At 44.8% G+C, this 72,089-nt stretch overlaps 2 protein-coding genes across 2 annotated transcripts; one reads left to right on the forward strand and one right to left on the reverse strand.

Annotated features, from left to right (window-relative positions):
• Positions 1 to 15,679: 15,679 nt before the first annotated feature.
• On the forward strand, positions 15,680 to 27,833 carry LOC125506791 (uncharacterized). Its single transcript, XM_087525061.1, has 4 exons — positions 15,680 to 16,051; positions 17,871 to 18,221; positions 18,319 to 18,827; positions 27,770 to 27,833. Exons 1-4 carry the CDS (start codon positions 15,680 to 15,682, stop codon positions 27,831 to 27,833), a joined length of 1,296 nt encoding a protein of 431 aa, XP_087381187.1.
• Positions 27,834 to 53,564: 25,731 nt separating this feature from the next.
• Positions 53,565 to 57,516, reverse strand: LOC147973641 (uncharacterized). Its single transcript, XM_087524743.1, has 4 exons — positions 57,316 to 57,516; positions 54,337 to 54,444; positions 54,165 to 54,230; positions 53,565 to 53,975 (listed from the first exon to the last, which is right to left on the reverse strand). Exons 1-4 carry the CDS (start codon positions 57,514 to 57,516, stop codon positions 53,565 to 53,567), a joined length of 786 nt encoding a protein of 261 aa, XP_087380869.1.
• Between the last annotated feature and the right edge of the window lie 14,573 nt (positions 57,517 to 72,089).

The following is a 72,089-nucleotide window of genomic DNA, read 5'->3' on the forward strand; positions in this document are numbered from 1 at the left end:
TCAGGCACATGTCACTTTCTGGGACGATCACTTGTATGTTGGTCTTCAAAGAAGCAGAACTGTGTATCTCTCTCCATTGCTGAATCTGAATACATTGCTGCTGGATCTTACTGCGCTCAGCTTCTGTGGATGAAGCAAACGCTCAAAGACTATGGCATTCATCTGAAGCAAGTGCCACTCTACTGCGACAACGAAAGCGCCATCAAGATTGCCAACAACCCAGTTCAGCACTCGAAGACAAAGCACATTGAAATTCGTCATCACTTTCTCAGAGATCATGTTGTGAAGGAAGATATTGATATCATACACGTCAACACTGAAGAGCAATTGGCAGATATCTTCACCAAGCCCTTGGATGAGAAGAGATTTTGCAAGTTACGGTGTGAGCTAAATATCCTGGAATCCTTAAATGTCCTGTGATCAGGCACACATCCTAACCCTTATGCATATTGATGACTTAGATGTGCAACACACGAAGTAAAGTATATCTTCAATCAATGAAGACATACATTCTAAGTGTGAATACATTAATGTGGAATTTGACTTCGGAGCACCACGATAATTGTGCGCCGTGTATGGGTCTAATACTTCCTATACGGTGGGTAACGCCACCACCAAATGTTCTATTTTGAAGTGTTTCACTCATGGCGTTACCTTGCTATGTCTTCACATTTGGTTTGGCTTCAATCTCAACAGGTCTTCATGATTATCTTCACTATGTTGATTATATATATATATACTAGTGTTCTGTCCTCTACAGCATTCACTTATAGCTATGTCTTCTTGTTGAATCTTTTGAACTAAGTGAATGTGATCGGACCCTAATCTCTCTATGCTATCTATCTCAAACTCTATCTCTCCAAATCATATGCATTCTATTGAAACTGTCGAATGTCTTCTCTGCGTCCTTGTCAGCAGAAGATACAAAGACAAACCTTAAGTCCACTTTCAATGCTCATTCCTCCACATGAAACCCGGAGAAGTAGGAACGACCACCCGACAATCCAGGCATGCGTGGGACGTGGAACAAACCCCAAAATTCTGCATAATGGCCACGTGTTCCTCAGATGCGAATCGCCAGGGGCACCTGTGTAATAACGCAGTGCCGCCCCTGTACCTATAAATACACACTTCACGGCGGTCATTATCTCTTCTTCCACTCTCGCACGAACCCTAGCGCCACCGCTAGCCCTTGACGACGCCGGCGACGAAGCGCTTCGCTGCCGCAACCTCTCCGACGCCGTCTTCACGCCGACCGCGGACATCGTCCTCCCCGCCGTCGCCGTAGGTGTCCTCCGTCGCCAAGTTAGGGCATGGAAGATCGAACTGCTCGGCCTCATCTTCCACTCCGTCTAGCAGTTCTTAGTGTGGTAAATAAAACTTCCTTTTTATGGCACCGTTGATCCTATGGCTTTGTCACTTTCTACCACAAGCAGCTTCTATTCACACAAGTTAGATCTCTCTCATATTGCATCTCATAACATGCCTAGTATATTCACTTATGCTTCACAAAGTAGTTAGATTCCTCACTTGTACTGATCTCTGGATTCGTACAAATCTGGAACCAACTCCTTATCTATGAGTGAATGTCTTCGCACGATGAGGTCAATGTCTTCTAAACTGATTTATATTCAAAATCTTCTGAGAATGCATATGACCTCTTCCCCTTCCCTCGCACCTTAATGCTGTCACAGGTACATGTCTGTGGGTGAATCCCTTGGTTCTCATAGTCTGCATTCATTTGCAGAATTCTTACAGCATCATATAAATTCTCCCGAAGCAAGTTCCTGTTTGTCCAGCAAGCGAAAATCTTTGAAGCCTTTGAACGTGTTGAAGCCTTTCAGTTTAAAGTTCATGGCTTCAGAGAAATCAGCAAGGAAGGGTGGCAGAAAGCGTCATGGAGAAACATCTAGAGATCTGCCAGATGACCTCTCAGAACTGTACAAGACAGATCCTGAAGAGGATTACAATCAGCGCAAGACCCGAATCCAATGGATTCGAAGATATTGGGCAGAACAATGGTTCAAATACCGATTTGTAACAAAGGAATATGCTGAGAAAAATGCCATCAAGAGACCGTGGGGAGACATCCTATACAAGAATCTTCAACCCAGGTCTAGAGATGAAGCCATTGAACAAGGCTTCTATCCCTGCATGGTCCGTGGGCCATAGCCTGTTGATGCACACCCATCGTCACTACTATGGTGTCGTGACGACATTCTATTCAAGCGCAACTTCCAGTTTGCCCAGAACTCAGCGAAGCAAAACAAGAAGACATTGGGACTAAACTTCAACCCTGGTCCCTCAGCTCCAATGGCTGATGGCACACGAAATGCAGAACCCAATGTCGTCGGTCCTTTCTACAACCTTGAAGGCCTCATCACCCATATCTTGGTTCAAGGGACTGCAGTGAATGAGCCTGCAGCTGACGCTGAATCAGATGAAGCGCCTGCAGCGCCGAAGCCAAAGAAGTTGAAGAATCCTAAAGCTTCAAAGCCTGCCCCTTCACCAAAAATCTCACGGGCGAAGCCACTGGCAACTGCACCTCCTGAAGACAGTGTGCAGTCCGAAGATTTATCACGCATCTCCAAGCCCTAGAAGGTCAAGATGCCTCTGCCACACACCGGCCAAGAGCTAACAGCTGTTGCCATTCCGTGCAATGATGCCATTGATCTGTCAAGTGATGAAGATTTTGCAGATGACGGTCTTGAGCAACTCATCAAGAGCAAAGAAGAAGCAGAAATCTTGAATGATCTGCCTCTCTTTGATGTAACAATCATCCACAACTTCATTGATGAATGGTTTGACACGCCAAACATCAGCTTCGAAGATCTGCAACTACCCATTGGCCTCAGTGTCGCCTTCAATGGCGCCATTGCTTCAGAGTTAGCTATCGCCACAGCGCATTGTTGAACTGAAGCAAAAGATTGACTATGAAAAGGCTCAGTTCAAGAAGCATATGGCCAAGCTCAGCGTGCAAGAGGTGAAGAACTTTAAGATTATGCTGCACGAGCTCAAGGAAGCCTTTCTCAAGAAACATGCAGAAGCTCAAGGTTCTCGTGAGCGCATGAAGGTTCTGGCTGACAAATGTGTGCAGGCCTACAATGAGGCTGAGAAGCGCAAGGCCCTTGGGCGTCCTGGCATCGACCCCAGGATGGCAGCAAAGAAGATGAAGAAGCCCGCTATGGCTGAACCTGAAGCACCAAGGCAGGAGGAAGATCTCCTTGTCTTCCCAACTAGCATGACTGGCCCGAAGCCAAAGGTCAGGTCAACCGCTTCAAAACTGAAGAAGACCAGGACTGCTGAGGCTGAAGCAAGGAAGAGAAAACATCCTGAAGCCTTTGCTACTGCCCCCGCCAAGAAGAAAAGAATGACCAAGAAGGAACGGGCTGCTCCCACAGAGCCCTTGATTGTTGAACCCATTTCCATGGTTCACCCCGACGCCGATCCACAAGAACGTCAACTGACTGTCCATGAGCCTGCTTTCACAGAGGCTCATGAAGCTGAAGACTTTCCAGCAGCTGATCCCATCACTGCTGAAGACATTGGTCATCATGACCATGTTGAAGATGATGCAACCCTTCCTCAGCTAGAACACCAACAGGTATCATCGCCTGTGCTAACGCACAGCGATCTCATCAGCATTGGTCGTCCATTGACGCCAATTGCACAGGATGCTTCATGGGCGGATCGCCCACAAGAGAATGAAGACCTTGAGGCCCAGCCAACAACAACTCCACAGGCGTCACCCGCATTGCGCAGGCTTCGCAAAGGTCCAAGGCCTCAAGTCTCTGCTGAAGACAATCCGGCTGCATCAGCCGCGGAAGAAGAAGTCCCACAAGTTGCCACTCCCCTGTCCCACCAAGAAGCAGTTCTCGAGGAGAACGTGATCGTGACCGATCCTCCTGCTCATCAAGTGGAGGTTGAACATCTTGAGGCTGCCACCACCAACACCACTGAAGCCACTGACGCTGTCATGGCTGAAGCTAATGTGGATCCCTCACCAACAAAAGCACCAGAAGTCAGCGAAGCCATTGATCCCGCCACTTCTGTTCCTGAGTCTGCTGCCGGTCCCCAGTTCGACTATCATGTTGAGCACAGGCCTCAGGTACAGAAGCCAATCCCAAGATTGCCAAGGTTCCCAGGTCCTGCATCAGCACCTGGCTCCTTCAATATCAATGGCTTCAAAGCAGACAACACATTCTTCAACAGCTCCAGGAACCCCTACTCCAGGGAAAGAATATCATCTGATCGGTTCTGGAGTTATCCGCAGCGAAGCTATTACTCATGTGTTCTTTACAACCAAGGTCGCATCTTCCCACACAAGCGCCTTGACATTGAAGCAATAGCTGGTCTGCCCTGTCTGGAAGAAGCTCTGGATTGCTTCAAAGAGGTTGGACTGCTGCCGTTCGTCACTGACCAAGAGCATTGGAATGAAGAGTTGCTGCTCCAATTCTATGCCACACTTCACATCCGCGGGTATAGCAGAGATCCGAAGACTTGGGTCCTGGAGTGGATGACAGGAAACGTTCATCACGAAGCCAAAGCCTTTGACATCATTGAGCTCACTGGTTTGCCCACTCTTGGCGATCCCTACGAGCATGGCTGTTAGCTTCATAGTGAAGCTATTGAGAGCATCTTTCAGAAGACTGAACCTAATATGAGTCAGATGCTCAGTATGATGAAGCCATTGCCACAAGATGCTGCTTATCCCACGGAGTTCTTCGTTGAAGACCTTGAGTATCTGCCAAGAACCATTTATCACATCATAAGGCGAACTCTCTGGCCAATCAAAGGACATTCTCCCCATGCCAAGCTGGAAGGTGCAATGAAGACTTTGGTCTTCTACATTCTTCATGGAAAATGCTTCAATACACAGGATTTCTTCATTCGCCAACTTGCTGCATCTGGCTCTGATCTGTTTGGTTTGAAGTTCTATGCCCCTTGGGTGATGCGGCTGATCAAACTTCACTCCGCTATCTCATATCAGCCCTCGGCCCGCAACCATCGGATCTTTCTGCCTGATGTGGATATGTCTATTGAAGCCATCTATCCTGAGCCTGCCAAGGAACCTCTCAGTCTTCAGAATGTAGAGCATCAAAGTTTCACTCAGAACGTTGAAGGCGTGGAAGCCGTAACTCGTGTGTATCCTTTGGCTGGCACTACACGTGCACCGCATCCTGCTCTCACTGAAGCCACTGATAGTACAACTGCTCCATGACCCAAGAAGCACACCCATGTTCTCAACGACCGAGAGCTTCTTGTGGCTCTTCATCAGAAACAGGATAGGCATCATGACTGGCTGAAGCGTCAGATGCAAAGCCTCTTGGTGGATGTTAATCGCATTCACAATCTTGCCACCAAGAATGCTTTTGTTGCCCATGAAACCTCTCGCCGCACATGGAAAGGGCTAACACTGATGTGTTCTGAAGATGATCTTCAAGAGGATGGCTTCACTGAGCGATTCAAGTTTGACTCCACACCTCCTCGAAGGGCAGTGCTGCGACGAACTCCATCCCTTGAAGACTCTGAGTTCTCTTCCACTGCTGCAACTGTGAATGCCAGAGTGATCGAGGATGAAGACGATGCTACTTCACCGCCACCTCCTTCAGCATGCTTCGACTCTGCTCCAAGCTCTTCAGCACCGCCAAACACCACCAACGACCCTGCTGCTTCACCTACTCCTCATGGGAACGAGTAGATGCTCTATGTCTTCAAACCTTTTTGGTCCTTACTGACAAAAGGGGGAGAAGCATGTGAGGTTGATAGTCTTCAAGCGGGTCCATATGGGCGGGTGCTTTATATTTTGCTTCGTGCTTACAACTCTCGTTTTGCTACATTTGGTTCTTTGAGTTGTAACACTTAAACTCGATGGTTGTCTGCTACTTATCTGCCACCTTGTGTTGCGATGATAAATTCCGCATGTACGACGATAAATTTTGCACTTAGATCATTCTGCAGACGTCCATTTTCCATTATGCATGTCATTATCTTCATATACTTCCACATGCATAGTGGATTGTCATCATAAGTTGAAGTGGATCTCCACAAGTACAACCTGCCATGTGCATTTGCATTCCAAAAGCAAATTACTTATATGCACATCTTCAGGGGGAGCCCTTGCAACTTATGAAGATAATTCCTTATCCTTTACAATTTCACAGATTATATTCCCCGTTGAAAACTTCAACTAGTTTGTCATCAATCACCAAAAAGGGGGAGATTGTAAGTGCATCTAGTGCCACCCCTAGTTGGTTTTGGAGTATTGACGACAAACCTAGTTGAGGGACTAATGTGTTTGTGAGAATTGCAGGATAACACAGGTAGAAGTCCCTCATTGATTCGGTTTTCCTACCAGAGATGACCCCTAAAAATGTATGAAGACATTAAAGTCAAAGGTGGTATATGAAGATATTCACATTGAAGACTATGACAAGAGAAGACACCACATGAAGCCTATGGAGCTCGAAGACTTAGATCTTTCGTAGTTCTCTTTCTTCTGTGTTGAGTCATAGGAACCACCGTACTGTTAAGTGGGGTCCAAGAGAACCAGTCAGAATGACTGAAGTGATGCTTAAACAAAACCTATGTCTTCGAGTGAAGACTTTGAGAGCGAATCTTGTCCAGAGTCGGGCAAGTCAGCTTTGCTTGAAGCCCAAGTAAAGTTGTCGTGTGAGTTTGAAATCCGACCGTTGGAACACGTGTCAGTTCCTTAGTGACCCAGGGTCAATTCGGACAAATCAGGTCGGGTTGCCAAGTGGCTATAAATAGCCCACCCCCTACAACCATAAACGGTTGGCTGCTCAGATTCAGAGTACGGCTTTTGTTGTTTGAGAGCAACCCACCTCGAAGCCTTTGAGAGAGAATTCCTTGCGAGGATAAAGCCCTAACCACCTAGAGCCAAAGAGAATTAGGCATCACTTAAGTCTTCTTGTCTGTGTGATCTGAAGACTTATTACACTTGAGGACTGTGCATCCTCCAGCCGGTTAGGCGTCGCGTTCTGAGCATCCAAGAGACATTGTGGATTGCCGGTGAACAAAGTCTGTGAAGGTTTGGGAGTCTACCTTGAAGACTTACTAGAGGGATTGGGCGAGGTCTGTGTGACCTTAGCTCAAGGGGAATACGGTGAGGACTGGGTGTCCTGAGCTGCGTGTTCAGGACTGGGTGTCCGGGACTGGGTGTCCTAAGGTTTAAATACCTAGCCGCCCTAACCAGACGTACAGGTGTCACAGCAACTGGAACTGGTCCAACAAATCATTGTCTTCAGCGAGTCACTGGTTTCATCTTCCCTTCCCTTTACTTACTGTTACTCCCTGTGAAGTCATTATATGTTCGCACTATTTTTGTCTTCACTGAGTGACTGCGTGTTCTGTGTGGCTTCACAATATCTTCCTACCCGATCCTTACTACATTGCTGCTATTAGTCATTGTGCTTTCACTCTATTGAATGCTTGACTATGGCTTGCCTAGTGTAGTCTACCTTCCGCTGCAGGGTAATAGGTTTATTTCTATCGTTTGTCTTCATAACTTCCACGTTTTGAAGACTTTCATAAAAATCGCCTATTCACCCCCCCTCTAGTCGATATAACGCACTTTCAGCTATCAAACGTCACAATGTAACCGGATGATCATAAAGATGCTCTATAGGTATCTCCAAAGGTGTTTGTTGAGTTGGCATAGATCAAGATTAGGATTTGTCACTCCGAGTATCGGAGAGGTATCTCTGGCCCCTCTCGGTAATACACATCATAAGCTTGAAAGCAAATGTCTAAGGAGTTAGTCACAAGGTGATGTATTACGAAATGAGTAAAGAGACTTGCCGGTAACGAGATTGAACTAGGTATGAAGATACCGACAATCGAATCTCGGGCAAGTAACATACCGATGGACAAAGGGAATTACATATGTTGTCAGAACGGTTCGACCGATAAAGATATTCGTAGAATATGTAGGAGCCAATACGGGCATCCAGGTTCCGCTATTGATTATTCACCGGAGAAGTGTCTCGGTCATGTCTACATAGTTCTCGAACCCGTAGGGTCCGCATGCTTAACGTTCGATGACAATATAGTATTATATGAGTTATGTGTTTTGGTGATCGAATGTTGTTCGGAGTCCCGGATGAGATAATGGACATGACGAGGAGTCTTGAAATGGTCGAGAGGTAAAGATTGACATATAGGACGATGGTATTCGAACACCGAACGTGTTTCGGTGGGTACCGCGTACATATCGAGTCACAGGAAGGGGTTCCGGGCACCCCGGCAAAAGATATGGGCCTTATGGGCCAAGAGGGGAAACAAACCAGCCACAAGGGGCTGGTGCGCCCCCCATATAGGCCGGGCAAGGTGGGGAAGGAAAGGGGAAGGAGGGAAGGAAAGAAAGGGAATAAGATTCCCCTTCCTTTCCCCCTTCCCCTCTTTCCTTCCCCCTCCGGTAAATAAGGCAGGGGGCTCCGGCCATGGGGAGACCCCAAGTAGGATTCGGCCTACTTGGGAACCTCCTGGCTGCCTCCCCTCTCCCTCCCACCTATATATATATGTGGAGGGGGCGCCCTAACACACACCAGACAATTGTTTAGCCGTGTGCGGTGCCTCATCCACCGTTTGCTCCCCAGGTCATATTTCCGTAGTGCTTAGGCAAAGCCCTATGACGATCACTTCACCATCACCGTCACCACGCCGTTGTGCTGACGGAACTCATCTACTACCGCGATGTCTTGCTGGATCAAGAAGGCAAGGGACATCACCGAGCTGAACGTGTGCAGAACTCGGAGGTGTCGTACATTCGATACTTGATCAGTCGGAGCTAGAAGAAGTTCAACTACATCAACCGCATTGTTAAAACACTTCCGCTTATGGTCTACGAGGGTACATAGACACACTCTCCTCATTGCTATGCATCTCCATGGATAGATCATTGCGTGTGCGTAGAATTTTTTTTGTTTTCAGTGCAATGATTCCCAACGGCAGCATCATGAGCCAGGTCTATGCGTAAATGATATGCACGAGTAGAACACAAAGAGTTTTGGGTGGTGATAGTCATACTGCTTACCACCAACGTCTTATTTTGATTCTGCCGTATTGTGGGACAAAGCGGCATGGACCAACCTTACATGTCCACGCACATGAGACCGGTTCCACTGACTGACATGCAACTAGTTTTGCATAAAGGTGGCTGGCGGGTGTCTGTTTCTCCTACTTTAGTTGAATCAAATTTTATTGCGGCCAGTCCTTGAAGAAGGTTAAAATAGCAAACTTGATGAATCACCATTGTGGTTTTATGCGTAGGTGAACGGTTCTTGCTGGGAGCCCGTAGCAGCCACATAATACTTGGAACAACAAAGTAGAGGATGTCTAACTTGTTTTTGCACGGCATGTTGTGATGTGATATGGTCAAGACTTGATGTGATAAACGTTATTGTATGAGGTGATCATTTTTTGTAAGATATTTGACAAACAACAGGAGCCTTATGGTTGTCTCTATATTGTATGAAATGCAAACGCCATGTAATTGCTATACTTTATCACTATGTGTTAGCAATAGTTGTAGAAGCAATAGTTGGCGAGACGACCACGACACTACAATGGAGATCAAGGTGTTGAGCCGGTGATGATGGAGATCATGATGATGCTTTGGAGATGGAGATCAAAAGCACAAGATGATGATGGCCACATCATGTCACATATTTTGATTGCATATGATGTTTATCTTTTATGCATCTTATTTTTCTTAGTACGGCGGTAGCATTATAAGATGATCCCTTACTAAATTTCAAGGTAAAAGTGTTCTCCATGAGTATGCACGGTTGCTGCAGTTCATCGTGTTAAGACACCATGTGATGATCGGGTGTGATAGACTCTACGTTTACATACAACGGATGCAAGACAGTTTCGCACATGCGGAATACTTGGGTTAAACTTGACGAGCCTAGCATGTACAGACATGGCCTCAGAATACTGGAGACCGAAAGGTTGAATGTGAATCATATAGTAGATATGATCAACATAGAGATGTTCACCATTGATGACTACCCCATCTCACGTGATGATCCGGCATGGGTTAGTTTATTTGGATCACGTATCACTTAGATGACTTTAGGGATGTCTATTTAAGTGGGAGTTCATTAGTAATTTGATTAATTGAACATTTATCAGGAACTTAGTCTTGAGAGTTTTGCATATCTATGTTGTAGATCAATAGGTCGCGATATATCTCCTATATGTTTTTGATATGTTCCTAGAGAAAAATAAGTTGAAAGATGATAGTAGCAATGATGCGGACTGGGTCCGTGATCTGAGAATTATCCTCATTGCTGCATAGAAGAATTATGTCCATGATGCACCGCTAGGTGTCAGACCTATTACAGGAGCAAATGCAGACGTTATGAATGTTTGGCAAGCTCGATATGATGACTACTTAATAGTTTAGTGCGCCATGCTTTACGGCTAAGAATCGGGACTTCGAAAATGTTTTGAATGCCACAGAGCATATGAGATGTTCCAAGAGCTGAAATTGGTATTTTAGACTCATGCCCGTGTCGAGAGGTCTGAGACCTCTGACAAGTACTTTGCCCACAAGATGTAGGAGAATAGCTCAACCAGTGAACATGTGCTCAGAATGTCTGGGTACTACAATCACTTGAATCATGAGGGAGTTAATCTTTTAGATAAGATAATGATTGACAAAGTTCTCTATTCACTATCACGAAGCTACTAGAACTTCATGATGAACTACAATATGCAAGGGATGACGAAAATGATTCCCGAGCTCCTCGCAATGCTAAAATCGGCGATGGTAGAAATCAAGAAAGAGCATCAAGAGTTGATGATTAACAAGACCACTAGTTTCAAGAAAAAGGACAAGGGAAAGAGAGGGGACTTCAAGAACAATGGCAAGCAAGTTGTCGCTCCCCTGAAGAAGCCCAAAGCTGGACCCAAGCCTGAAAGTAAGTGCCTCTAGTGCAATGGAAATGGTCACTGGAAATGGAACTGCCCCAAATACTTGGCGGATAAGAAGGATGGCAAAGTGAACAAAGATATATTTGATATACATGTTGTTGATGTGGACTTTACTAGTGTTCATAGTAGCCCACTGGGTATTTGATATCGGTTCAGTTGCTAAGATTAGTAACTCGAAACAGGAGTCACAAAATGAATAGAGACATGTTAAGGGCGAGGTGACGATGTGTGTTGGAAGTGATTCCAAGGATGATAAGATCACCATCGCACACTCCCTCTATCTTCGGGATTAGTGTTGGACCTAAATAAATGTTATTTTGTGTTTGCGTTGAGCATGAATATGATTGGATCATGTTTATTGCGATATGGTTACTCATTTAAGTTAGAGAATAATTGTTGTTCTGTTTACATGAATAAAACCTTCTATGGTCATACACCCAATGTAAATGGTTTATTGAATCTCGATCGTAGTGATACACATATTCATAATATTGATGCAAAAAGATGCAAAGTTGACAATGATAGTGCAACATATTTTTTGGCACTGTTGTTTAGGTCATATTGGTCTAAAGCGCATGAAGAAACTCCATGCGGATGGACGTTTTGGAATCACTTAATTATGAATCATTTGATACTTGTGAACGATGCCTCATAGGCAAGATGACTGAAAGTCCTTTATCCGAAACAATGGAGCGAGCCAATGACTTATTGGAAATAATACATACCGATGTATGCGGTCCAATGAGTCTTGAGGAACGCGGCGGGTATCGTTATTTTCTGACCTTCACAAATGATTTGAGCAGATATGGGTATATCTACTTAATGAAGCACAAGTCTGAAAATTTTGAAAAGTTCAAAGAATTACAGAGTGAAGTGGAGAATCATCGTAATAATAAAATAAAGTTTGTACGATCTGATCGCGGAGGCAAATATTTGAGTTACGAGTTTGGCCTTCATTTAAAACAATGTGGAATAGTTTCACAACTCACGCCACTTGGAACACCACAGCGTAATGGTGTGTGCGAACATCGTAACCGTACTTTATTAGATATGTTGTGATATATGACGTCTCTTACCGATTTACCACTATCATTTTGGGGTTATGCATTAGAGACAGCTGCATTCACGTTAAATAGGGCACCATCTAAATCCGTTGAGATGACACTGTATGAACTATGGTTTGGCAAGAAACCTAAACTGTCATTTCCTAAAGTTTGAGGTTGCGACACTTATGTCAAAAGGGTTCAGCCCGATAAGCTCGAACCCAAATCGGAGAAGTTCTTCTTCATAGGATACCTTAAGGAAACAATTGGGTACACCTTCTACCACAGATCCAAAGGCAAGACCTTTGTTGCCAAGAATGGAACATTTCAAGAGAAGGAATTTCTCTCGAAAGAAGTCAGTAGGAGGAAAGTAGAACTTGATGAGGTAATTGTACCTTCTCTCAATTTGGAAAGTAGCACATCAGAGAAATCTGTTCCCTTTATGCCTTCACAACCTAGAGAGGAAGCTAATGATGATGATGATGAATCTTCAGATCAAGTTACTACTGGACCTCGTAGGTCAAATAGAGCACGTTCCGCACCAGAGTGGTATGGTAATCCTATTTTGGAGGTCATGTTACTAGGCCATGGAGAACCTACGAACTATGAAGAAGCTATGATGTGCCCAGATTCCAATAAATGGCTTGAGGCCATGAAACCTGAGATAGGATCCATGTATGAGAACAAAGTGCGGACTCTGGTGGACTTGCCCGATGATCGGCAAACCATTGAGAATAAATGGATCTTCAAGAAGAAGACTAGCGTTGATGGTAATGTCACCATCTACAAAGCTTGACTTGTCGCAAAAGGTTTTCGACAAGTTCAATGGGTTGACTACAATGAGATCTTCTCACCCGTAGCGATGCTCAAGTCAGTCCGAATCATATTAGCAATTGCCGCATTTTATAATTATGAAATTTGGCAAATGGACGTCAAAACCGCATTCCTTAATGGATTTCTTAAAGAAGAGTTGTATATGATGCAACCAGAAGGTTTTGTCGATCCATATGGACGTCAATAGGGGCGTCCAGCGATCCATATATGGACTGGTGAAAGCATCTCGGAGTTGGAATATATGCTTTGATGAGGTGATCAAAGCATATGGTTTTATAGAGACCTACGGTGACGCCTGCATTCACAAGAAAGTGAGTGGGAGCTCTGTAGCATTTCTGATATTATATGTGGATGACATATTGTTGATCGGAATGAAGGAAATATGCCCTAGAGGCAATAATAAAGTTATTATTTATATTTCCTTATACGATGATAAATGTTTATTATTCATGCTAGAATTGTATTAACAGGAAACTTAGTACATGTGTGAATACATAGACAAACAGAATGTCACTAGTATGCCTCTACTTGACTAGCTCGTTGAATCAATGATGGTTATGTTTCCTAACCATAGACATGAGTTGTCATTTGATTAATGGGATCACATCATTAGAGAATGATGTGATTGACTTGACCCATCCATTATCTTAGCATGATGATCGTTTAGTTTGTTGCTATTGCTTTCTCCATAACTTATACATGTTCATATGACTATGAGATCATGCAACTCCCGAATACCGGAGGAACACTTTGTGTGCTACCAAACGTCACAATGTAACTAGGTGATTATAAAGGTGTTCTACAGGTGTCTCCGGTGGTGTTTGTTGAGTTGGCATAGATCGAGATTAGGATTTGTCACTCCGATTGTCGGAGAGGTATCTTTGGGCCCTCTCGGTAATGCACATCAATACAAGCCTTGGAAGCAATGTGACTAATGAGTTAGTTGTGGGATGATGCATTACGGAACGAGTAAAGAGACTTGCCGGTAACGAGATTGAACTAGGTATTGAGATACAAACGATCAAATCTTGGGCAAGTAACATACGTATGACAAAGGGAACAACGTATATCGTTATGCAGTTTGACCGAGAAAGATCTTCGTAGAATATGTGGGAGCCAATATGAACATCCAGGTTCCGCTATTGGTTATTGACTAGAGACGTGTCTCGGTCATGTCTACATAGTTCTCGAACCACTAGGGTCCGCACGCTTAATGTTCAGTGACGATCGGTATTATGAGTTTATATGTTTTGATGTACCGAAGGTTGTTCAGAGTCCCAGATATGATCACGGACATGATGAAGAGTCTCGAAATGGTCGAGACATAAAGATCGATATATTGGATGACTATATTTGGACATCGGAATGGTTCCGGGTAAGTTCGGGCATTAAACGGAGTACCGGGGGTTACCGGAACCCCCCGGGGAGTATATGGGCCCTAATGGGCTTTAGGGGAGAGTGGGAGGGGCTGCCTAGGGCAGACCGCGCGCGCCCCAAGGCCTAGTCTGAATTGGACTAGGGGGGAGGGGCGGTGCCCCCTCCTTCCTTCTCTTCTCTCTTCCCTTTCCTTCTCTTCTACTCCTACAACGTGTTTGTTTGGGGGAAAATATTATTAGGGAATGGGAATTAGGAGGGTGCAGGACTTAAAGTCCCTTGTTTGACTACGGGACAGGGGAATTAAAGAGGGCAAGGGAAAGGGAGTTACGGGTCCAACTCCCCCTTTTTTCTTCCCACGGGGGCCCTGGTAATTGATCGAGGGAATGGGAAGCGAGAGAAAGAAAACTATCGCCTAGTTCGTTGCTCCCGCTCCGTAAGCCACGGAAAGAAGAAGCGTGCGAAAATCCTCTGTAATGTGCGGGAAATCGCATCTAAATAAGCCCGATGTGTCATCTCTTTCCCGTGGAATAGAGAGCCCTAACCATCTCTCTCAATCTGGAGAGGCGGCGGGGCGAAGAGGTCAGGTAATCCCGTTGCTCTTTTGCAATACCAATTTGTTGTCTAAATTTCATCCAAATCCTGCCATCTAATTGGGAGCCTATTTCGTTTGCCCTCATGAACTTCAACTGATCAGATTATGCCAAAACAAATCTGATTCTTTTAGCTTTTCTGTACAAATCGATCCAGATCTATTCCCTTTGTAATTTCCCTTTTCTCCATGTTCATGTCTAATCCGATTAAGGCATACAATATTCATTCTTGTAGTTTATCTGTTGCATATCTTGGTCAAAGAACAAGAGGTACTGATGAACTTACTCATTTGAATCTTCAGAATTATGTTCAGAGTTATCTCTCTCCTTGTCTACTTGTCCAACTTAGCATCTCAATTTTATTAGAGAAATACTCGAACATGGCTATAGGTATTCACTGGAGAAAATTACATACGAACTGATATGTTAGGAAAATCAACACTCTTGCTCTTGTTGTTGTCAATTCATACTTGTTTGCTAGTACACAGAACCAGTTTAAGCTGCACACTGCTTCTTTCTTCCTGCTGTACTATGTTAAAATCATGTCAAATTTCTGCAGCCAACATTTTGAAAGATCTACATCTTTCTTATCTACAAAATGTTTCTGTTTCAGTCTACAGAGTACATGTGAACTCAAAAAGAGTAGTTTTCCGTGCCTAAGCATTTGCTTTGATGACAAATGCATCCGCATTGACACACTGGGATTGATAATAAATTGATAGTTAAAGTGCAGCAAATAGGCAGTATACATGGAAATTTGTATTGGGTGAGGGATTACGAATTGCATAATCAGTATCAATTAGTATTGATTACACAATTATGTACTACGCAACCATTTGATTCATATATTTTAAGGCCTTATATACATACAGAATGGAGGGGGATTTAATCCATATCAAAATGCATCATGGGGGTTCATTTTCAATTGAAGGACCACTTACTTATCATGGTGGTGAATTGTCTATTTTTCGAGACTGTGACAGTGAGCGTACATTGTATTTTCGTCTAGTTCGCATGGCTAAAGACATAGGTTTCAAGGATGGTGATGAGTTATATTATACAATCCCTGGATGTAGCCTTGATGAAGGAATTGATTTAATTCATGATGACAATTCTGTTGTTAAGATGTTGAACTTTGCAAAGAAACACAACTTTGCCGAGATCTATGTTAAACATAAAGGCAATGAAAATACTTCCGCTGATCCAAGATCTGGTCTGGGCAATAAGGATAAACTTCCAGCAGAGGTACTTTACTAAAAAAACAAGTTATTTTATCCATGCTTTATTTTCCTTGGTTGCTCATGTGTGACTTCCTGGTTGCTTTGTTGCTTGGCTGTGTTTGATTGCTTTTACATTTGTGTGGTATTTATTGTATTCTACCATATTTCTTATAGCTGATTGTGTGGTACTCTTACCTAATTTTGTTCACAGACATGGCACGTCCACCAACAAATCGGGAAAGCATAATCTTGTGGCACACATTGAGACAACACAGAGTGAAAATACTTATAGTTTTATATCTTCTAGTGCAAATCTTCATGATGTTACTTAGGAGGGCTCGATATAGGATGCGTCGAATTAGGAAGCCTTCTTGGTATGACCCGATAACTCGAGCACAAACCCTGAACAACAAGATACAAGTAAGTGATACAGAATGCATTTTACAACTACGGATGGATAGGTGTTGTTTCAGAGTGTTATGTTCGTTGGTAAGAAAAATAGGTGGGTTAAAGGATACTAGGCACATGAGCGTGGAAGAAACGGTTGCCATGTTCCTTCACATAGTTGCACATGATGAAAAAAATCGAGCAATCCCATCATGATTTCCAGCGTTCACCTGAGTCAGTAAGTTGCAAATTCCATGAAGTGCTAGGCGCAGTTTTGAAACTCTGGAAAGTGTTGCTTAAGAAGCCTCGACCAATTCCAGCCAATTGCACGGATGGAATATGGAAGTACTTTAAGGTATCAAACTAATATTTTCACATAAAAACACTTGTAGGTCTAGTTTTGTTCATGGTCTAACACATTGTTTTTCTAATATAGAACTGTTTAGGTGCCTTAGATGGGACGTATATAGAAGTTCATGTGCCCAAAACTGACAAACCAAGATTTCGTTCAAGAAAGAATGAAGTTGCAACAAATGTTTCTTGGTGTATGTGTGCCAGACATGCAATTCATTTATGTATATCTGGGTTGGGAAGGATCTGCGGCTGATGGGAGGGTCCTTCGAGATGTTTTATCAAAATCAAATGGCCTTCAGGTTCCTCGGGGTAAGAGATAATACAAAAATGGTCCATGTTTGTTAGACATATATGTTGTATACATAGCTAACAAACCCATATGTACGTTTCAATTGCATAGGGTGCTATTATCTAGTTGATGCTAGGTACAAGAACTGTGAAGGGTTTCTTGCTCCATACAGAGGGCAACGCTACCATCTAAATGATTGGAAAAAAAACCCAACAAAAAAAAGAGGAATTGTATAACATGCTGCATTCGTCAGCTAGAAATGTGATTTAGAGGACTTTCGGATTGCTCAAGATGCGACGGGCTATCATTAGGAACCCCTCTTATTATCCTTTTGATACACAAGTTGATATTATTCTAGTATGCTGCTATATTCACAACCTGATACGACAACAAATGCGTGTTGATCCCTGTGAGCAATATCTAGATGAGTACATGCTACGCCTTCAGCAGCAGCAAGAATATGAGGATCTCATTCAGTCCAACGAAACATCTTCACAGTGGACTGAGAAAAGAGACAAGTTAGTTGATGAAATGTGGAAAGCGTGGATAGCAAAAAGACAAGATCGTTGATACATGTAGTACATCTTTAGTTGTAGGACATTAAGTGCTTGTTCATCAACATATGTGTGTCCAATCATTTTTCTTTGCTATTTGTTTTCTCCCATATGTCACAGTGGCTTATGTTTGAGTTCATCCACTATTCTGTAATGATAGGAGAGAATGATTAATGAATGAACATCATATTTCCTATATGAGCATCTATATTCTTTACTTTATGTACACACATATTTTATTGTCATATTGAAACTATCAGAATACCAAGTCAAAGGAGAGCAAGTTTGCATCAAAAAAGAGAGACAAGAGAACATGGACAGCGGAGGAGGAGAAGTTACTTATTGAAATTCTATATAACATGAATGATTCTTCTTGGAAAGTAGATACCGGTCACAAGTCCGGATATCTGACCTACATTGAGAAGGAAATGGCGAAAGTACTACCACATGCTGATCTCAAAGCGGATCCGCATATCAAGTCTAAGGTTATGATTTTGAAGAAGCAACTTTCTTATGTTCTAGAAATTATGCAAATTTCTAGTGGGTTTGGATGGGATGATGAGAAGAAAATGGTAACTGGAGATAGGGAGACGTATATGGGCTGGGCAAAGGTACAGTATATTCATTCAGTATGTAAATAAATCAGCTTTGTTTCATGTGATTTTCGATTGTACTCAAGTTTCTAATGGAAATTCATGTTTTTTCAAGTCCCGTGAGGGAGCAGGTTCTCTCTACATGAAGCCTATGGTTAACTTTGACAAGTTATGTGAGGTATATGCTACTGATTTGGCTAAAGGAGGTAGTGCTAAAGGTCCTGGAGAAGAAGAAACTCCAGAAGTTGGATCAACGGCAGAGACACAACCTACTAGCGAACATGCCAAGGAGAATCTTCCTGAATCTCATGAGAACACGAACCCACTTGGTAGTTCTAGGCCTGGTCGGAAGAGAACATATATTGATGATGATGCACTTGAGTCGGGTCTTATAAGTGTGTCCAATACAATTGCAAAGTTCCTGGAAGCAAAGCAGGAGAATGCTAAAACCATGAATGGTTTACAGAGGGCATTTATGCATGAAGCACAAGTTCATGAGCAAACATCAGCCAACAGAACCAAGTTACTTGAGATTCTCCAAAATCTTAAAGGTCTCACTACTGAAGAGGTTGTCATGGTTGTTCGTGTCATTGGTGGTGATGCTGGAAAGACCGAACTTTTCATCAAATTTGTCGGTGTACTAGAGTAGGGGTACCCTAGTATCCCGAACTTGTGCACGGGCAGTCGCAGCATCCCGCGACAAGGCTTGCCGGGTGGCCGCCAAGATCCTCCATGGTTCCTTTGGAGCCATTCAAGGACAAAGTATCCAAGCCAAGGAGACAAGACCCCGGTAAGAGGAGCTTGCCGGGAAGGCCAACCAAGGCATCTCAAGGAACTTCCCGCGACGCGCCACGTGTCCCGGCAAGGCCCGGTGAGCGAAAAGCTCCCGGACGCGACAAGACAACGACCGCGGCAAGCCCCCACTCTATGCCCGCGCTCCAGCACATCCACCAACGTGTCGCTCTAGGACCCTTCCAGGCGTACGTGGCGGGAGGCTGTGTAGCCAGGGGTGCGCGGTGGCAAGCGACGCTGACAAGATTGCCATCGTGGCGTGCTGTGGCGTCCCTGACGGTCCCTTTTGCACTATTTGGGCGACACAGACGGGCATTTAATGCCCTTGTCTCCTGCCGTCAGGGTTAGGTATGATACACTGTAGCAGGTAGTTGCACCTACCGCAACACCTTTCCATTTTTACCCTTGTCTACGTTGCCACCTGTCGGTGACCCCTGAAGCATATAAAAGGAGGCCCATGCGCAACGTGGGGGGGGGAGGTTCCGAAAGGAAGAGAACACTCACGCTCGGTCTCGTTAGCTGCTGGGGTGTACTGTAGCACTCCGCGCTCCCGAGCAAGAACTCAATACAAACCACAAAGCAGGAGTAGGGTTTTACGCATCTGTGCGGCCCGAACCTGGGTAAACTGCTCGTGTGCTTCGCCTCGATCTTCTCTTCGTGCGACCCTCGCCCCCGCCGAACCGAAAGGGACTCGGTCTGCCGGTCCCATAGGTGTTCGTGGATTAGACCCCCGGCATCTTTGGCGCGCCAGGTAGAAGCCCCCGACTACTTTGTCAGTTCCCTTCTGCAGGGGGCTAGGTCAAGGTACTCTGGCGTGCAGAAATTGCTTTTCGGCCTTCTCATGGCCTCGAGAAAGCTGCGCCATTACTTCCAAGCACATGAGATCACAGTTGTCACTCGCTTTCCGCTGAAGAGGATACTACAGAATCCAGAAGCGACAGGCAGGATTGTTGAGTGGGCACTGGAACTGTCAAGCTTTGGCCTCAAGTTTGAGAGTACTTCAACTATCCAAAGCAGTGCATTGGCAGAATTCATAGCAGAATGGATGCCAACACCAGATGAAGAAATTCAAGAAACGAGCATCCCCGTCAAGGAAGCAAGCAAAGAGTGGCTGATGTACTTTGATGGTGCCTTTTCGCTGCAAGGCGCCGGCGCTGGCGTGCTGCTTGTCGCACCCACCGGAGAGCACCTCAAGTACGTAGTCCAGATGCACTTTCCCAAGGAGCAAGCAACAAACAATACTGCAGAGTATGAAGGCTTGCTTGCTGGTCTCAGGATCGCGGCAGACCTTGGGATCAAGAAGCTCATTGTCAGGGGAGACTCGCAGCTTGTCGTCCGCCAAGTAAACAAGAGCTATCATAGTTCGTTGATGGAAGCCTACGTCGACGAAGTGAGAAAGCTAGAAGAGCACTTTGATGGCCTACAGATGGTGCATGTTCCAAGAACTCAGAACGCCATTGCCGACGGCCTATCAAAGTGCGCCGCACTTAAGTTACCTGTGGAACCAGGGATCTTTGTGCTCAAGCTGACTCAACTGTTTGTAACGCCATCAACTGGACAGAGCAAGAAGAGGAAGTTGATTTCTGGTTACTATTTGCCGGCAGAGCTTCCCAAAGCCGCCGCCAAGAAGGTCCCCAAGATCAATGCCAAGAGCGCTGAGGAGCAGTCTGCTCCGGCAAGCCCTAGGGTTTGTTCCATTGAAGCAGAAGCTCCCGACAAGTTTTGCTCCGGCAAGCTTGCCGGGGAACGTCAAGCTCCGGCAGAGCAGCAGATTCTCACCGTAGAAGCGGATGTTCCCGCAGCAGCAGATTTGCCTTTAGTCCTTGTTGTCGAGCCACAAGCTCCAGCATGGGCACGGCGGATTGTCCGTTTCCTTCAGACAGGAGAACTTCCCGAAGAGCAAGAAGAAGCGGAAAGAGTAGCCCGGCAGTCAAGTATGTACCAGTTTGTCGACAAGACACTGTACAGAAGAAGACTCAACGGTGTGAAATTGAAGTGTATTCACCGGGAAGACGGACAAAAGCTGTTGGCAGAGATACATGGAGGCATATGTGGACACCATATTGGCGCAAGAGCACTTGCCGGCAAAGCATTCCGGCAAGGTTTCTTTTGGCCGACAGCCCTCCAGGATGCAACTGCACAAGTAACCAAGTGTGAAGCGTGCCAGTTCCATTCCAAGCAGATACACCAACCAGCTCAAGCTCTCCAGACGATCCCTTTATCCTGGCCATTTTTGGTCTGGGGGCTCGACATCCTCGGCCCCTTTCCCCGAGCAGTCGGGGGCTTTGAGTACTTGTACGTTGCAATCGACAAGTTCACAAAGTGGCCGAAAGTGGAAGCAGTGAGGAAGGTGACAGCACAGTCAGCAGTCAAGTTCTTCAGGTCGATTGTTTGCCACTTCGGGATCCCTAACAGGATAATCACCGACAACGGTACGCAATTCACGAGCCGCACCTTCATGCAGTACGTCCAAGATCTTGGCGCCAAGGTCTGCTTCGCTTCTGTTGCTCACCCGAGAAGCAACGGTCAAGCGGAGAGGGCAAATGCTGAAGTGCTGCGTGGGCTCAAGACCAGGACTTTCGACAGGCTACACAAGTGCGGAAGAAACTGGATCGAGGAGCTGCCGGTGGTTCTTTGGTCGATCAGGATGACGCCAAATCGAGCCACTGGCCAGACACCTTTCGCTCTAGTCTATGGAGCAGAGGCAGTTCTCCCCACGGAACTCGTATACGGGTCACCTCGAGTGCTCGCTTATGATGAGCTTGAGCAAGAGCAGCTGCGACAAGATGATGCGCTACTCCTCGAGGAAGACCGTCTTTAGGCCGCTGTGCGAGCTGCTCGCTACTAGCAAGCTTTTCGCTGCTACCATAGCCGCAAAGTTAACGCCAAAAGTCTTGAGGAAGGCGACCTTTTTCTTCGGCCTGTTCAGTCCGCCAAGAATTCCAACAATTTGACGCCGAAGTGGGAAGGCCCTTACCGGGTGAAACGAGTCACTAGGCCTGGCGCTGTCCGCCTTGAGACCGAAGATGCCATTCCGGTGAGCAACTCCTGGAACATTGAGCATCTTCGTAAGTTTTACCCGTAAGGCGCGGTTGCCGGAACCTGTTCCGGCAACCACCTTTTGTACAAGTCTTGCCGCTGTTGCATGTAATCCTTTGTACAAAGCCGGGCGCAGACCCCGTGCATAAAGCTCATGTGCTCCGCACATCTTGTCAATTTCATGCTTTCTATTTTTTGCATATGTGATCTGACACTTTGTGCAGCACCTACTCCCCGGTAAGCAATAACGAGCCGTAAGGCTCCATATCTTTATTTTCTCTTCTTTCTTTTTTCTTTTCTCAAGGAAAGGAAGGTTCCCTCGCCCACAAGTTTGCCGGGGGGAAAGGAGAAGATAATGGTATGGACCAGGCATCGTTCAAGAAAATTTCGCCTTACCGGGAAGCAAACAAAAGAAAAGATAAGTTGCCAAAGTTTGAGCAATCAGATTTTTTAAATTTTTAAGTTATCTCCCTTGAACGACCGCACTTTGTATGGAAAACCTGTGCGCGAAGGAACCAACCCGTAGCTAGTTGCGCCCTTACTTTGTTTCGAGTCCGCTCAACAACTTAAGTGAGCTGCGACTAGTTGCGACAAGGTTTCTTATCGGTAACGGCACCGCCAGCAGGCTGCTGACGTTCCGCACTCAGCGCTCGCGGCTAAGGTGCCTGCACCGGCAAGTTCCCTAAAAGCGTAGGGTAAAAACATACAAAGGGAGGAATCAAGTAAAGGGAATAACATTGCAATCATTACCCAGAATAGAGTTATATTACAAGGTAGCTTGTCGCGGCTCTAACAGATTGTTCTCATAACATGACCAGCAGCGACAAGAAAAGAAGAAAACGGGCGGCCTAGTCTACGCGATCGCCCTCAATCCTCTTGATCCCGCTGACCTTGTCCACAATGGGTGTGACAAGGGTCTTGAGCGCCTCCAGATCAGCATCCGGCGGCAGGGTCTTGAGGACGTTGGTGAGGTTGAGGCCCGGATTGCGGAAGGCCACCTTCACCAGCACCTTTTGAAGAGCTCCCGCACAGATCTTGCGCGACTCGTCGGCCAGCTGCTTTGGGATCCTCTCCCGGAGTCGCTGGAAGGCCGTCGCCACGCCTTTGAAGAACAAGGTGAGCTTGGCGCTGGGCTGGAGGTTCTCGTCGGAGGGATACCCGAGATTCTCCATCCCCAGCTGCGCCAGCTCCCTGTCACCGTCTGCGGCAACACTCGCAAGCCCCTCCGTCCAGTGCTTCACAGTCTCCCTAAAAGTGTTCTGGGCGGCCGCGGAACTCTCCAGCAGTGCCTTGCCGGCCTTGACCTCCTCCTTCAAGGCCGCCTCCTGCTCCTTGGCGCCGTCCAGCGTCTTGGTCAAAGCAGTCAGCTTCAACTCAAGATCTGCGTTGGAGTCCTTGGCGGCGCTAAGCTCTTCGCCACTCGCCTTGAGATCGGCCTCTAGCTGAGCCACCTTGGTCTCCAGCTCCTTCTTGGCGGCCTCGGCGGCTGCGGCAGCATCCTCTGCTTGCTTAAGGGCTCCGCCGAATTTCTGCTCACGCACGGCAAGTTCCTCCTCGTGGCTGTCGAGGTTGACCTTCCGCTGTGCCAGCTCGCCCTCCTGCGCAGACAGCTTCTCAGCGGCAAGCCGCTGTTGCTCTTCAACATCGGCCTTCTCGAGGAAGAAGGCCTTCTGCTCTTCGGCAAGTTGCTCCCGCTCCTCTGCCAGGGACCGGAGAGCTTCCTGGTGGAGACCCCGAAGCTCTTCCGCGTGCTTCTCGATGTCCGCTCCCGCCTTCGCGACAAGCGCCTCGCGGGATTCCAGCTTGGCTTGCCGCGCGCGATAGAGCGACAACAGCTTCCGCAGCAACCGCTCCTCCTCAGGCTCGCTGCTGCTGCTGCTCGGCGCATCAACCAGCGTCAGCCCAGCGGAGGCGAGCACCTCTCCGTCAAAGCTCTCTCCCTCAACCGGCGCCCTGGAGCTTGACGCCCAGGGGAGGTTGATGAAGACGCCATTGCCGGCCTTCAAGTAGACGCCTGGCTGGGGCTCTTCGGAGCCTGGCGCTGCGGCAGCGGCGGACGGGTCAGCGGTCGATGTAGCGCCTGGCGCTCCTGCGGCCTCAGGGCCGTCAGTGCGATCGCCAGACCCCCCGTCTGCTTCTGCGGCGGCAGCTTTGGCGGCCTCTGCGCTGGCGGGATCGTCAGCAGCAGATAGGTCTGACGGCCGGAAAAGGGAGAAGAGTCAAGCCAACATCCAAAAAAGAAGATCAAAAGAAGAAGAACCCAAGGGAAGTTTTGAAGCGAGAGGATTACCTGTACCGGGTTCTGCAGTCGTGGTCCCCGCCGCCGGAGGGCCGCTGGTGCTGTCACTTGCCGGAGAGCTCTCCCTTGCCGGAGACTTCTCCCTTGCCGGAGAACTCTCCCTTACCGGAGGACTCTTCCTTGGCATTTCGGGGGTGGCCTCCGGGCGCTCCTGGTGGGGCTGCTCTGCTCCTACACAAACCAACAGTCAGATATCAGCAAATACAGAGTATCCATGCGCGCCTCACAGCGGAAAGCGAACCATATACTTATGCTGGGGGCTGCTCTGGAGAAAAGTTGTCGGGTCCGGCAAGGTTGTCTCGGACGCACCCCCTGCTGTCGCAGTGGGTTCGTCCTCGATGATAATCACCGGGACCTTGGCTCTCTTTGCTGCTCTCTGGGCCAGAGTCCTGAAAAGGAATAAGTTCAGAGTAAGGCAAATGAGATACAAGTCAAAACAGCAAGAATTGAGGAACTGCAAGCACGACAAGAGAATCTTACTCTTCTTCTTCTTCCTCGTCGGAGCTGAACGCGGAGAAGTCGAAGTCCGGCTCACGTCCGGCGCGAGGAGGCGGAGGAGTAGTTTCCCTTGGCCGCTTGGCGGGAACAGTGGCGGTGGTCTGAGACGATCCCGCTCCGGCTGCCGCCGCGGCGTGAGAAGCGGCAGGAGAAGAACGGTGGTCCGGCTGGACCCCGCTCCAGTTGCCGCAGCAGCGTGAGATGCTCCCGCAGCAACAGTGCTTGTCGCGGTGGAGCGTGTCGCGCGGCGCGGCGGCTGTTCACTTGCCCGCTGCCCCGCTACGTCCCCGGCCTTGCGAAGACGCCTTCTTGGTGGGGATGGATGCTCTTCTTTCGGCGAGCTGCCTGAAGATGAGGAGGAAGAGGAGTTGATCTCCAGCGAGCCGCTCGTATCCTTGGCGGGCTCGCTCGACTCGACGTTATGCCCGGCAAGCTCTTTCTCGCCGACGCGCTCTTCTCGCTCGGCACGGCTTGCCGCCTCTGCTGAATCTGCCTCCTCCACGGTGAATCCAAATTCGCCCGCGGCTGCGGCTGCCGCTGCCTCTTCCAGCCTAGTGGCGATGCGTGTCATCTCCGCATCGGTGGTGTCACGGGTGAGGCTATCCTTTTCGTCGGCACGGACCGGCACTTCCACCGAGCCGTCAAAGAACTCCTGCACGACGTCGTCTGCAGGCTCTTGCCAAGTTGGGACAATTCCATGCGAATCGCACAGCGGCATCATTGCACGGATGCGGTCGAGCGAGGAGTTGTTGCACAGCGGAACGACGCCCCCCGGCAACCTGAACACTTCGGGATATTGAGGGTCGTACTTGAACAGCTCCTGGAGCATCGCGTTAAGCTCCAGAACAGTGAAGTTGAAGTTGAGGCCCGGACGCAGCCTCATGATATCCGCCGCATTTTTGAATTCCCAGGCGGGCCTCCCCCGTTCCTGCAGGGGGCAATGCGGCGGCGAAGAAAATCTGTGCCAACAGCGCCTACAGTGAGCCCGGCAAGCCTAAGGCGTAGGATCCGGGTGACGGCAATCTTAAGCCTGTCATCTTCCGGGGCCACGTCACTCCAATCGCTGCCGCGTGCTACTGGGGCTTGGCGCCGGGCGGTAAATGGCTGCGGGTTCTCCTCGACAATCCAGCACCAGTCTGCTCAACATTCCTCCCACTTGCCGCGGAACTCTCCCTCCAGATAAGTGTCCTTCTTGCCGGCCCTCGAGATCCAGGCGATTCCGCCGGATAAAGGCTCTCCTCTCTCTACTCGGGGCATAAAGAAGTGGCGGAAAAGGGCTACATTGGGATGGACTCCGACAAAGTTTTCGCAGAGATGTGCGAAAACTGCCATGGCCAGAACGGCATTGGGGGTGAAGTCAAGGAGGTGGAACCCGTAGGTGTTCATAATATCATAGAAGAACTTAGAGAAAGGCGGGCAGAGCCCGCAGTAGAAGAACAAGGAGAAGAAAGGATATCCGTTTGGAGCCATTTTCCAAGCGGCGGCTGGGAGTACCTTCGTGCGCGGATGCACTCGCGTCTCCGTCGACCAGAAGAGGTAGTAGTTCTCCCTCAGCTCCCTCGCGGCGAGCTTGGGGGGGGGAAGATTGCCCGCTCCTTCCGCAGCGCCGCAAGCCGCTGCGCCTCGGTCGACTTCACAACCTTCCCCTTGTCGGCTTTCGGAGCCATGGCGGAAGTGGTGGAGGAGGTCGACAGCGTCGGTGGTGCTGGTGGCGATGAGGGGCAGGACGCTGCTCTCCTTCGGCTTTGGGAAGACGGGGGAGCGGTGGAGGTTTCCGAGATTGGAACAGCAACCGGCGAATGGGCGAACTACCCCTGTTTCCCCTGCTTATAAAGAGGGAGGGGGCGGACATTCCGCCTTTCCGAATAAAGAAACCACCCACGATCTCTCCCACGACGCCGCATTAAACGCGTGCCGTTCGGGGAGGGCGCGGTGGATACGGAGAAAGATACGGTGTAACTCAGGCCGCGCGTGCCCGTGCCCTGTTTTGGGCCTGGCCCAACAGCGCTCGGCACCGTGTATGGACCAGGCCCGGGGGCTCCTGTCGGTGTACTAGAGTAGGGGTACCCTAGTATCCCGAACTTGTGCACGGGCAGTCGCAGCATCCCGCGGCAAGGCTTGCCGGGTGTCCACCAAGATCCTCCATGGTTCCTTTGGAGCCATTCAAGGACAAAGTATCCAAGCCAAGGAGACAAGACCCCGGTAAGAGGAGCTTGCCGGGAAGGCCAACCAAGGCATCTCAAGGAACTTGCCGCGATGCGCCACGTGTCCCGGCAAGGCCCGGTGAGCGACAAGCTCCCGGACGCGACAAGACAACGACCGTGGCAAGCCCCCACTCTGTGCCCGCGCTCCAGCACATCCACCAACGTGTCGCTCTGGGACCCTTCCAGGCATACGTGGCGGGAGGCTGTGCAGCCAGGGGTGCGCGGTGGCAAGCGGCGCTGACAAGATTGCCATCGTGGCGTGCTGTGGCGTCCCTGACGGTCCCTTTTGCACTATTTGGGCAACACAGACGGGCATTTAATGCCCTTGTCTCCTGCCGTCAGGGTTAGGTATGATACACTGTAGCAGGTAGTTGCACCTACCGCAACACCTTTCCATTTTTACCCTTGTCTACATTGCCACCTGTCGGTGACCCCTTAAGCATATAAAAGGAGGCCCATGCGCAACGTAGGGGGGGAGGTTCCGAAAGGAAGAGAACACTCACGCTCGGTCTCGTTAGCTGCTGGGGTGTACTGTAGCACTCCGCTCTCCCGAGCAAGAACTCAATACAACCCACAAAGCAGGAGTAGGGTTTTACGCATCCGTGCGGCCTGAACCTGGGTAAACTGCTCGTGTGCTTCGCCTCGATCTGCTCTTCGTGCGACCCTCGCCCCCGCCGAACCGAAAGGGACTCGGTCCGCCGGTCCCATAGGTGTTCGTGGATTAGACCCCCGGCACAATTACGTGATGATTACAAAGTGGTGTTTGTTCGTGAGGAGCTTGAGGCAGCCAAAAAATAAGTGAAAATCCAGATTTACATTTCTGCATTGGTAGTTTAATATTTTTAGGTTGGGATTACTTGTTTACTTGAAAACTCATCAGTAACAATATTTGATTTTTGCCACTTTATTTGTACATCGTCTTCTCCTATACAAACTGTTGTTTGTTATATAAATACCACATTACCTTGTAATTCTCCTGGAGAGCTGTATAAACACAAGTCTTGCAAGCATTCAGTTGAACACAATTTTGTGGCTATGAATTGCAATGGCGGTAACAATATTCAGTTTGATGTTACTGGTAAGCTATATGTACTCTTTTTGTCTTACTTTTTTTCTGGGAGATGTCAAAACTATCATAACCTGCAGGTTATTGCTATCCTATTTAGGCCACTAAGCTATATATACACTTATCATATATTTTTATTCAGAATGGCATAGCTTCTCGGTTCATACAATATTCTGCTTAAATAAGAAACTTTTCCTGCAAGGAATACATTTAATATCCCACTATACAAAATAGTTTCAATGCAAGGGATAATCTGTTTGTATCCAGTTTTGATGGCTTCTGTACTGACCGTCATTTTATTTTGGCCTATGTTGCATTGCAAACCTAGACAAAAGGCCCAAGGCTGGTTCGTACATACTCAACATCTCCTCAATAACTCCCATTCCTGCACCGCTGAACCAAACAGAGGAATGTAATTTTTTGTTAAATTCCCATGACTAATTCCCATCCCAACCCAAACGTGGGACTAGGACTAGTAGTCCACTCCCCATGTCTTATCCCTTAGCCAACTCCCCCTTCAAAACTCCCATGCCCATCCCCTCAAACTGCCAAACACGCTGCTACTACATGGAAGGGGGAAATCCTACTCCCGGTGGGAATAGGACTACCCAGGGCGCGCCATAGTAGAGGGTCGGCCCTCCCCCTCCTCCACTCCTTTATATACGGGGGAGGGGGCACCCCATAGACACACAAGTTGATCATTGATCTCTTAGCCGTGTGCGGTGCCCCCTCCACCATAATCCACCTCGGTCATATCGTAGCGATGCTTAGGTGAAGCCTTGTTCCAGTAGCATCATCATCGTCATCACGCCATCGTGCTGACGAAGATCTCCCTCGACACTCAACTGGATAGTGAGTTCGTGGGACGTCACCAAGCCAAACGTGTGCAGATCACGGAGGTGTCGTACTTTCGGTACTAGGATTGGTCGATCGTGAAGACGTACGACTACATCCACCGTGTTGTCATAACGCTTCCGCTTAAGGTCTACCGGTACGTGGAAAACACTCTTCCCTCTCGTTGCTATGCATCACCATGATCTTGCATGTGTGTAGGAATTTTTTTGAAATTACTGTGTTCCCCAACAGTGGCATCCGAGCTAGGTTTATGTGTAGATGTTACATACACGAGTAGAACACAAAGGAGTTGTGGGCGTGGGTATATACATATTGCTTGCCATCACTAGTTGTTTCTTGATTTGGTGGTATTGTTGGATGAAGTGGCCCAGACCGACATTACACGTATGCTTACGCGAGACTGGTTCTACCGACGTGCTTCGCACACAGGTGGCTGGTGGGTGTCAGTTTCTCCAACTTTAGTTGAATCGGATTCAATGAACAGGGTTCTTTCTGAAGATCAAAAAGCAATCACTATACCGCGTTGTGGTTTTTGATGCGTAGGTAAGAACGATTCTTTCTCAGCCCGTAGCAGCCATGTAAAACTTGCTACAACAAAGTAGAGGAGGTCTAACTTGTTTTTGCAGGGTATGTTGTGATGTGATATGATCAAGACGTGATGCTAAATTTTATTGTATGAGATGATCATGTTTTGTAACACAGTTATCTGCAACTGACAGGAGCCATATGGTTGTCACTTTATTGTATGAAATGCAATCGCCATGTAAATGCTTTACTTTATCACTAAGCAGTAGCGATAGTCGTAGAAGCAATAGTTGGCGAGACGATAATGATACTTCGATGGAGATCAAGGTGTCAAGCCGGTGACGATGGTGATCATGACGGTGCTTTGGAGATGGAGATCAAAGGCACAAGATGATGATGGCCATACCATATCACTTATATTGATTGCATGTGATGTTTATCCTTTATGCATCTTACTCTGCTTAGTTCGACGGTAGCATTATAAGATGATCACTCACTAAATTTCAAGGTATAGGTGTTCTCCCTGAGTATGCACCGTTGCTACAGTTCGTCGTGCCGAGACACCACGTGATGATCGGGTGTGATAAGCTCTACGTTCACATACAACGGGTGCAAGCCAGTTTTACACACGCAGAATATTCGGGTTAAACTTGACGAGCCTAGAATATGCAGATATGGCCTCGGAACACTGAGACCGAAAGGTCGAGCGTGAATCATATAGGATATATGATCAACATAGCGATGTTCACCATTGAAAACTACTCCATCTCACGTGATGATCGGACATGGTTTAGTTGATATGGATCACGTGATCACTTAGATGATTAGAGGGATGTCTATCTAAGTGGGAGTTCTTAATTGAACTTTAATTTATCATGAACATAGTACCTCATAGTATTATGCATGTCTATGCTGTTGTAGATAGATGGCCTGTGTTGTTGTTCCGTTGAATTTTAATGCGTTCCTAGAGAAAGCTTATTTGAAAGATGATGGTAGCAACTACACGGACTTGGTCCATAACTTGAGTATTATCCTCATTGCTGCACAGAAGAATTACGTCCTGGAAGCACCACTAGGTGACAAACCCGCTACAAGAGCAACGCCAGATGTTGTGAACACTTGGCAGAGCAAAGCTGATGACTACTCGATAGTTCAGTGTGCCATGCTTTACGGCTTAGAACCGGCACTTCAACGACGTTTTGAACGTCATGGAGCATATGAGATGTTCCAGGAGTTGAAGTTAATATTTCAAGCAAATGCCCGGATTGAGAGATATGAAGTCTCCAATAAGTTCTACAGCTGCAAGATGGAGGAGAATAGTTATGTCAGTGAACATATACTCAATGTCTGGGTGCCACAACCACTTGACTCAACTGCGAGTTAATCTTCCTGATGATAGTGTCATTGACAGAGTTCTTCAATCACTGCCACCAAGCTACAAGAGCTTCGTGATGAACTATAATATGCAAGGGATGGATAAAACGACTCCTGAGCTCTTCGCAATGCTAAAGGCTGCAGAGGTAGAAATAAAGAAGGAGCATCAAGTGTTGATGGTTAACAAGACCACCAATTTCAAGAAAAAGGGTAAAGGGAAGAAGGGGGACTTCAAGAATAACAGCAATCCAGTTACTGCTCAAGTGAAGAAACCCAAGTCTGGACCTAAGCCTGAGACTGAGTGCTTCTACTGCAAAGGAACTGGTCACTGGAAGCAGAACTGCCCCAAGTATTTAGCGGAGAAGAAGGATGGCAAAGTGAAAGGTATATTTGATATACATGTTATTGATGTGTACCTTACTAATGCTCGCAGTAGTGCTTGGGTATTTGATACTGGTTCAGTTGCTAACTGTAACATCCCAAAATTCTAAATTTTGGAATGTTATAATAAATAGATAGATTTGACTGATTGTTTGATTGATTGTCTGAAAGTGAGTGAATTCAAAACTTTTTGAAAGTTAAATGAGAGGGAATAAAAGGACTTTCCAAAACTTTCATATTTGCTTTCTGATCTCCATGAATTCAAATTCTTTTCAAATACAATACCCTTGAGTGAAGATGATATGACTTCTTCCATTTAAATTAAATGAAAGGGTATTTGAAAATAATTGGATTTCATTTGGAAATATTTCAATTCATAAACTTCATGCAGCCCAATGATTTTCATGAGAGAAGATAAAAGGACTTCTTCAAATTATACGAAATATGAGTTGGGAGTTTCAAAGAATTAAATTCAAAGTTCTTTTGAATTTATTTTCAATTTGGAGTTATTTGAGTTTTATTCAAATTATTTTTCTCCAAAAATAAAATATATGGAAATTAGGGTAACATGATTCCCTACAATAGAAACTTGGAGAAAAAATAATTTGAAATCATTTTGGTATTTTTAAAATGATTTTAGTTGGATTTTAATATACCAGTAGCACTCTTTGATTTATCTGAATTTGTGTGGATTTTATTTGAAGTTATAAAAATGTTCATGTCGTAGAAAATCTTTTTCTGAAAATTTTGATATATTATATGCCTATATAATATTTTTAATTATTTTGCTTTTATTATTTTATTTGTCTGGAAAATAATGTTTAAAAAAAGAACTTCCCTCACCGACTGGGCCGGCCCAGCTCCTGCCAGGCCGCGGCCCAGCCCAGCTAGCCCAGGCCGCTCGTCCCCGAGCTCGAGACGGAGTCCCGAGCCGCGACGCCATCACCGTCGCCTCCGTGCCACCGCCGGCCTCTTCTTGCCCCCTCCTCCACGCATCTCGCCGCCCCTCCCCTCCATAAATAGAGCCGTCCCGGACCCCGGCCTCTTTTTCCTCCAACCGGAGCCGCCATCGCCTCCCGCAGCCTCGCACAAACCTCGCCGGAGTCCGAACTCCGACGAGATCCGCCGCCGTCACGCCTCGTTCCACCACCGCCTACGCCCGACGCCACCACCCCCTTCGGACTCGCCTCGCCGAGCCGCTCCTCCCCATCTACTTCGCCGGCGCCGTTGAGCCCCAGAGCCGCCGCCCGCTCAAAGCCGACGCCGCCGCTGCCATCTTCTCCGGCGACGCCGACGCCCAACGCCGCGGTAATCCCGGCTCCTCCCTCGTCCGTTAGATCTAGGGTCAACGGCTAGGATTAGATCTAGTCGTTTTTTTCCGAACCGGTATTTGTTAAATAGCGAACGCTCGCTGTTTACCTCTTCGTAGCGAGCAAATTCGTTAGTTAGCGTTCGGTAACGAATGTTCACTTTTTAGATTTCTCCTTTTCTTTTATTTCTTTAGTTCTCAGTCCAGGGACCCATACGTGAATATTTTCTTTACAGATCAGCCCCTGGTTTTCAAACGACTATAACTTTTTGCTCGTTAGTCAGAATTAGACGAAACCAACGCCCATGTCTTCGTTATGATCTCCTCTATTCAGTAATCCAACTCAAACATGTTTTTGAAAATTTTAAATTTTGAATTAGATCAGATTTGAATTCAAACTTCGTTTGATCATAACTTGAGTTTCGTAGCTCCGTTTGAGTTGATTCTTTTTGCATATCGAAGCTCTTGACATAAACATTCTAATAAGGCCAAATTCACATAATTTTGGTACTGTTAGAAATTTTTTTATGTTGCAAGAGTTATTTGTTTGGTTTTGATGTTTTTCGAATCGACTTCTTCGATCTTTCTAATCTTTTGAGTGATTGCTTATGTGTGGTTACTATTGCTTGATTACAATAGATTGACCGGAGTGTGACGAGTAGAGCTATCAAGAGTTTTGAGTGCGAATCATCTTCATCAACATTGCAGGCAAGTTCACACTTTGATCATATCCCCTTCCATACCCAGTTTTTTTTGCATTAGATCAATCTTCACACATTGCATGATTAGGATCTAATTAAACTGTGGGATGGGAAGTAGATGAGGTAGTACCTATTACCTATTTATTATCAAACCTTTGGGAGTTACTTCTACGTTTGCTTATTATGCCATGCTATGCTAGTAGACGTGGATTGTGTTTTGAGAGTATCCATGACAGATGTGAGATTGTTAATTAATGGTTTACTTAAGTTGGCAACTTAAACACACATCTGGGTGGATTGAGGCACCTGGTTATTCTAGGATTGCCTGTCTAGGCACCTGGGTAATCCAGGACTTGCCTGTTTTCTTTTGGACCGCCACCCAGGCTCAAAGGGATCATGAGATTATTCATACTAGAAACTTCCGTGTGCAGCCACAAGCCATTATGGGCTCTGGCATAGTTGATTAAGTCGTGCGAACTCTTACAGGGTAGACTAGCAGATGTAGGGGAAAGTAGGTGTACCGGTCTATCCATCGTAAGGTGCTAGCACTTCTGAAAGACTGTGTCTCGGTCATCCGTTTCTCAAACACCATGTAGTGCGAGAAATCCAACGGAGGCGATCGAGTCTTGTGGGGAAAAGTGCGCAAACCTCTGCAGAGCGTATAAACTAATCATGATTAGCCGTGTCCCCGGTTATGGACATCTTGAGTATCTAGTTCTTGGATTATCCTGTTGATCTCATCACGTTACTTTAAATGAATATTGTTGGGTGTAATGATGTTAGTAAATTGGGATTGAGAATGCTATCAACCATTCTCAATGTTTAACAACCACCATGATAGTTAAATAAAATTATTCCTTTGAAAAATTGGCTTTTCGCAAAAACCATATAACCATAGAGCTTTTCCACCAGCCATATATGCATGTAGTGATAGCCATATTTCAGCATTGCTCTACAGTGTGAAATTGCCAGTACATTCAATGTACTGACCCTTTGTGGCTGCAACGTCTCATGTTGCAGGATTATCTTACGACGAGTAAGTGATAAGTTAGGGTTACGATTTCTACACTCAACTTTGCCGTTGGTGTTGATGGGAATCCACAACCTTGTTACTTCCGCTATTTTGGATTTGAGGTAATAGTATTTACGTTACTTTTACATGTGATTTACCTCTGTTATAAATCCTCGAGTACTGTGTGTGTCAGCATACCGATCCAGGGATGACACTTAAGCACAGAGACTTGACCCATTCGGGTCGGGTCGCTACAAGATGGTATCAGAGCACATGTTGACTGTAGGACGTGACCCTAGAAACTGGCAAGCCCATAGCAAAGATTTTTATCTACAACTTTCCCTTTCAAAAAGATCTTTTACCTCTCTTCTCTTCTGAGCTTATTCAAAAATTCCCTTTAGTGAGACCATACCCTTTTTCCCTTTTGACCACTCGAGGATTTCACTGATGAGACCACTCCAAGAAGTACAAGATATCGGACAACTAAGACCACTTCGGAATGAAGAGTATTTTCCGTGCATCTGAATAATGGAAACTACAACGGTTGAAGGCCGAAGACAAGTAGAATTTGAAGGCTCTGAAGAATTCCCAGATTTATATGACCTAGGAAGGCTACCCTTATGGAACTTGGCAGACTATGGAAGTTGTCAATACCCGAGATTAAGGTGTATCAGAGAAAGACCAAGCATGGAGAGTTAAAAACCTCAAAGTTTTGTCAAGAAAACCCTAAGGCAGGGGATATCAATTATGGAAGATAGCTCATGGCAATGACAAGGGCAGAAACATGGTTATCCGTGGTGTCATCGCCGCTGATGCTATTGTCACCGTGCTGAGTTAAGGATGCATTTCATCAGAATGGATTTGATGGAAGAAGGCTGATGGAGCACCTATCATAAGATGAAGTTTTAGCCCTAGCCGGTGTATCACCAGGGTCTGGAGTAGTACATCAAGAAGTTTAAAATGGAGCTCCAGGAAGTCGTATTAGACAAGGAAGTATTTCATGAGGAACTCAGGATCCTGAAGATGAGAGTAGCCAAGCTGGAGGAGCTACAACCTCGAGATACCGGAGAATTGTCAAGAACTGAAGGACAGCAGGATCATGGTTCATGTCAAGGATGTTGAAACCCGGAAGTTTGGAATGCAACTCCGGAAATATTAAAGGACGTCACAAGAAACTTTGCTACAACAGAGATTGAGCTGGCAAAAGAACTTGAGAAGGACAAGCATGATCGGAAGAAGCCCATCGGAGATATGAACAAAACTGGAAGAGTTTGGCGACGTTGAAGATTTATTGACCTTTAGAAGACCAAACCCCTGTTATATACCTACGTTAGATGCAATGTTTGTGAGATGTCATTTGTTTGATGTTTTTTCCGATAGCCACAGATAAAATCTGTCTTTTCAAAACCATTGTTTGTATTGTGTGTATCCCTCTCTATCCCTCTTATCTCAACCCAAAACCCATGGACCCAATAGATGATGAATGAAGATGAGCTTATATTTTCTGGATCAATGAGTCAATTGGAGACGGACCGATGGATTCAGAACGTGGAGGATCACATGGAGAATAACCCTATAGTTGGACATGATATGACCCAGCATGCTCTTCAGTGCTTTGAAAGAGGTGCTGCTACTTGGTGGAGGATGTACCAAACCATCAATGGATGTCAAGGAGTAACCACTTGGAAAGAATTTAAGTTGACTTTGCCAAAGTCTCGGTTTGTGTCCCAGAAGTTGAAGCCTTATGGAAAGGATATGAAGAAACCTTGTGCATGCAAGATTTGTGGAGAAATAGGACACACCCATAAAGAACACAAGGATGAATGCCCTAATTGCGAAGGAAGTCACCCAGTTGAAGAATGCCCAATTAGGCAGATTAGTTGTTTCTTGTGTGAAGGGACTACCCACTATCCTGCTCAGTGTCACATTTACCCCATGATACAACAAACCATCCAGCAGAAGAAAGAAGTAATGAAAGGAGCCCTCATGGAAATTTTAGAAGAAGTTGTGATGAAGGAAGAGATGGAGGACACATCTAAAGAAGACCCGAGTAAACCCTGCACTAAGTCTTGCTATTCATGTGGAGAAGAAGGACACATCTCCCAAAATTGTTTGAATGGGGATCAAGTAGAATTCCCGACGGAGGAAGTAGAATATGACCCACAAGAAATAGAAGCCCTGATTGGAATGGTAAGGTCCAGGAAGAGAAGCAGATTGGATTCCAGGAAGGATCTGAGTCATATCACCTGTTACAGGTGCAAGGAGTCAGGGCACTACCTCAACAGTTGCCCAAAAAGGAAACCTTGAGACTTGTCAGAAGTAATATGTTTTTGTTGTAATGGAGCAGGGCACTTTGCCAGAGAATGCCCCAAGGAGAAGGAAACTTGGGCTAGATAGTTGAGTTTGCAACAAAAGAAATGGAGTAGTGGAAGTGAGAACGTTTTCTTTTATATTGAGGTGTTGAGTTGAGACATGTAATGGAAAACCGAGAGATTGTAATTAATTGAGAGTGAATAAAGTTAGCATCGTTGGTACTGATATGGATTTTATGAGTTGTTACTCTATGAAGAAGGATTTTGGCCATTCTAAGGATATGAGAAATATGTTCTATGGAAGATTCGTGCATTTTAAGGATGGTAGTACCCTGTAAGAACCATTGACCCCTGGAAAATATAAGGATAATCCACTGAGTGGATTTCGGACAAAAATGAATACGAGTTTTGTCTCGATATGTGTGATGCCCCAAGAGTATGTGGGATGAAGTTGGAGACCGTCAGTTGTTTGGACCAAATGTGATCAAGGAGTCAGAAGAGAATGTTAAGTTGATTCGAGATAGACTGAAGGTAGCTCAGTCCAGGCAGAAGAGTTATGTAGACTCAAAAACTCAAGGAGGTAGTCTATGAAATTGGAGATAGAGCATGTCTTCATGTGTTCCCTCTGCGAGGAGTTAAACGAATTGGAGTTAAGGTAAAGTTAGCCCCGAGATTTGTAGGACCATACCGAGTTTTGGAGCGTATGAGAGAAGTGGCCTACAAGTTGGAGTTACCCGAAGGACTGTCAGGAGTTCAGGATGTGTTTCACGGTTCCCAGTTGAAGAAGTGCCATCCAGAGATGGCCAATATTCCCGTGTAAGGACGCTTGACCGCGGAAAGGATAATGATGTTCCACGAAGTGGAATATGGACTTCATAATTATAAGTTTTTATCTCGGTATGAGGGATATCCCACGAGGATGAAGAGATAAATTACTATTGGATATAAAGGAGGTATGATGTCGGAAATATCGATCAATGGAAACTCCATGATGTGTCTGAGTAATCATGTCCTAGTTTGGTGCCAATAGAAGGAAGAAGACAATACAATTGGATGGATTCTAAGTATGCTAGGAAGCTGGAAGTTGGATGTTGGAATAACGATAAGTTGCCCGATGATAAGTTCAAGGACTACAAGTGATGAGGTGTGCCATAACCCACAGGCCCCAGGACTTGCCAAGAAGCAAGCACATTCTTGCTGAAGGAAAAACCCTGGAAGTGGATATACTTTTGTCGACAGACGATTTTATAGGAGTTTACGCAAAACCTGAGAGTTGTGAAGGAACGATAGATGTTTGTCTGGCTTGCAGAATCAATGGATTATTCCGAACTTGGTTCGTCGACGAGAGAAATTCTGCAATGCTTGTGAGGATGACCGAGTGTTACAATGCGAGATTCGCTAAACCGTATACAAGGTAATGATTTGGGTGCGGGATGGATTGATCACCATACCGACTTACTCTTATTATTCGCCTTGCTATATGGGATGGTAAATCTGAGTGAGTTACCTATAGTGGAGAGACGACGATCAAAACCTTGTTTAAGCCTTAGAATGGTATAGGTATTTTTCCCTTGTACAAGGCAGCTTTGCCAACCGTAGGTTATACGGTGAGGATCACCCAGACCCATTTCCTGCAAGAGAAACCACAAATTGTTGACCACCATGAGATATCGATAGTTGTTTAGTTTTGGCGCCAGACCCGTCAGCTAAGAAGACCCAATCTCGGAAGAACCTTACCAAGATGAAAGGATAGAAAAATTGTGGTAAGGTTATGCCACTACCGGAAGAGCCCGGATAAGGAATTATCCTGAAGATCTAAGAAGATCGACACTGTCAAGAATAAGGATGGAGTATATGAGTTTTGATAGAACCGTAACCATGCTTCTAAGGGTGGTAGCACCCCAGACCCCGGTGATGATTGATGGAATTTGAGGAGACCCCCAAACCCTAACCTTTTTCTTGCTAGCCTCTCCGAATCTCGAGGACGAGATTCATTTAAGGGTGGTAGGTTTGTAACATCCCAAAATTCTAAATTTTGGAATGTTATAATAAATAGATAGATTTGACTGATTGTTTGATTGATTGTCTGAAAGTGAGTGAATTCGAAACTTTTTGAAAGTTAAATGAGAGGGAATAAAAGGACTTTCCCAAACTTTCATATTTGCTTTCTGATCTCCATGAATTCAAATTCTTTTCAAATACAAAACCCTTGAGCGAAGATGATATGACTTCTTCCATTTAAATTAAATGAAAGGGTATTTGAAAATAATTGGATATTTCAATTCATAAACTTCATGCAGCTCAATGATTTTCATGAGAGAAGATAAAAGGACTTCTTCAAATTATATGAAATATGAGTTGGGAGTTTCAAAGAATTAAATTCAAAGTTCTTTTGAATTTATTTTCAATTTGGAGTTATTTGAGTTTTATTCAAATTATTTTTCTCCAGAAATAAAATATATGGAAATTAGGGTAACATGATTCCCTACAATAGAAACTTGGAGAAAAAATAATTTGAAATCATTTTGGTATTTTTAAAATGATTTTAGTTGGATTTTAATAGACCAGTAGCACTCTTTGATTTATCTGAATTTGTGTGGATTTTATTTGAAGTTATAAAAATGTTCATGTCGTAGAAAATCTTTTTCTGAAAATTTTGATATATTATATGCCTATATAATATTTTTAATTATTTTGCTTTTATTATTTTATTTGTCTGGAAAATAATGTTTAAAAAAAAAAGAACTTCCCTCACCGACTGGGCCGGCCCAGCTCCTGCCAGGCCGCGGCCCAGCCCAGCTAGCCCATGCCGCTCGTCCCCGAGCTCGGGACGGAGTCCCGAGCCGCGACGCCATCACCGTCGCCTCCGTGCCGCCGCCGGCCTCTTCTTGCCCCCTCCTCCACGCATCTCGCCGCCCCTCCCCTCCATAAATAGAGCCGCCCCGGACCCCGGCCTCTTTTTCCTCCAACCGGAGCCGCCATCGCCTCCCGCAGCCTCGCACAAACCTCGCCGGAGTCCAAACTCCGATGAGATCCGCCGCCGTCGCGCCTCGTTCCACCGCCGCCTACGCCCGACGCCACCACCCCCTTCGGACTCGCCTCGCCGAGCCGCTCCTCCCCATCTACTTCGCCGGCGCCGTTGAGCCCCAGAGCCGCCGCCCGCTCGAAGCCGACGCCGCCGCTGCCATCTTCTCCGGCGACGCCGACGCCCACCGCCGCGGTAAGCCCGGCTCCTCCCTCGTCCGTTAGATCTAGGGTCAACGGCTAGGATTAGATCTAGTCGTTTTTTTCCGAACCGGTATTTCTTAAATAGCGAACGCTCGCTGTTTACCTCTTCGTAGCGAGCAAATTCGTTAGTTAGCGTTCGGTAACGAATGTTCACTTTTTAGATTTCGCTTTTTCTTTTATTTCTTTAGTTCTCAGTCCAGCGACCCATACGTGAATATTTTCTTTACAGATCAGCCCCTGGTTTTCAAACGACCATAACTTTTTGCTCGTTAGTCGGAATTCGACGAAACCAACACCCATGTCTTCGTTATGATCTCCTCTATCCAGTAATCCAACTCAAACATGTTTTTGAAAATTTTAAATTTTGAATTAGATCAGATTTGAATTCAAACTTCGTTTGATCATAACTTGAGTTTCGTAGCTCCGTTTGAGTTGATTCTTTTTGCAAATCGAAGCTCTTGACCTAAACATTCTAACAAGGCCAAATTCACATAATTTTGGTACTGTTCGAAATTGTTTTATGTTGCAAGAGTTATTTGTTTGGTTTTGATGTTTTCCGAATCGACTTCTTCGATCTTTCTGATCTTTTGAGTGATTGCTTATGTGTGGTTATTATTGCTTGATTACGATAGATTGACCGGAGGGTGACGAGTAGAGCTATCAAGAGTTTTGAGTGCGAATCATCTTCATCAACATTGCAGGCAAGTTCACACTTTGATCATATCCCCTTCCATACCCAGTTTTTTTTGCATTAGATCAATCTTCACACATTGCATGATTAGGATCTAATTAAACTGTGGGATGGGAAGTAGATGAGGTAGGACCTATTACCTGTTTATTATCAAACCTTTGGGAGTTACTTCTACGTTTGCTTATTATGCCATGCAATGCTAGTAGACGTGGATTGGGTTTTGAGAGTATCCATGACAGATGTGAGATTGTTAATTAATGGTTTACTTAAGGTGGCAACTTAAACACACATCTGGGTGGATTGAGGCACCTGGTTATTCTAGGATTGCCTGTCTAGGCACCTGGGTAATCCAGGACTTGCCTGTTTTCTTTTGGACCGCCACCCAGGCTCAAAGGGATCATGAGATTATTCATACTAGAAACGTCCGTGTGCCACAAGCCATTATGGGCTCTGGCATAGTTGATTAAGTCAAGCGAACTCTTACAGGGTAGACTAGCAGATGTAGGGGAAAGTAGGTGTACCGGTCTATCCATCGTAAGGTGCTAGCACTTCTGAAAGACTGTGTCTCGGTCATCCGTTTCTCAAACACCATGTAGTGCGAGAAATCCAACGGAGGCGATCGAGTCTTGTGGGGAAAAGTGCGCAAACCTCTGCAGAGTGTATAAACTAATCATGATTAGCCGTGTCCCCGGTTATGGACATCTTGAGTATCTAGTTCTTGGATTATCCTGTTGATCTCATCACGTTACTTTAAATGAATATTGTTGGGTGTAATGATGTTACTAAATTGGGATTGAGAATGCTGTCAACCATTCTCAATGTTTAACAACCACCATGATAGTTAAATAAAATTATTCCTTTGAAAAATTGGCTTTTCGCAAAAACCATATAACCATACAGCTTTCCACCAGCCATATATGCATGTAGTGATAGCCATATTTCAGCATTGCTCTACAGTGTGAAATTGCCAGTACATTCAATGTACTGACCCTTTGTGGCTGCAACGTCTCATGTTGCAGGATTATCTTACGACGAGTAAGTGATACGTTAGGGTTACGATTTCTACACTCAACTTTGCCGTTGGTGTTGATGGGAATCCACAACCTTGTTACTTCCGCTATTTTGGATTTAAGGTAATAGTATTTACGTTACTTTTACATGTGATTTACCTCTGTTATAAATCCTCGAGTACTGTGTGTGTGTCAGCATACCGATCCAGGGATGACACTTAAGCACAGAGACTTGACCCACTCGGGTCGGGTCGCTACACTAACATTTGCAACTCGAAACAGGGGCTACGGATTAAGCGAAGATTGGCTAAGGACGAGGTGACGATGCACGTGGGAAATGGTTCCAAAGTCGATGTGATCGCCGTCGGCACGCTACCTCTACATCTACCTTCGAGATTAGTTTTATACCTAAATAGTTGTTATTTGGTGCCAGCGTTGAGCATGAATATTATATCTGGATCTTGTTTGATGCGAGACGGTTATTCATTTAAATCAGTGAATAATGGTTGTTCTATTTATATGAGTAATATCTTTTATGGTCATGCACCCTTGATGAGTGCTCTATTTTTACTAAGTCTTGATAGTAGTGATACACATGTTCATAGTATTGAAGCCAAAAGATGCAGAGGTGATAATGATAGTGCAACTTAATTGTGGCACTGCTGTTTTGGTCATATTGGGCTAAAGCGCATGAAGAAACTCCATTCTGATGGACTTCTAGAATCACTTGATTATGAATCACTTGGTACTTGTGAACCATGCCTCATGGGAAATATGACTAAAACTCCATTCTCCGGAACAATGGAACGAGCAACAGAGTTATTGGAAATCATACATACTGATGTATGTGGCCAATGAACACTGAAGCTCGCAGTGGATATCGTTATTTTCTCACCTTCACAGATGATTTGAGTAGATATGGGTATATCTACTTAATGAAACATAAGTCTGAAACATTTGAAAAGTTCAAAGAATTTCAGAGTGAAGTGGAAAACCATCGTAACAAGAAAATCAAGTTTCTACGATCTGATCATGTAGGTGAATATTTGAGTTATGAGTTTGGACTTCATTTGAAACAATGCGGAATAGTTTCACAACTCACGCCACCTGGAACACCACAACGTAATGGTGTGTTTGAACGTCGTAACCGCACTTTATTAGGTAAGGTGCGATCCATGATGTCTCTCACTGATTTACCGCTATTGTTTTGGAGTAATGCTTTAGAGACGGCTGCATTCACGTTAAATAGGGCACCATCTAAATCCGTTGAGACAACACCTTTTGAACTGTGGTTTGGCAAGAAACCCAAGTTGTCATTTCTTAAAGTTTGGGGCTATGATGCTTATGTGAAGAAGCTTCGACCTGATAAGCTCGAACCCAAATCGGAGAAATGCATCTTCATAGTATACCCAAAGGAGACTTTTGGGTACACCTTCTATCATATATCCGAAGGCAAGATATTTGTTGCTAAGAATGGATCCATTCTAGAGAAGGAGTTTCTCTCGAAAGAAGTTAGTGGGAGGAAACTAGAACTTGACGAGGTAATTGTACCTTCTCCCTTATTGGAAAGTAGTTCATCACTAAAATCAGTTCCAGTGATTCCTACACCAGTAAGTGAGGAAGCTAATGATGATGATTATGAAACTTCTGATCAAGTTATTACCGAACCTTGTAGGTCAAGCAGAGTAAGATCCGCACCAGAGTGGTACGGTAATCCTGTTCTGGAAGTTATGTTACCTGACAATGACGAACCTACGAACTATGAGGAAGCGATGATGAGCCCAGATTCCACAAAATGGCTTGAGGCCATGAAATCTGAGATGGGATCCATGTATGAGAACAAAGTATGGACTTTGGTTGACTTGCCCGATGATCGACAGGCCATAGAGAAGAAATGGATCTTCAAGAAGAAGACTGACACTGACGGTAATGTTACTGCCTACAAAGCTCGACTTGTTGCGAAAGGTTTTCGACAAGTTCAAGGAGTTGACTACGATGAGACCTCTCCATAGTGATGCTTAAGTCCGTCCGAATCATGTTAGCAATTGCCGCATTTTATGATTATGAAATTTGGCAAATGGATGTCAAAACTGCATTCCTTAATGGATATCTTAAAGAAGAGTTGTATATGATGCAACCAGAAAGTTTTGTCGATCCAAAAGGTGCTAACAAAGTGTGCAAGCTCCAGCGATCCATTTATAGACTGGTGCAAGCCTCTCGGAGTTGGAATATACGCTTTGATAGTGTGATCAAAGCATATGGTTTTATACAGACTTTTGGAGAAGCCTGTATTTACAAGAAAGTGAGTGGGAGCTCTGTTGCATTTCTGATATTATATGTGGATGACATATTGCTGATCGGAAATGATACTGAATTTCTGAATAGCATAAAAGGATACTTTAATAGAGATAGATCAAGACTCTTAATTGGACTTTCACAAAGTACATACCTAGATAAAGTTTTGAAAAAGTTCAAAATGGATCAAGCAAAGAAAGAGTTCTTGCCTGTGTTACGAGGTGTGAAGTTGAGTCAGACTCAATGTCCGACCACTGCAGAAGATAGAGAGGAAATGAAAGTCATTCCCTATGCCTCAGCCATAGGTTCTATCATGTATGCAATGTTGTGTACCAGACCTGATGTGTGCCTTGCTATCAGTTTAGTAGGGACATACCAAAGTAATCCAGGAGTGGATCACTGGACATCGGTCAAGAACATCCTAAAAAACTTGAAAAGGACTAAGGATATGCTTCTCGTTTATGGAGGTGACAAAGAGCTTGTTGTAAATGGTTATGTCTATGCAAGCTTTGACACTGGTCCGGATGACTCTAAGTCACAAACCAGATACGTATGTATATTGAATGGTGGAGCTGTCAGTTGGTGAAGTTCCAAGCAGTGCGTCGTGGCGGGATCTACGTGTGAAGCAGAGTACAAAGCTGCTTCGGAAGCAGCAAATGAAGGAGTATGGTTGAAGGAGTTGATATCCGATCTAGGTGTAATACCTAGTGCATCGGGTTCAATGAAAATCTTTTGTGACAATACTGGAGCAATTGCCTTGGCGAAGGAATCCAGATTTCACAAGATAATCAAGATGGTTAAGTTTCCTGACCATAGACATGGGTTGTCATTTGATGAACGGGGTCACATCAACATCATTAGAGAATGATGTGATGGAGAAGACCCATCCGTTAGCTTAGCATTATGATTGTTTAGTTTTATTGCTATTGCTTTATTCGTGAATTATATATATTCCTCTGACTATGAGATTATGCAACTCCCGAATACCGGAGGAACACCTTGTGTGCTATCAAACGTCACAACGTAACTGGGTGATTATAAAGGTGCTCTACAGGTGTCTCTGAAGGTGTTTGTTGAGTTGGCATAGATCAAAATTAGGATTTGTCACTCCGAGTATCGGAGAGGTATCTCTTGGCCCTCTCGGTAATGCACATCACTATAAGCCTTGCAAGCAATGTGACAAATAAGTTAGTTACCGGATGATGCATTACGGAACGAGTAAAGAGACTTGTCGGTAACGAGATTAAACTAGGTATGATGATACCGATGATCGAATCTCGAGCAAGTAAAATACCGATGACAAGGGAATGACATATGTTGTTATGTGGTTTGACCGATAAAGATCTTCGTAGAATATGTAGCAGTCAATATGAGCATCTAGGTTCCGCTATTGGCTACTGACGGGAGATGTGTCTCGGTCATGTCTGCATAGTTCTCGAACCCGTAGGGTCTGCACGCTTAACATTCGATGATGATTTGTATTATGAGTTATGTGTTTTGGTGACCGAAGTTTGTTCGGAGTCCCGGATGAGATCACGGACATGACGAGGAGTCTCGAAATGGTTGAGAGGTAAAGATTGATATATTGGAAGGTTATATACGGACACCAGAATGGTTTCGATAAGGTTCGGGGATTTTTCGGAGTACCGGGAAGCTACCGAAACCCCCCGGAAAAGTTAATGGGCCTATTGGGCCATAGTGGAGAGAGGGAGGCTGCCACAGGAGGTGGCACCCCCCAAGCCCAATCCGAATTGGACAGGGGGTGGGGACGCGGCCCCCCTTTCCTTCTCCATCTCCCTCCTTTCCCCTTTCCCCTTTTCGTTGATTGGAAGGAGGGGGGCCAAATCCTACTTTGACTAGGAGTCCAAGTAGGACTCCCCCCTTGGCGTGCCCCCCTTGGGCCATCCACCTCCCCCCCCTCTTTATATGCGGGGGCGGGAGGTACCCCAAAGGTGCGGTGCCCCCTCCACAGTTTACTCCTCCGGTCATATTGTGGTAGTGCTTAGGCGAAGCCCTGCATGGATCACATCACCATCACCATCACCACGCCGTCGTGTTGTTGGAACTCTCCCTCGACCCTCTACTGGATCAAGATCTCGAGGGACGTTATCGATCTGAACGTGTGCTGAACACGAAGGTGCCGTACGTTCGGTACTTGGATCGGTTGGATCGTGAAGACGTTCGACTACATCAACCGCGTTAACCTAACGCTTCTGCTTTCGGTCTACGAGGGTACGTGGACACAGTCTCTCCATCTCGTTCCTATGAATCTCCTAGATAGATCTTGCGTGATCGTAGGAATTTTTTTGAAATTGCATGCTACGTTCCCCAACATAGGGATCAAAGTCAATGATGACATAGGTCATTATTTCAAGACGAAAAGGGGTTGATACAGTAGGATCCGATGTCTCATATCTGGTTTAATATTGTCGCTGACATGTTGGTGATTCTCATTGATCGAGCCAAAGAGAACAGACAGGTAGGTGGACTTGTTTCGCATCTCATAGATGGAATAGGGTGTCTATACTACTGTACGCAAACAAAACATTTATTTTTATGAAACAAGATATGGCTAAGGCTAGAAATATAAACCTTTTGGAACAATTGTCCGGTTTGAAAATTAATTTTCACAAGAGTGAACTTTTCTGTTTTGGGCGCGCCAAGAAAGAACAGGAAATTATAGACAATTGTTCGGTTGTGAGTTAGAATATCTGTTGTTTAGTTACTTGGGAATCCCAATTCATCATTGTAAGTTAACCAATAAGGAATACAAGTGCATTGAAGATCGATTCAAGAAGAAGCAAAGCTGCTGGAAGGGCAAGCTTATGTCTTATGGGGTCGGCTAATTATAATGAATCCTTTGCTTAAAAGTATGTTGATGTTCCTTTTTGACTTTCTTTGAAGTACTTGTGGGGGTACATAATTTTTTTGACTTCTATCAATCACGGTTTTGCTGGCAAAGTGATGATAATAAATCGAAGTATAAATTAGCCAAGTGGGATATAATTTGTAGGCCGAAGGACCAATGGGATTTAGGTATTGAAAACCTTGAAATATAGAGTAGGTGCGTGCTCAATATATGGCTATAGTGTAACTAGTGCTCCCACTCCAAAACTCTTGCGCAAGCCACGACGCAGCCGAATGATTCTCTGTTTTGGAAGGGGATGATGAGGACAAAAACCGCCCTCTTCACTAGGAGCAAGTTCATAGTTGGGAATGGTAACACTACTAGATTCTGGGAGAATACATGGCTAGGGGAGACGCAACTGGACATACAATATCCATCCCTTTACAATATTGTACAATGTAAAGACGCTTTCGTTAGTCACTATGATTGGTTCCCTTAAATATTAGTTTAGGAGATCCCTTGTGGGGAAGTGATGGGGTAGGTGGATACATCTTGTGCATAGGTTGATGGAGGTTAACCTTTCTGATGAGCTTGATACAATGCACTGGAAGCTTTCTGTGTCGGGAGTATTCTTAGTTAAATATATATATGTAGATTTGATAAACATTGATCCAATCCCAAAGTCGCTTCATCTTTGGAAAATTAAGGTGCCTACAAAAATAAAGGTCTTTATGCGATTTGTTCACAAGGAAGTGATCTTCACTAAGAGTAACTTGGCAAAGCGTAGTTGGGAGGGTAGTGATGGGGTCCTGGACCGGGGATGGCTAACGCCATGGAGCCTGGCCTCATTAACTACAAGGGTACCCCTAGGCCCAAAACAAGGAGCAAACCATAGGAGGCGAAGACGACCTTCGTTGCCTCCAAGACTAGAGGATAGCAGTGCCTTAGATCGCATCTACCGCCATGTAAACCCTAGACCTCCACTGCCGATATAAAGGGAGGTCTAGGGTCGTTCTCATCATCTATCCACAGATAGGCAACTCTCGATAGCAATCGCATACACCATTGTAACCCTGTTGGCCCAGACCTGACGCCGAGTACTTTCTGACGGCAGGCGACGACCGACGACGAACGACGATGAGGAACGAAGTTCACTGACGAACTCGACGAAGTGCTTTAGGCCGAGATACAACATACCGTGGTTGCCACCAAATACCCACGTACAAAGCTTGCACCAAGTTGTGTCCTGGTCAATTCTTTGACCAGAAGTATACCAATACTAGTAGTATGTATGCACTGCCGATTCTAGCCGGAGCTTGATCGAAGCGATCTACTGGTGGCTAGCTTACGCTCAATGCAAAGCACGACAACACACACGGACGCACGCGAGATACTTGATTGTTTTGATGGCCGCAGGAGCGTGTCGCTCCTGTTCCTTTAACTTTGATTCCACGGTCCAATCTTACAGGGTATACGTACCTATATATATATATCAGCCTAGCTAGTACTGGCAAACCTAATCGGCATCTAATACTAGTCCTACTCGGACTCATATACATGCACGTGTACACCTATGGAATACTAAGCACACTAGGTAATTGCTCCGTATACGATCCAGATACGACGATTATGTCGGGTTTAATTCCAACAATGACCCCCCTAAACACGACGTCGTCACTTCACAGCTCCTGTTCACAAAAGTGGAGGAAGAAGTTTCTTCAGCTCATGCATCATGTACGCCCAGGGTGGAAAAGCAATGTCCACTGACACTCGTACGTGAACTCCATTGTTCAGAGGAAGTACTTTGAAACCAAGTGGAAATGAGTGCGTGACGGTGTTTAGCAAAAGCCGAGGAACCGGCGGATTTCGAGAATGCGAACACGAAGGAGTGTTGGCGTCAGGCAATGAAAGAGGAGTTGAGGTCGATCCCCGTCAATAATGCATGGGAACTTGTGGATCTTTCCAACAATGAAAAAGCCATGGATCTCAAGTGGGAATTTATGATAAAAAAAGATGTCGATGGGTCCGTGAAGCAGAAAGCGAGGCTAGTAGCCAAAGAATACATGCAAGATGAAGGTGTGGACTTCGAAGAAGTCTTCGTTCCTATTGAAAGGATGGAATCGGTGAGACTACTCATCGCTCTCGCGGTTCAGAAATCATGGAAGATACATCACATGGATGTAAAATCCGTGTTTTTAAATGGCGAGTTAGAAGGAGATGTGTATGTGAATCAGTCACCGGGATTCCTCAAAGAGGGAGAGGAACACAAGGTACTGAAGCTACATAAAGTCTTGTATGGGCTACGGCAAGGCTCTCGAGCGTGGAACATCAAACTTGATCAAACGATGATTTCTCTTGGATTTGAGAAAGCCCCACTAGAGCATACGATGTACAAGAGAGGTTAAGGAAGGGATCTTCTACTAGTAGGCATCTACGTCAACAATCTATTGATAACTGGAGCAGATGAAGAGGTGATTGCAAAGTTCAAGCTACAAATGAAGGAGATTTTCAAGATGGATGATCTAGGGCTATTGAGTTACTATCTCGGGATGAATGAACATCAAAAGCCTGAGGGGATCACATTATGCCAGGAGGCATATGCAAGGAATGTATTTGAAAGACGTGGCATGAAAGATTGCAATCACATTGTCGCTTCAATGAAACCTTGTCTTGAGCTGAGCAAGAAGAAGATGGTGAAACTACTCAGATATAGTGGTAGTGACAAGGAAGGAATTGTTGACGACCGTAAGAGTACCTCGGACGCGACATATTTCCTTGGTGGAAGCATAGTAAGCTGGCTGTCATGAAAGCAGAAAGTGATGACATCGACTTCAAGTAAAGCAGAGTGTCAAGATGTGTGGCTAGGAAGGCTACACAGTGACCCCATGAATCAAGATGCGGAACAAGTGCTGCTCGATGTTGACAGTGAGTCTACGACTTTTTTAGCGAGGATCTAGTGCGGCATGATGGGAGTAAGCACATTGATACGATGTATCACTACATGAAGGACGGCGTGAAAGAAGGAAAGAAGGAGGTCAACTGTAATCACACTAATGATCAGCTGACAGACATCCTAACCAAGATTTTGGATCGAGAGAAGTTCTTGGAGATACGAAGAAGGATCAGCGTCGATACAGTGACGTGACGATGTCGTGTTTAGGGGGTGATTGTTGAAATTAAACCCAATGTTCATGTCCGCGTCTTGTACGTATACGTGTGTATGCATCGTGTCCGTGTAGGATTAGTGTTAGACGTGGAATAGGATTAGTACTAGTTGGCTAGGCTGAGTAGTATATATATCTACGTACCCCTTGTAGACACCAGTACCGTGAATTGATCAAAGCAATAAAAGTAATAACGGGAGCGACACGTTCCTGTGGCTATCCAAGTCGCCGCTTCGTACACGTGTGTTTCCGGCTGGATCGATCAGCTGTTGTGCGTGCGTTGTGTATCTACCACAAGCAGATTGATAGCTAGCTAGCATTGCCTATTAGCGTGGTTGTGTGTGCTAGCTTTGCACATAGGTATTGAGGAAGCCAGCTTTGTACTGTGGTGCATCTTGGCGTAAAAGCAACTCGTCGAGCTCGTCAGTAAGCTTCGTCTGTTGTCGTCGTTCGTCGTCGGTCGTATCACCATCGCTCTGTAAGTATTTAGCGTTGGAACTGGGTCAACAAACCCTACGTCTGAGGTATCCCATCATTATGAATAATGAGATCAGTAAGACATAGGGTATTACTCTCCAAAGACCCGAATCTAGATAAACCCCTCGTGTGACCTTCAAAGAGTAGTAAGTAGTACTCCATAGTCCATACACACTAACAATAATTGACTTGATCTACAGTTCGAGTCTTTGCCGTCTAGCCAGCGCCCTGCCGCCTGGTATGGTTAGCAAGCGGCCGACCATATTAGGAATGTTTTTGTCCCCCTTCTTAATTAGGAAACCTTTGTCATCTAATTACTTTTTCCATACACATTAAATGCCAGCACAACCATCTCCCCGGTGAAGATTTTTTATTCTCATGTGTATTTAATTTGTGGTTTCAAAATTTTAAAAGGCATAACTTTCAATCCATGCGTCGGAATTACGATACATTTTCACCGTTGTAATTTTCGCGACGTGCTCTTCCAAACTAGATACCGCATGAGTATGTTTCGATCAGTTTTTTTTTGCAATTCAGTCTTTATTTTGTTCAATTGCCTAGAAGTCGATGTGCAACTACCTGACAGTGGATGTGCAACTTTCCTCCTACCCCATGGGTTTGCAATTTTCACTGATAGCAACTCCACCCCCAAACTATCTCTTTCTAGTGAGATGTGCAAATTCATGCGTTGCCCAGGCCAACTGCCTAGTAGTTGATGTGCAACTCCCCCTGTCTCTGGTTGTACTTTCACTGTTTGCTGCATCGGCCAACCGTTTAGGAGTGGATGTGCAACTTTGGATACCGCCACATACAACTATCTATCAATGATGTGCAACTTTCCCTCATACCCCATGGATGTTTAATTTTCATACTAGCCCTTGGTCCAAGCCACCCCTCTAGTGGGATGTGCAATTTTAGCGCCCTGTTTATATGCATTTTTTTTTACTATTGTGAATATATAACTTTTCACTACCCTCATGAATGCTGAATTTTCACCATCTAACTATCCATGCCTGTTAGATGTGCAACTTCATATGTTGCTCTGGCCAACTACCTAGCAGACTTTGTGCAACTCTGTTTGTTATTCCCTCCAATTGAAACTATATAGGCAGTTGCACATCGATTAATAGGCAGTTGGCTCGAATAACAGACAAAGTTGCACCTATCGCCGGTAGGGGAGGTGGGACAAGGTGTGTCAACTGTAAAAAAAAACTATACATCCATGTGTAGGGGCAAGGGCTACACATTGACTACTAAATAGTTGGTTGAGGCAGTAGATTAGTTGTACATCAAGTTGTCATGGTTGCTTGGTTGCAACCACATATGAAGTTAGATCATGCAACTCCAAAAACTGTTTTGAAAAAAAGTTGCACCATGTAGTATTAAAGTTGCACAATGCATTATTGAAGTCACACAATATAGCACTAAATTTAGCATAAAAAATTAGTCAAAACATACCTATGTGGGATTTAGTTTCAAAGATCTTGCCGCGAAAAATTCGATGGTGAAGACAGATCTGAATTGCAATGAGCGGTTTAAAAGTTATAGCTTTTTGAATTTCTTTTGAAACAAAATTAAAGGCAAAACAGTGAATGCATTAACTGCTGGATCCATTCCCTCAAAACGGGCAACTCCAAAATGAACGCTGATGTGACCCGACAAGCTGGCATCTGTACTACTCCGTTGGTGTGATTTCTTTGTCGCGTAGCACGGCCGCTTCAATTCCTTCAAAAGTGTGCGCGTACTATGAAGCATTTAGGATCAAGAAAACCCAAGCGGATGAAACTACTTTTGTTACTTTTTTTATTAGAAAAGGAGGATGACCTCCGCCTCTGCATCTCGAAGATATGCAGTCACTTTATTAATTATTCACAAAGATTTTATAAAGTAATACGACAATACGTCTAAACCACCATCTTGACAACATATGTCGCTACTCCTATTCATTGATAAAAGGGTGCAAAAAGTATAAGCCGAATACCCAAATTTATCACCTAGCCTAACATCTAAAGCCGGAGGCCCTAATCGAGCCACATATCAGGTCTGGGGCACAAACCGGTTCGACGCACTCATAAGTCGTCGTCGTCGTCTTCCATCAATCCATCTTTAGAGCAGGTACCGATACATCGACCTTGCCAGGCCTACCGTCGATGCCCCCATGGCGCCAGACAACGCCTCATCCCTACGCGCGTTCATCATCACGCATCCGTCGCTGAGACTTTGCCGCTCCTCGCCAACGAGACTCCACGACGTCGATGCGTCACAGTGAATGCCGCTCCACCGTAGATGTCGTCCACTGGTCCCTCGAGCCTATGCACACCTCCAAGAATGACGCCCTCGAGAGGGGCACGACACGTGACGCCGCCGCCATCCGATTGACTGATCTAGGGTTTTCCCCGAAGGTAGCGGAAAGGGGTCTAGAGCTTCTCCACGATGATGCCTTCAAGAAGAGAACGACACAGAAAAATGCCGCCATCTTCGACCTTGGCAACATGCCAAAAGTAGAGTTTTCACCCAGATCCGCTCGAGGAACCTCCATCCAGCATCGTGTGCAGGGGACCGCCACCAATCACCGCCGCCGCGCATGGAGTAGGCTGCACCGGCCGGATCAGATCTGACTGGAGACAAGGCCCACCATGCCGCCGCCGCAGTAGAGGTCAGATCTGATCTGACCCGCCGCCACCGCATGCACCGTCTGAATGAGAATGTCGCCGCCTCTCGAGGGGACCGCCGTCCCGGATGCATGGATCACAGCCGCTACAGCAGCGCCGATCAGCTAGAAAAGGGCCTCGCCATCGTCTTCCTCGGAGCCATCCTGACTTCGCCGGAGGGCCCCTCGGGCGGCGGCAAGGGGAGGAAGATACCCGCGGGAAGGGGTCAGTGAGGAGGGATCTGGCGTTGGGTGGCGGCAGCGGCGACGCTAGATCGAGGCTCACTGAGTCGCGAGTCGTCTCTCCTCTCGTCACGGGCTGGGCGCTCTCTTCTTATATGGTGTATACTATTCGTACATGATTTTGCTAGTATTCCTTTCGTTCGAAAATATTTGTTATCAAAATGAATAAAAAGAGATATATCTAAAACTTTAGATATGTTTTGATAACAAGTATTTTCGAACGGAGGAAATACTAACGGGACTCTTAATCACCGGCAGCCTTGGTCGTAACAAGCCTAATCCTATACCTACAAAAAACCTATCAGGACACGTAGTCTACAGCCAAGCAACTAGTTTTGTTACTAGAGCTAGACTAGCCATTCCTTCCTCCGAGTCGCTTGATTCCGTCTTACAATCTCCCCCGCCTCCCTTGCCCCCTTTTGTAATGCTGCTTCGTGGAGACGGAGCACAACCACTCTGGGGCAGCAGAGGCTGCCGGCTGTGGGAGGTAAAACGGGGCCGCCGCCGCCGCCGGCGGCGGTTGTGCTGGCATCATCACGGCGTGGTAAGGAGGGTACGGAAACATGGCTCCGAACGGAGCCATCCCTGCAGGCAGGAGCGGGACGCATCCTCCCGCGACCACCGTCCCTGGAGCTGCCGAGGCTGGTGGGGCGCCTAGCGGCACGGCGACGGCCGGCACGGATGCCGTCTGCATGACGGGGTACACTGCTTGTGCTGGCCTCACGTTCATTGCCTGGACGTGCTGTTGCAAAGACTTCATGTACTGGATCGTCTGCTCCAGCGTCGACGCCTGGTTACTCTGCACAAAAAAAAAACGCCCATCAGAATCGTTCAGACTTGAGAGCGAGGTGTCATTAGAAGCTTGCAGCTTCAGCTCAATCAGAGAAGGCTTTGAAGAATTGGATTGGAGAGTAGCATATGCACAAGCATAACTGTCAGTGGGTGATCGTCGATTACAGTAGATGTCGGAAACTGAGTATGAGCTTACCTTTTTGCATCCAGGGACGAGCTGCTGCAGGGTCCTGAGCCTGTCACTGATCTTGCACCTTCGCCTCTGCACAGCCGTAGTCGTCCATGCAAAATTTTACGGTGATGCATCACTCCGTTCAAAAATGTAGATATGCGCGTCGGAATGAGAACGTGAGATCGATCAGGAGTACCTTTTCTGTATGGTTGTGTGTATTTGAGTGGCGACACGACCTTGCCCTGTTTGACCCTCCTGATGCCGCCTTCCTCCTGTCGCTGGAATCGCTCGTTATGTTTGTGTCCTGAGCACAGAGACAAGCGGAGATACAAATACTTAGATCAAATAAGTGTCTTCTTTTTTCTGTAATTTCTTCTTCCCGAAAGGGGATCAATTGTTTGCATCGTCTTATTGCTCACTGTAAAGACTTAAGGAAAGAGCTCACAGGAGTGCACGATGCATTCCGAAATATTGATCCGCCAGAGCAATTCCCTTCACGAACACAAGAAGAGCTTTCACCGTCACATATACTGCTCCCTCCCCAGTAGCAGTATAGGGTACCATAAAAACCCTCAAATAAGAAGCTCTTCACTCGACGCTCTGACTTTTCTTCTTCTTCTTCTTCTTCTTCTTCTTCTTCTTCTTCTTGCAAGATCGTTTGGTGAAATTTAGGAAATGTTTATGGCCATTTATAGTCCGATAAAATTCAAAGTTTGACGTGATATGGCATGTCTGTGCCTTTATCAAGTCAGTTTAATAAGTAAACAAATAGCGCTTCGCTCTAACTTTCTTCATCTTCTTCTTGCAAGATATTTTGGTGAACTTTTCTTTATCTTCTTCTTGGAAGATATTTTGGTGAACTTTTCTTCATGTTCTTCTTGCAAGATATTTTGGTGAGCTTTGAAGTTTGACGTGATATAGCATGTGGGGCACTATGTTTTTTTCCTAAGGGAAATATTATCTTTCTACGTTACTTTTGTGTTCTCCTCTGCTTGAATTCATTTTTCAACCACCCTTTTTAGACAATTTTTTCAACTACCTGTCGAGCACGCTAGGTCTGTTACTTCAAAAAAGTACTAACTTCTTGGTTTACAAGGCCTGTGGACATTTCGAGGCCAACCTTGATCATCAATTTTGAGTATTAATTATATGCAATAAAAGTATAGCTGAGTTCGTATTCTACTTTTTCCCCAATGATCTGACTTTTGTAACATACTACCCATATATTGTGTTGGTCTAACTGGAGATCTCGAAAAAAAACTCAAAATGAATGCGGGCCTTGTAAGCAGATTATAACATGTACACGTATATGTATATTTATGCAGATTATCATAGTGTCTAACTGTCAAGTGATCTAATATGTGGTTTGCACAAGCTTGTGGACTGATTCCTTGTAACCGAAGAAGTTTACATCATGTTTTCCACGAACGAGCTAGTGAACTGAGTTTCCCATATAGTTTTCAAGTTTAGCTGCATGTCAGTCGCCTGAAAACGCAACTTGGGTAAGATGATTTCACATGAAGGTAGAAACAGTGAAGGGAAGGAAGGAGCTCGCCGGAGAAGGTTACCCCATTATCTATTTTAGGAGTACGAGGGTGGTGAGCTCGCCGGATCCTATTATCTATCTTAAAGGTGTGGGGGTGGTGCAAGTTCGCCGGAAAAAACCGGCCACCACCAGGGCTAGAGGGATGGCCAGGGGCGGCAACAGCATAGCGACGGGAGGCGGTTGATCTAATCCATAAGTATACAGTAAACATGGTAAATACAGTATGCATCTCATAGCGAGATCTAAGTATGTGCACACGTACAGTACATAGAACCGAAACATCTATAAACAATATATATACGGCCAACACATAAACGAGCAAATAGGGGATGAATGAGTCGTACCCTCCGGTTGGCCAGGCCAACGCAGCGGTGGTGGTGGCAGCCTCGGCATCGGCCGTGTCCTTTTTGGTGGCTTAGTCGTCAGCCATGGAGTCGATGCAGGGGAAGTAGACGCGGACGGTGATGGATTGGGAGCAGTCGCGTCGAGACGCTCTCCAAAAACCTTATTGCCGTTCTCCCAGGCAGGATCTCAAACGACAAGTTTTCGGAGGCACCTACTCTCCCAACCAACAGTGCAAGCGGTCGTCGAGATGGGATCGCCGGAAGCAGCACAAAGAGAGGAACAGTAGATGATGGCTAAGGTTGTGCGAGAGGAAGTGAATGAACTGAGTTAGGGTTCACTCCACTACCAGCGCCTTCTTATATAGGCCGTCGGGTAGATGGGCCTGGGCTCAGGCCCATGACCGAGTCCACAAACAGCCAACGGCCCAACGTGTCGAACAGCGGCACTTCCGTAAGCGACTCGTTACTTAATCTAAGATTAATTAACCAGTTCAGACAGGAAAAAATAAGCTTCAGCTCGGCCCATTCTTGCAACTCGCGGCGCGACGCGCGCGTCGTGACGAAGTAGACGGGAGAGAAAGAGGAACGCGCGTGTACAACTCCTATTCCCAAGTTTCCAATGGCATATGGTAGAGCAGTCCTTATAAAAGGGTCTCATTCTTCTTACTGTAGCAGTATGTGACTAAACTTTCAACCACTTGCCATGCATCTAAATGGGGCTTAGAGATTAACTAAAGATTATTTTGTTATATACGGGCCTAAATCCATCTATAATCCAACACTCCCGAGTATAAATAATACCAAATCCATGTACTTAGGACATGACCGGCGAGCCTACAGATTATACTCCATTGCTGACGCTCGTCGCTTGCGGACCAGTCAGCAGTCTCCATATAAGCATCGATCCGCGGACTAGTTAAAGAAAAAGGATTTCCTTCACTTTATATATAAAGCAGGAACACAACATCGAAGCATTCGATGCAAACGCACGCCACACACACTCAAGGCAAGATACATGAATGCCGGGCACCGACACACAACCTCAACGACCACAAAACACCTGAAGATTAGCAAAACGAATTCGCTTAGAGCCGACGGAGACCACCACCATGAGGAGCAATCGTCCGGGAGGAGGTGCGACGGACGCGCCGGACCGAACATTGCCATCGCCCGATCCAAAGATCAAGTTTTCATCCGGAGTAAGATGAAAGGATTAGAAGTACCACGGCGGAGTCCGCAAGGAGAACACGACGTCCACGGATGCCGTCACCGTCGACCAATGCACAGATTGGATAGGTGATGTACCCCGGTGCTTCAACTCATCCACCGCCATCCCGGTCCAGGAGCACCCGCAGCCATGCCGCCCAAGCGGCCATGGTTGCCTGCCCGCATCTGAGCCGCGCAATCCGCCCACGACCAACGCGCGACTCCCACCGCCAGGGCCGCCGCCCCGCCATGAGACCACCACGAAGCCATCAAAGGCCATGACTTTGCCCAGATCTGCAACCCCAACCACCTTCGGAACCGCCGCCGGCCAACCTGCCTCGAGAACACTAGTAGAAAACAGGGCTTTCGTTCGGGCCAGATAAGCCCATTAGTCCCGGTTCAGTCACGAACCGGGACTAATGTGAGCATTGGTCCCGGTTCATGCGGCTAGAGGCATTAGTCCCGGTTCAAATGAGGCCTTTAGTCCCAGTTTGAGACACGAACCGGGACTAAAGGGTGCGATGCCCTTTAGTCCCTGTTCGTATCTCAAATCGGGATTAAAGATTAGACCATTAGTCCCGGTTTGAGACACGAACCGGGACTAAAGGGTGTTGCACCCTGAAAGAAATATGCCCCAGAGGCAATAATAAAGTTATTATTTATTTCCTTATATCATGATAAAAGTTTATTATTCATGCTAGAAATGTATTAACCGGAAACATGATACATGTGTGAATACATAGACAAACAGAGTGTCACTAGTATGCCTCTACTTGACTAGCTCGTTGATCAAAGATGTTTATGTTTCCTAGCCATATACAAAGAGTTGTCATTTGATTAACGGGATGACATCATTAGGAAAATGATGTGATTGACTTGACCCATTCCGTTAGCTTAGCACTTGATCGTTTAGTATGTTGCTATTGCTTTCTTCATGACTTATACATGTTCCTATGACTATGAGATTATGCAACTCCCGTTTACCGGAGGAACACTTTGTGTGCTACCAAACGTCACAACGTAACTGGGTGATTATAAAGGTGCTCTACAGGTGTCTCTGAAGGTACTTGTTGGGTTGGCGTATTTCGAGATTAGGATTTGTCACTCCGATTGTCGGAGAGGTATCTCTGGGCCCACTCGGTAAACACATAACTTAAGCCTTGCAAGCATTGCAACTATTGAGTTAGTTGCGGGATGATGTATTACGGAACGAGTAAAGAGACTTGCCAGTAACGAGATTGAACTAGGTATTGAGATACCGACGATCGAATCTTGGGCAAGTAACATACCGATGACAAAGGGAACAACGTATGTTGTTATGCGGTTTGACCAATAAAGATCTTCATAGAATATGTAGGAGCCAATATGAGCATCCAGGTTCCGCTATTGGTTATTAACCGGAGACGTGTCTCGGTCATGTCTACATATTTCTCGAACCCGTAGGGTCTGCACGCTTAAAGTTCGATGACGGTTATATTATGAGTTTATGTGTTTTGATGTACTGAAGGTAGTTCGAAGTCCCGGATGTGATCACGGACATGATGAGGAGTCTCGAAATGGTGGAGATGTAAAGATCGATATATTGGACGACTATATTTGGATACCGGAATGGTTCCGGGTGAGATCGGGATAATACCGAAGCATCGGGAGGTTATCGGAACCCCCCGGGAGGTATATGGGCCTTAATGGGCTTTAGTGGAAAGGAGGGGAAAGGAGCAAGGGAGGCCCCCCCCCCAAGCCCAATCCGAATTGGGAGGGCCCCCCTTTCCTTCCTCCCTCCTTCCTCTTCCTTCCCTCTCCCTCTCCAAATAGGAAAAGGAGGAGTCCTACTCCCCCCTTGGGCGCGCCTCCTCCCCTTGGCCGGCCCTCTCCTTCCCCCTTTATATACGGAGGAGCGGGGCACCCCATAGACACAACAATTGATCTCTTGGATCTTTTAGCCGTGTGCGGTACCCCTCTCCACCATAGTCCATCTCGATAATATCGAAGCGGTGCTTAGGCGAAGCCCTGCGATGGTAGAACATCAACATCGTCACCACGCCGCCGTACTGATGGAACTCTCCCTCAAAGCTCGGCTGGATCGGAGTTCGAGGGACGTCATCGAGTTGAACGTGTGCAGAACTCGGAGGTGCCGTGCGTTCGGTACTTGATCGGTCGGAATGTGAAGACGTAAGACTACATCAACCGTGTTGTGCTAACGCTTCTGCTTTCGGTCTACGAGGGTACGTGGACACACTCTCCCCTCTCGTTGCTATGCATCACAATGATCTTACGTGTGCGTAGGATTTTTTTGAAATTACTACGTTCCCCAATAGTGGCATCCGAGCCTGGTTTTATGCGTTGATGTTATATGCACGAGTAGAACACAAGTTGTGGGTAATACAAGTCATACTGCTTACCAGCATGTCATGCTTTGGTTCGGCGGTATTGTTGGATGAAGCAGCCCGGACCGACATTACGCGTACGCTTACGTGAGACTGGTTCTACCGACGTGCTTTGCACATAGGTGGCTGGAGGGTGTCAGTTTCTCCAATTTTAGTTGAACCAAGTGTGGGTACGCCCGGTCCTTGAGAAGGTTAAAACAGCATTAACTTGACAAACTATCGTTGTGGTTTTGATGTGTAGGTAATAACGGTTCTTACTCAGCCCGTAGCAGCCACATAAAACTTGCAACAACAAAGTAGAGGACGTCTAACTTGTTTTTGCAGGGCATGTTGTGATGTGATATGGTCAAGACATGATGCTATATTTTATTGTATGAGATGATCATGTTTTGTAACCGATTTATCGGCAACTGGCAGGAGCCATATGGTTGTCGCTTTATTGTATGCAATGCAATCGCCCTGTAATTGCTTTACTTTATCACTAAGCGGTAGCGATAGTCGTAGAAGCAATAGTTGGCGAGACGACAACGATGCTACGATGGAGATCAAGATGTCGCGCCGGTGACAATGGTGATCATGCCAGTGCTTCGGAGATGGAAATCACAAGCACAAGATGATGATGGCCATATCATATCACTTATAATGATTGCATGTGATGTCTATCTTTTATGCATCTTATTTTTCTTTGATTGACGGTAGCATTATAAGATGATCTCTCACTAAATTTCAAGATAAAAGTGTTCTCCCTGAGTATGCACCGTTGCCAAAGTTCGTCGTGCCCAGACACCACGTGATGATTGGGTGTGATAAGCTCTACGTCCATCTACAACGGGTGCAAGCCAGTTTTGCACACGCAGAATACTCAGGTTAAACTTGACAAGCCTAGCATATGCAGATATGGCCTTGGAACACTGAGACCAAAAGGTCGAGCGTGAATCATATAGTAGATATGATCAACATAGTGATGTTCACCATTGAAAAGTACTCCATTTCACGTGATGATCGGTTATGGTTTAGTTCATTTGGATCACGTGATCACTTAGATGATTAGAGGGATGTCTATCTAAGTGGGAGTTTTTAAAGTAATATGATTAATTGAACTTAAATTTATCATGAACTTAGTACCTGATAGTATTTTCCATGTCTATGTTTGTTGTAGATAGATGGCTCGTGCTGTTGTTCCGTTGAATTTTAATGTGTTCCTTGAGAAAGCAAAGTTGAAAGATGACGATAGCAATTACACGGACTGGGTCTGTAACTTGAGGATTATCCTCATTGCTGCACAGAAGAATTACGTCCTGGAAGCACCGCTAGGTGCCAAACCTGCTGTAGGAGCAACACCAGATGTTATCAACGTCTGGCAGAGCAAAGCTGATGACTACTCGATAGTTCAGTGTGCCATGCTTTACGGCTTAGAACCGGGACTTCAACGATGTTTTGAACGTCATGGAGCATATGAGATGTTCCAGGAATTGAAGTTAATATTTCAAGCAAATGCCCGAATTTAGAGATATGAAGTCTCCAATAAGTTCTACAGCTGCAAGATGGAGGAGAATAGTTCTGTCAGTGAGCATATACTCAGAATGTCTGGGTATAACAATCACTTGATTCAATTGGGAGTTAATCTTCCGGATGATAGTGTCATTGACAGAATTCTTCAATCACTGCCACCAAGCTATAAGAGCTTCGTGATGAACTATAACATGCAAGGGATGGATAAGACGATTACCGAGCTCTTCGCAATGCTAAAGGCTGCAGAGGTGGAAATCAAGAAGGAGCATCAAGTGTTGGTGGTCAATAAGACCACCAGTTTCAAGAAAAAGGGAAAAGGGAAGAAGAAGAAGGGGAACTTCAAGAAGAACAACAAACAAGTTGCTGCTCAAGAGAAGAAACCCAAGTCTGGACCTAAGTCTGAGACTGAGTGCTTCTATTGCAAGCAGACTGGTCACTGGAAGCAGAACTGCCCTAAGTATTTGGCGGATAAGAAGGATGGCAAGGTGAACAAAGATATATGTGATATACATGTTATTGATGTGTACCTTACCAGAGCTCGCAATAGCACCTCGGTATTTGATACTGGTTATGTTGCTAATATTTGCAACTCAAAATAGGGACTACGGATTAAGAGAATACTGGCTAAGGATGAGGTGACGATGCGCGTGGGAAATGGTTCCAAAGTCGATGTGATCGCCGTCGGCACACTACCTCTACATCTACCTTCGGGATTAGTTTTAGACCTAAATAATTGTTATTTGGTGCCGGCGTTGAGCATGAACATTATATCTGGATCTTGTTTGATGCGAGACGGTTATTCATTTAAATCTGAGAATAATGGTTGTTCTATTTATATGAGTAATATATTTTATGGTCATGCACCCTTAAAGAGTGGTCTATTTTTGATGAATCTCGATAGTAGTGATATACATATTCATAATGTTGAAGCCAAAAGATGCAGAGTTGATAATGATAGTGCAACTTATTTGTGGCACTGCCGTTTGGGTCATATTGGTGTAAAGCGCATGAAGAAACTCCATACTGATGGACTTTTGGAATCACTTGATTATGAATCACTTGGTACTTGCAAACTATGCCTCATGGGCAATATGACTAAAACGTCGTTCTCCAGAACTATGGAGCGAGCAACTGATTTGTTGGAGACCATACATACTGATGTATGTGGTCCAATGAATGTTGAGGCTCGCGGTGGGTATAGTTATTTTCTCACCTTCACAGATGATTTAAGTAGATATGGGTATATCTACTCAATGAAACATAAGTCTAAAACATTTGAAAAGTTCAAAGAATTTCAGAGTGAAGTTGAAAATCATCATAACAAGAAAATAAAGTTTCTACGATCTGATCGTGGAGGGGAATATTTCAGTTACGAGTTTGGTCTACATTTGAAACAATGTGGAATAGTTTCGCAACTCACACCACTTGGAACACCACAGCGTAATGGTGTGTCCAAACGTAGTAATCGTACTTTACTAGATATGATGCGATCTATGATGTCTCTTACTGATTTACCGCTATCGTTTTGGGGTTATGCTTTAGAGACGGCCACATTCACGTTAAATAGGGCACCATCAAAATCCGTTGAGACGACACCTTATGAACTGTGGTTTGGCAAGAAACCAAAGTTGTTGTTTCTTAAAGTTTGGGGCTGCGATGCTTATGTGAAAAAGCTTCAACCTGATAAGCTCTAACCCAAATCGGAGAAATGTGTCATCATAGGATACCCAAAGGAAACTGTTGGGTACACCTTCTATCACAGATCCGAAGGCAAGACATTCGTTACTAAGAATGGATCCTTTCTAGAGAAGGAGTTTCTCTCGAAAGAAGTGAGTGGGAGAAAAGTAGAACTTGATGAGGTAACAGTACCTGCTCCCTTATTAAAAAGTAGTTCATCACAGAAACCGGCTCCTGTGATGTCTACACCAATTAGTGAGGAAGTTAATGATGATGATCATGAAACTTCAAATCAAGTTGTTACTGAACCTCGTAGGTCAACCAGAGTAAGATTCGCACCAGAGTGGTACGGTAATCCTATTCTGGAGGTTATGTTACTAGACCATGACGAACCTACGAACTATGAAGAAGCGATGGTGAGCCCAGATTCCACAAAATGGCTTGAGGCCATGAAATCTGAGATGGGATCAATGTAAGAGAACAAAGTGTGGACTTTGGTTGACCTGCCCAATGATCGGCAAGCCATCGAGAATAAATGGATTTTCAAGAAGAAGACTGACGCTGTCGGTAATGTTCCTGTCTATAAAGCTCGAATTGTTGCAAAAGGTTTTCGACAAGTTCAAGGGATTGACTACGATGAGACCTTCTCAACCGTAGCGATGCTTAAATCTGTCCGAATCATGTTAGCAATTGGCGCATTTTATGATTATGAAATTTGGCAAATGGATGTATCTTGACAACCCACAAGTATAGGGGCTCGCAAAAGTTTTCGATAAGTAAGAGTGTCGAACCCAACGAGGAGCTAAAGGCAGAACAAATATTCCCTCAAGTTCTATCGACCACCGATACAACTCTGCGCACGCTTGACGTTCGCTTTACCTAGAACAAGTATGAAACTAGAAGTACTTTGTAGGTGTTTTTGGATAGGTTTGCAAGATAATAAAGAGCATGTAAATAAAAAGTAGGGGCTGTTTAGATAAAGACACAACCAAGTTAGGTTTACTAGAGAGCTTGTTGTTACGAGAAAGTTATTTGTCCCCAGGCAATCGATAACTAGACCTGAAATCATTATTGCAATTTTATATGAGGGAGAGGCATAAGCTAACATACTTTCTCTACTTGGATCATATGAACTTATGATTGGAACTCTAGCAAGAATCCGTAACTACTAAAGATCATTAAGGTAAAACCCAACCATAGCATTAAAGCATCAAGTCCTCTTTATCCCATACGCAACAACCCCCTTACTCGAGTTTGTGTTTCAGCCACTCACGCAACCCACTATAAGCGAATCATGAATGTATTGCAACACCCTACAGCGGGGATCCCTCACTCTTGCGCGACATGGAGAGCACCAAAGGACGGCACCAACAATAAAACATGCAATTCAAACCAATCTTGATCATCAAATATCCCATAGGACAAAACGGATCTACTCAAACATCATAGGATAGCCATACATCACTGGGAAATAATATATAGCGTTGAGCACCATGTTTAAGTAGATATTACAGCGGGTAAAAGAGAGGTTACACCGCTGCATAGAGGGGTGAAGAGTTGGTAATGATGGCGGTGAAGTTGTTGGTGAAGATTGCGGTGATGATGATGGCCACGGCAGCGTTCTGGCGCCACCGGAAGAGAAGGGGAGAGGGGGGCCCTTCATCTTCTTCTTCCTTGACCTCCTCCCTAGATGGGAGAAGGGTTTCCCCTCTGGTCCTTGGCCTCCATGGCGTGGGAGGGGCGAGAGCCCCTCCGAGATTGGATCTGTCTCTCTGTCTCTCTCTGTTTCCGCGTTCTCAGATTCTACCCTTTCACCATTTCTTATATTCCCGGAGATCCGTAACTCCGATTGGGCTGAAATTTTAGCACGATATCTATCCGGATATTAGCTTTCTTGCGGCGAATGAAGGGCATCAACCGCCTTACGGCGTGGTCACAAGGGTCAGGGGCGCGCCTGCCCCCCTGGGGCGCGCCCCCTGCCTCGTGGCCCCCTCGGGCATCGTCTCGCGTGGATTTTTTTCCCAAAAATAACATATATTCCAAAAAAATATCCGTAAGTTTTTATCCCGTTTGGACTCTATTTGATATGGATATTCTGCGAAACAAAAAACATGCAACAAACAGGAACTGGCAATGGGCATTGGATCAATATGTTAGTCCCAAAAATAGTATAAAAAGTTGCCAAAAGTATATGAAAGTTGTAGAATATTGGCATGGAACAATCAAAAATTATAGATACGATGGAGACGTATCAGCATCCCCAAGCTTAATTCCTGCTCGTCCTCGAGTAGGTAAATGATAGAAAGATAATTTTTGATGTGGAATGCTACCTAGCATAATCTTGATCATGTAATCTAATCATGGCATGAATATTAAGACACGAGTGATTCAAAGCAATAGTCTATCATTTGACATAAAAACAATAATACTTCAAGCCTACTAATAAAGCAATCATGTCTTTTTAAAATAACATGGCCAAAGAAAGTTATCCCTACAAATTGATATAGTCTGGCTATGCTCCATCTTCACCACACAAAATATTCACATCATGCACAACCCCGATGACAAGCCAAGCAATTGTTTCATACTTTTGACGTTCTCAAACCTTTTCAACTTTCACGCAATACATGAGCGTGAGCCATGGACATAGCACTATAGGTGGAATAGAATGGTGGTTGTGGAGAAGACAAAAATGAGAAGATAGTCTCACATCAACTAGGCGTATCAACGGGCTATGGAGATGCCCATCAATAGATATCAATGTGAGTGAGTTGGGTTTGACATGCAACGGGTGCACTAAGAGCTATAAGTGTATGAAAGCTCAGACTAAAAACTAAGTGGGTGTGTATCCAACTTGCTTGCTCATGAAGACCGCGGGCGTTTGAGGAAGCCCATCATCGGAATATACAAGCCAAGTTCTGTAATCAAAATTCCCACTAGTATATGAAAGTGATAACTCAAGAGTCTCTCTATATGAAGAACATGGTGCTACTCTGAAGAACAAGTGTGGTAAAAGGATATAAACATTGCCCCTTATCTCTTTTTCTCTCATTTTTTATTTTTATTTATTTATTATTTTTTGGTGGGCTTCTTTGGCCTCTTTTTTATTTGGGCTTCTTTGGCCTCTTTTATTTATTTTTAAAGTCTGGAGTCTCATCCCGACTTGTGGGGAAATCATAGTCTCCATCATCCTTTCCTTACTAGGGCAATGCTCTAACAATGATGATCATCACACTTTTATTTACTTACAACTCAATATTACAACTCGATACTAGAACAAAGATACGACTCTATATGAATGCCTCCGGCGGTGTACTGAGATGTGCAATGATCTAGCATAGCAATGACATCAAAAAAACAGACAAGCCATGAAAACATCATGCTAGCTATCTTACGATCATGCAAAGCAATATGACAATGAATGCTCAAGTCATGTATATGATGATGATGGAAGTTGCATGTTAATATATCTCGGAATGGCTATGGAAATCCATGATAGGCAGGTATGGTGGCTGTTTTGAGGAAAGGTATATGGTGGGTTTATGATCCCGGTGAAAGTTGCGCGGTACTAGAGAGGCTATCAATGGTGGAAGGGTGAGAGTGTGTATAATCCATGGACTCAACATTAGTCATAAAGAACTCACATACTTATTGTAAAAGTCTATTAGCTATCGAAACAAAGTACTACGCGCATGCTCCTAGGGGGATAGATTGGTAGGAAAAGACCATCGCTCGTCCCCGGCCGCCACTCATAAGGAAGATAATCAATAAATAAATCATGCTCTGACTTCATCACATAACGGTTCACCATACGTGCATGCTACGGGAATCACAAACCTCAAAACAAGTATTTCTACAATCCACAACTACCCACTAGCATAACTCTAATATCACCATCTTTATATCTCAAAACTATCGCAAGGAATCAAACATATCATATTCAGTGATCTACAAGTTTTATGCAGGATTTTATGACTAACCATGTGAATGACCAGTTCCTGTCATCTCTCTAAATAGATATAAGTGAAGCAAGAGAGTTTAATTCTTTCTACAAAATATATGCCCGCGCTCTAACAAATATAAGTGAAGCAAAAGAGCATTCTACAAATGGCGGTTTTCTATGTAAAGAGAAACATGCAATCCAAACTTCAAATGATATAAGTGAAGCACATGAAGCATTCTATAAAGCCATACTCAAAAGATGTAAGTGAAGTGCATAGAGCATTCTATAAATCAACCAAGGACTATCTCATAATAGCATGGTGCATAAAAGAAAAATGAAAACTAAATGCAAAAGACGCTCCAAGATTGCACATATCGCATGAACGAAACGAATCCGAAAACATACCGATACTTGTTGAAGAAAGAGGGGATGCCTTCCGGGGCATCCCCAAGCTTAGAAGCTTGAGTCTCCTTGAATATTTACTTGGGGTGCCTCGGGCATCCCCAATATTGAGCTCTTGCATCTCTTCCTTCTTCTCACATCGAGACCTCCTCGATCTTCGAACACTTCATTCACACAAAACTTCAATAGTATAGTCGGTAAGATCCGTTAGTATAATAAAGCAAATCACTACTCTAAGTACTGTTGAAAACCAATTCATATTTTGTTTTGGCATTGTGTCTACTGTAGTATAACTTTTTCATGGCTTAATCCACTGATATAAATCGATAGTTTCATCAAAACAAGCAAACTATGCATCAAAAACAGAATCTGTCTAAAACAGAACAGTCTGTAATAATCTGAGCATTCACCATACTTTTGATACTTGACAAATTCTGCAAAAATTAGGAAAAATAAACAATTTGCATAGAAAGAAAGTGCAAAAAGAATCTGAACCATTTGATGTTCCAGTAAAAAAATGTAAAATCGTGCACTACAGCCAAAGTTTCTGTCCTGCACCGTACAAACCAACAAGCACAGTAAACATCCTAAAGGCAAATCTTGGCACATTATTTTTATAAAACAATGGAATTGTACAAGGGGATAATTATTTTTGCTGAAAAGTTTCTGTAATCAAGATTCACAAAGTTTCCGTGAGCATGACAAAGTTCAAGGCTAGCTCCCACTTCAACAATGCTCGTCTTTCTCACTTTCGCTTTTCTTTTTGAAAAAGTTTTGGGTTCCCCTCTTTATTTTTGTTGTTTTTAAACTATATGAAAGCACTCAACAGAAATAAATGACTCTCTAATAACCCACAAGTATAGGGGATCGCAACAGTTTTCGAGGGTAGAGTATTCAACCCAAATTTATTGATTCGACACAAGGGGAGACAAAGAATATTCTCAAGTATTCGTAGTTGAGTTGTCAATTCAACCACACCTGGAAACTTAATATCTGCAGCAAAGTATTTAGTAGCAAAGTAATATGATAGTAGTGGTAATGGTAGCAAAAGGTAATGATAGCAAAAGTAATGTTTTTGGTATTTTGTAGTGATGATAGCAATAGCAACGGAAAAGTAAATAAGCGAAGAACAATATATGGAAAGCTCGTAGGCAATGGATTGGTGATGGAGAATTATGCCGGATGCGGTTCATCATGTAACAGTCATAACCTAGGGTGACACAGAACTAGCTCCAGTTCATCAATGTAATGTAGGCATGTATTCCGAATATAGTCATACATGCTTATGGAAAAGAACTTGCATGACATCTTTTGTCCTACCCTCCCGTTGCAGCGGGGTCCTAACGGAAACTAAGGGATATTAAGGCCTCCTTTTAATAGAGTACCGGACCAAAGCATTAACACATAGTGAATACATGAACTCCTCAAACTACGGTCATCACCGGTAAGTATCCCGTTTATTGTCACTTCGGGGTTAACGGATCATAACACATAATAGGTGACTATAGACTTGCAAGATAGGATCAAGAACTCTCATATATTGATGAAAACATAATAGGTTAAGATCTGAAATCATGGCACTCGGGCCCTAGTGACAAGCATTAAGCATAGGAAAGTCATAGCAACATCAATCTCAGAACATAGTGGATACTAGGGATCAAACCCTAACAAAACTAACTCGATTACATGATAGATCCCATCCAACCCATCACCGTCCAGCAAGCCTCGATGGAATTACTCACGCACGGCGGTGAGCATCGTGAAATTGGTGTTGGAGGATGGTTGATGATGACGATGGCGACGGATTCCCCTCTCCGGAGCCCCGAACGGACTCCAGATCAGTGCTACCTCTTGAGCACTGCGTTGGATTTCCCCGAAGAGGAGAGGATGATGCAGCAAAGTAGCGTAAGTATTTCCCTCAGTTTTTGAGAACCAAGGTATCAATCCAGTAGGAGGCTACGCGCGAGTCCCTCGTACCTACACAAAAACAATAGCTCAACGCAACCAACGCGCTTAGGGGTTCTCAATCCCTTCACGGTCACTTACGAAAGTGAGATCTGATAGAGATGATAAATAATATTTTTGGTATTTTTGGTATAGAGATGCAAAGTAAAAAGTAAAAGCAAAGTAAAAGCAAAGCAATAATAAAGTGATGGACATTGATATGATGAGAAAGAGACCTGAGGGCCATAGGTTTCACTAGTGGCTTCTCTCAAGAGCATAAGTATTCTACGGTGGGTGAACAAATTACTGTTGAGCAATTGACAGAATCGAGCATAGTTATGAGAATATCTAGGTATGATCATGTATATAGGCATCACGTCCGAGACAAGTAGACCGACTCCTGCCTGCATCTACTACTATTACTCCACTCATCGACCGCTATCTAGCATGCATCTAGAGTATTAAGTTAAAAACAGAGTAACGCCTTAAGCAAGATGACATGATGTAGAGGGATAGTTTCATGCAATATGATAAAACCCCCATCTTGTTATCCTCGATGGCAACAATACAATACGTGCCTTGCTGCCCCTTCTATCACTGGGAAAGGACACCGCAAGATCGAACCCAAAGCTAAGCACTTCTCCCATGGCAAGAACAACCAATCTAGTAGGCCAGACCAAACTGATAATTCGAAGAGACTTGCAAAGATAACCAATCATACATAAAAGAATTCAGAGAATATTCAAATATTATTCATAGATAGACTAGATCATAAACCCACTATTCATCGGTCTCAACAAACACACCGTAAAAAGAAGATTACATCAAATAGATCTCCACAAGAAAGGGGGGAACATTGTATTGAGATCCAAAAAGAGAGAAGAAGCCATCTAGCTACTAACTATGGACCCGTAGGTCTGAAGTAAACTACTCACACTTCATCAGAGGGGCTTGGATGGTGGCTGTTTTGAGGAAGATATAAGGAGGTTTGCGCCAACTCTCAATGTGAGAAAGGGCAATGCACGGTACCGAAGAGGCTAGCAAGGATGGAAGGGTGAGAGTGCATATAATCCATGGACTCAACATTAGTCATAAAGAACTCACATACTTATTGCAAAAATCTACAAGTCATCAAAAACCTCGGCACTACGCACATGCTCCTAGGGGGATAGATTGGTAGGAAAAGACCATCGCTTGTCCCCGACCGCCACTCATAAGGAGGACAATCAAATAACACCTCATGTTTCAAATTTGTTGCATAACGTTTACCATACATGCATGCTACGGGACTTGCAAACTTCAACACAAGTATTTCTCAATTTAACAACTACTCAACTAGCATGACTTTGATATTATTACCTCCATATCTCAAAACAATCATCAAGCATCAAACTTTTCTTAGTATTCAACACACTCATAAGAAAGTTTTATTATTAATCTTGCATACCAAGCATATTAGGATTTTAAGCAAATTACCATGCTAATAAGACTCTCAAAATAATCTAAGTGAAGCATGAGAGATCAATAGTTTCTATAAAACAAATCCACCACCGTGCTCTAAAAGATATAAGTGAAGCACTAGAGCAAAACTATAAAGCTCAAAAGATATAAGTGAAGCACATAGAGCAAAACTATAAAGCTGAAAAGATATAAGTGAAGCACATAGAGTATTCTATCAAATTCCAAATCATGTATGGCTCTCTAAAAAGGTGTGTACAGCAAGGATGATTGTGGTATACTAACAAGCAAAGACTCAAATAATAAAAGACGCTCCAAGTAAAACACATATCATGTGGTGAATAAAAATATAGCTCCAAGTAAAGTTACCGATAGAAGTAGACGAAAGAGGGGATGCTTTCCGGGGCATCCCCAAGCTTTGGCTTTTAGGTGTCCTTAGATTATCTTGGGGGTTCCATGGGAATCCCCAAGCTTAGGCTCTTGCCACTCCTTGTTCCATAATCCATCAAATCTTTACCCAAAACTTGAAAACTTCACAACACAAAACTTAAAGTAGAAAATCTCGTCAGCTCCGTTAGCGAAAGAAAACAAAAGACCACTTCAAGGTACTGTAATGAACTCATTCTTTATTTATATTGGTGTTAAACCTACTGTATTCCAACTTCTCTATGGATTATAAACTATTTTACAAGCCATAGATTCATCAAAATAAGCAAACAACACACGAAAAACAGAATCTGTCAAAAACAGAACAGTCTGTAGTAATCTGTAGCTAGCGCAAGATCTGGAACCCCAAAAATTATAAAATAAATTTCTGGACGTGAGGAATTTATCTATTAATCATATTCAAACAGAATTAACTAAATATCACTTTCCAAATAAAAATGACAGCAGTTCTCGTGAGCGCTAAAGTTTCTGTTTTTTACAGGAAGTTCAACAAGACTTTCCCCAAGTCTTCCCAATGGTTCTACTTGGCACAAACACTAATTAAACACAAAAAACACAACCAAAACAGAGTCTAGATAAATTATTTATTACTAAATAGGAGCAAAAAGCAAGGAATAAAAATAAAATTGGGTTGCCTCCCAACAAGCGCTATCGTTTAACGCCCCTAGCTAGGCATAACAAGCAATAATAGATCTAGGTATTGCCATCTTTGGTAGGCAATCCATAAGTGGCTCTCATGATAGATTTATATGGTAATTTTATTTTCTTTATAGGGAAGTGTTCCATGCCCTTTTCTAATGGAAATTGAAATCTAATATTCCCTTCCTTCATATCAATAATTGCATCAACCGTTCTAAGGAAAGGTCTACCGAGAATAATAGGGAAAGAAGTATTGCAATCTATATCAAGAACGATAAAATCTACGGGCACATAATTTCTATTTGGAACAATAAGAACATCGTTAATTCTTCCCATAGGTTTCTTAATAGTGGAATCCACAAGATGCAAGTTTAGAGAGCAATCATCAAAATCACGGAAATCTAGCAAATCACACAAAGTTTTGGGAATAGTAGAGACACTAGCACC

This window comes from Triticum urartu, chromosome 5A, assembly GCF_056163025.1.
Source record: "Triticum urartu cultivar PI428250 chromosome 5A, HENAU_Tu73, whole genome shotgun sequence".
NCBI lineage: Eukaryota > Viridiplantae > Streptophyta > Magnoliopsida > Poales > Poaceae > Triticum > Triticum urartu.

Excerpts from the sequence above, each read along its gene's own strand:
- LOC147973641 (XM_087524743.1), bottom strand. The coding sequence starts at position 57,516 with ATGGCCTTTGATGGCTTCGTGGTGGTCTCATGGCGGGGCGGCGGCCCT. Across the intron at positions 54,445-57,315 it reads GTACATCACCTATCCAATCT|GACACAAACATAACGAGCGA; the intron begins GTGCATTGGTCG and ends CTCTGTGCTCAG. Across the intron at positions 54,231-54,336 it reads CACACAACCATACAGAAAAG|AGGCGAAGGTGCAAGATCAG; the intron begins GTACTCCTGATC and ends ACGGCTGTGCAG.
- LOC125506791 (XM_087525061.1), top strand. The coding sequence starts at position 15,680 with ATGGAGGGGGATTTAATCCATATCAAAATGCATCATGGGGGTTCATTT. Across the intron at positions 16,052-17,870 it reads AGGATAAACTTCCAGCAGAG|AATACCAAGTCAAAGGAGAG; the intron begins GTACTTTACTAA and ends TGAAACTATCAG. Across the intron at positions 18,222-18,318 it reads CGTATATGGGCTGGGCAAAG|TCCCGTGAGGGAGCAGGTTC; the intron begins GTACAGTATATT and ends TGTTTTTTCAAG.